The sequence below is a fragment of the Lissotriton helveticus genome, chromosome 3_1 (genome assembly GCF_964261635.1).
Source record: "Lissotriton helveticus chromosome 3_1, aLisHel1.1, whole genome shotgun sequence".
NCBI lineage: Eukaryota > Metazoa > Chordata > Amphibia > Caudata > Salamandridae > Lissotriton > Lissotriton helveticus.
In genome coordinates, this window is record NC_136061.1 from 203,992,864 (window position 1) to 204,064,952 (window position 72,089).

Below are 72,089 nucleotides of genomic sequence, written 5' to 3' on the forward strand. Positions count from 1 at the left end.
GATATGGGATTGAGGCTGGATCACAGAGAATTATTTTGCCATCAAGGCATTTGGCAAAACAGATTCGAATCTCACTAACTGTGTGTGTGAATATTGGAAAAATTATGTATCTCCCACTTTAATATTTTATTGGAAAAAGACCAATTGATGGACAGAATGCAGAACATTGTCATACATTTACCCCAGTACAGAGATCTGGGCCTAAATCCGTCGTTTTTTTGCTCACCATGCCATTACAGTTTGGACCCAGACATATGCAAATCAGTCTTGACCCTGTGCCCAATGGGAACAGTCCAGCCCGAACTGCCAGGCTAGATCTCCTTGGACTGGAAACAAGCATCCTAGGACCGGTTTCGGGCTTTCAGCCATCATCAGCCAGGATAGCTTTACTCCAGTGACATGCAAAGCACGGGACCCACGTCTGGGCATACTCGTCCCACTCGGGGTGACAAATGCAAAAAGAACAATTGATGGTCAGAATGCAGAACAATGTCATACATTCACCCCAGTACAGATATCTGGGCCAAAATCCATTGTTTTATTGCTCACCATGTCATTCTAGTTTGGACCCAGCCACATGCAAATCAGTCTTGACCCTGTGCCCAATGGGAACAGTTCAGCCCGAACTGCCAGGCCAGGTCCTCCCTGGACTGGAAACAAGCATCCTAGGACGAGTTTTGGGCTTTCAACCCACATCAGCCAGGATAGCTTAACTCCAGTGGCAAGGAGAGCATGGTACCCACGGCTGGGCATACCCGTCCCACTCAGGGTGACAAATGCAAAAAGAACAATTGATGGACAGAATGCAGAACAATGTCATACATTCACCCCAGTTTAGAGATCTGGGCCTAAATCCATCGTTTTTTTGCTCACCATGCCATTCCAGTTTAGCCCCAGCCATATGCAAATCAGTATTGACCCTGCGCCCAATTGGAACAGTCCAGCCCGAACTGCCAGGCCAGGTCCTCCCTGGACTGGAAACAAGCATCCTAGGACCGGTTTCGGGCTTTCTGATCTCATCAGTCAGGATAGCTTGACTCTAGTGGCATGGAGAGCACGGTACCCACGTCTGGGCTGGACTGTTCCCATGAGGCACAGGGTCAAGACTGATTTGCATATAGTTGGGTCTGAACTGAGGTGGCAAAGTGAACTAAAGAATGATGATTGATTCAACCCAGATCTGTGACTGGGGGAGGGTGTCTGAAAAGTTTCAGCTCTCCATCCATCATCTCCTTGCGTTTGCTTTGTTCGCCCTAAGTTGGTAGGGTATGCCCAGACGTGGGTCATTTGCTCTCTTTGCCACTGGATTCAAGCTAGCCTGGCTGATGAAGGGTGTTACCCAGAAACTGGTCCCAGGATGCTTGTTTCTGGTTCAGGGAAGTCCTGGCTTGGCAGTTCGGGCTGGACTGTTCCCATCAGGCACAGGGTCAAGACTGATTTGCATATAGTTGGGTCTGAACTGTGGTGGCGATGTGAGCTAAAGAATGATGATGGATTCAACCCGGATCTGTGACTGGGGGTGAGTGTCTGAAAAGTTTCAGTGCTCCGTCTATCATCTCCTTGTGTTTGCTTTTTATGTTATTGGGGCTTATAATAGACTAAGTGGCAATCATGTGGATGCCTGCTTTTCTGTGAATTAATATTTCAATAAGTCTGTCAGTCGCAGGACAGGGCTGGATAATAATTGTGACTAGCTTAATATTTACGGTCTTCATTTTACTAGTACCAATTTCCAGCTTTTGTAGTGATTTTTTAAAGAGCTGTGAGTGTTTTAAATGATTTGCTTCATGCTCAGTTATCAAATATAATAATATCATTGTACATGGTTTTAAATAATCTTTAATAAATCAAGCAATGTTTCTGGGAAATGTGTGGAAAATCAGCAAATGACAACGGAAGGAAAGGATTCAGACTTTGTAATAATGTTACCAGTGCATTGGAAGAAAAAGTGTGATGCGTTTGTGCTGCAGCCATTTCCGCTGGTCTGGATAGTGATGAGCGACCCTCCAATATGACCATTATCACATGTTCAGAACAACCAAGAGAGCCTGTGAACTGTCCCTGTGCACTGTGCCTTCTACAAATGAACTGAAAGTCAGTCCTGCCTGTGGGAATAGGAAGAATTAATAAAGGGAATGGGTAATTTGGCACAGGTCAGTAAGCTACCACTATAGCCTTAACTGATGTTGCAGTAAAATACGAGGGAAATCGCCAATTAGCGTGCTGAAAGAACACAGCCGTAAAAGAAGGCTCCTGTCTCATTCATGCCAGGCTTAGTGTCTACCACTTGTTAGACCTGAAACTCTTTAGGCAGTGTTTGCCTCATCTTTTTGCTTTTTCCTCCTGGGTTTCGCTGATTCTCTTAAAGCCTCACGGCTTTGGGCACTTCCCCACTGTAAAAGCAGTGTGAAAGTGCACATGCCCTTCCTACACACATTAATTTGGAAGTGGTGCTTACCTGATGTTTTTATACATGTGTCGAGCCTGCCAGTGCAAGCCGGAGTACACACTTGCACCAATGGTGTTTTTAAACATTCATCCAGTCTGCCATTACAGGCTCTGCATGTGCGCAATTGCGTTTATGCTCAGGCTGGCCTTTCTAAATCACTAGTCAATCCTGATAGGACCTTTCACTACCACTACAGCACCCCTAGGGTGCTTGTTAAGGGGTGAAGTGAAAAGTGGGTGAAAGGCCGGACATGAACACAGGTGTGTTCCTTGCCTGGTTGTGAGGAATACCCACATTTGCTGTCCCTACCAATGAGGTTTCCTCTACCCTTAGACTACAGTCGGGAATGCTGGAAATTACTTGAGGCTGCAGAAGTGGATCACAGTGGAGCAGCCTCATAATGTTTCCTAGCATTTGATTTGCAATGACAAACCCTTTCTTGGGGTAAAGGTGGTTTTGTCATTACTAGCTTAGAAATGCCACTTACAGAAAAACGTTGTGTGCCGTTTAGTTTGACTACATCTCACACTGGAGGCTGCGGGAGTACACCTGGGCATTCCCTAGCGACAGCTATAAAACATTAGGCATGCAACTGGAGAGACAGAACTCTGCCATTTGAGGGCCTGGCAGGGATAGATTGAAGAAAGAGGTTTTGACACACACTTGGTGCCTGGGAGCCAGATCATGGCCACACTAAATATTACCAACTGCTTTCTGTGGCCTCATGGCAGACCAGTTTGAAATTTAGGGGAGACATCTGTGGTTCAAAGGAAAACTCTGTGAACCACCTCTACTTCAAAGGCACACTACAGGATAACCACTGGTGCCATACGTCAGCAGGGCAGAGATACACTTGTGGGGACGTGGAACCGGAGAATCTAGAACTGCGTGGGACACAGTGCTGGAGGACTCTGCTGTGCACAAGGAGGATTACTGCCATTGAAAGGGACTGTGCGCCCTTCGTGAATTATAGCTTGCCTGGGCTGACTACCTGCTGCTGTATGAAACCTTGTAGTGTGCTCACCAAGGGCTATTGGCTTTCCGCCTGTTCTTTTGGAGGTCTCAGGGGCATCAAAGATCTCCTACGAGGGACCCACACCGTCTACTTGTGAAACCTGGAGAGTGGTGCCCTCTTGAGTGGCTTCATCGTCTGCTTGATCCCAACTGGTAGCGCAGTGTAAACGTGGAACTAAGATTTGTGACTGAAGCCCAGACTGCCTTGTGTAGAGCCCTAGCATTCTAACCATCTTCTAAGGCATTTGGCACCTGCATCATGGGGAACTCGACATACATAATCGTCTTGTTAGTAGTGAGCAGATTATCCAGTTGCAGGAACCAGCGTGACCCACTTCATCGATCAAGCCACATCTCTCTCGCGCCACATGCCGACTGCACGCTCCTTGATTGTGGTGTCCTGTTAATAGGTTTGCGACCCTCGGAGGTGAGTTATTCATGCTTCATTCTACCTCATGTGACATTGCTAAACTTGCACCTGTGTTGGGGACCGGAATTGCCTGGTGCAACCAGTTTCAACACGCACAGGACTTTGTACCTCATTTCCAGGGAGGTACGGAATTTGAAACTCTTGTTGTGTGTGACCGGAACTGTCTGGTGTGACTAGGAACAATGTGCACCCGACCGTGTGCCTCATTTCCAGGGAGGTACTAAGCTTGCAACTCTTAACTGTATAGGATCAGAATAGTGCGGCTGATATCACCACGCACAAGACGTTGTGCCCAGATTGCCTGGGTGCTACTCCAATCAGCGTGTCCATGACGGGGTGTCTCGGTCTTTTGAAAGGCTCCCCTGCTTTATTCTCCATTCATTGATGGTTTCTTTTTGGCCCTCAGTGTAGCAGACCAATTGCCCTCTCCTCACCTCCTCACCTGTTGCCAGGCAGAATTGTCCGCATCAGGCCTGGGTAGTGAGAGTAATTGATTGGGCTGAAGGTACACTTCGGAAGCGGGCCCAGAGACTGTGTGAACCAATCCCCTGTGCTTATCAGACCTAGCAGGTGCCTGATGGCCCTTCTGGAACCCTTTTTGAGTAACCAACTATTACCCTCAGCCCGCTTCTGCTCTGCATCCTGTGGGTGACCTTCCTGAGTAGCGGACAACACCTCATTTGATGACTGCCTCCAAATTAGTCCTGCTATCTACCCCCACCTGCTTCCCTAAGGCCCTGATTAAGTGTGACTTTGGCCATGTTCAGCCTAGTTTTGGGTAGGGGCTGGTTATCTACAATCATTGGGCGTAGGGTAGTCAGGGTGAGTTGGAGGTTGAGGGAGGCTTGGGTCACGGGGTCTGCAGTGTGCTATCAATTGACCTTCTGGGTGTCAGTTGCACCGCATTACGGTGCTGTGTGCTTTTGTGTGCAAGCACATTCCATATGGGCCTGCCTGATATCCATTGCACCACATATTGGTGTTGAGTCAATCAATCAATCAATCAGTTAGGGGAATTGTAAGCGCGCTACTCACCCGTGAGGGTCTCAAGGTGCAGGGGGGGTCCGCAGATCTCTTTAGCCAAAGAGCAAGGTCTTGAGGGTCTTCCTGAAGGTGTTCAGGGAGGGGGGCATCCGATGTCTGTCAGTAGCTTGTTCCAGGTCTTGGCTGCAATGTTATTTTATGTTATGTTAAAAGGAGTCTTGTACAGCGCTCAGCTACTCGAGCAGAGTGTCCCGGCGCTATCAGACCTGACGGGCCAAAGAGACCGTGAATCGCAGAAGGCTACTGTCCAAACAACCAGGTTTTGAGCTCCTTCCTAAAGGAGAGCAGATTATCTAACTTCCTAAGAAACAGAGGCAATTTGTTCCACAATTGGGGTGCCAAAAGTCTATAAAAGCGTCCCCCAATGCGAGCTCGTTTGATTGCCGGGACATTGGCCAGCGCTAGGGAGGCGGAATGTAGGGATCTTGAAGGATGGTAAAAGCAGACTCTTTTCCTTAAATAAAAGGCGCCAGTGCCATGAAGAGATTTAAATGCCATAGTGAGGGTCTTAAAGAGAATACGTTTACGCACTGGCAACCAATGAAGCGAGTTAAGAAGAGCAGAAGTGTTGGACCTAGTACTGAGGCCAAAGATTGCTCGCGCGACCGAGTTTTGAACAGTTTGTAAACGGGTGAGGAGATACTCAGGGAGACCTAGATATAATATATTGGCATAATCTAGCCTAGATCCAATCAAGGCCTGTACCGTGATCCTCCTATGGGCATGTGACAGGAAGGGAACACATTTTCTGAGAGTTTTTAGGAGGCCAAAACATTGTCCCACTAAACCCAAAATCTGGGGTTTGAGAGTGAGCCCATTGTCCACTTTCACACCCAGATTTTTCGCCATAGGGTTAGCAGCTGATGGAGGAAACATATCAGCGGGCCACCAAGATTTCCAATTGGCATCCGGGGGGCAGAAAAAAAAGAGAACCTCTGATTTGTGAGAGAAGGGTCTTCTACCTGCTCTGGCTCTGTAAATACGTGGGGGTTCGGCCAGTGCGAGGTTCCTTTTGGGTACGTGGAAGTTGATTCTGCCGTTGAGGTCTTTGGGTCCGTTGTTGTGTAGGCCTTTGTATGCATGAGTGAGGTTTTTGTAGGTGACTCTTTTCTCCGTGGGTAGCCAGTGGAGTCCACGTAGGTGTGGGCTGATGTGTTCATGCCGGGGGATGCCGAGGACGAGTCTGGCGGCGGTGTTCTGTATTGTCTGGAGATTGCGGAGTAGGGGTTTGTTGATGCTGGCGTAGAGTGTGTACCCATAGTCCAGTCTGCTGATGATGACTGTGTGGGCGACCATCTTCCTTGACTCAGGGGGGATCCATTTGAAGGTCTTGCGGAGGAAGCAGAGGGTGTTAAAGCAGCTGGAGGGGAAGGCGTTGACCTGCTGGTTCATGGTGAGTGATGAGTCGAGTACGATGCTGAGGTTTTTGGCGTGGCATGAGGGGGTAAGTGGGCTCCCGAGGGCGGTCGGCCACCAGGTGTTGTCCCATGCTGAAGGGGTGGTTCCAAGGATGAGGACTTCTGTCTTCTCAGCATTGAGCTTCAGGCAGCTGTCGGTCATCCAGACTGCAACGTCTTGCATTCCTTTCTGGAATATGAGTTTGGAGGTGGTGGGGTCTTTGGTGACGGAGAGGATGAGCTGGGCTTCGTCATCGTTGGATACGATGTTGAGGCTGTTTTGTCAGACAATGGCTGCGAGGGGGGCCTTGTAGATGTTGAAGAGGGTCGGGCTAAGTGATAACCTCTGTGGTACTCCGCAGGTGATTTTTGTGGGATCGGAGAGGACAGGTGGCAGTCTGATCCTTTGGCTTATTCCGGTGTGGAATGATTGGATCCAGTCCAGGGCTGTTCCTTCTATGCCGGCCTCATGTAGCCTGGAGACTAGTGTGCAGTGGGAGACGGTGTCGAAGGTCGCTGATAGGACGTGTAGGATGAGGGCTGTGGAGTGGCCTTGGTCCAGGAGGGTGCGGATGTCATCTGTGGTGGCGAGTAGGGTGGTCTTGGTGCTGTGGTTGCCTCGGAATCTGGATTGGGACAGGTCAATGAAGGCTTTCCCTTCAATGAATTGTGTCAGTTCCTTGTTGACTGTTTTCTCTGCAACTTTGGCTGCGAAGAGGAGGAGCGAGATGGGCCTTTAGCTCTTGAGGTTGGTGCAATCAGCAGCGAGCTTCTTGAGCAGGGGCCTGACTTCTGCGCACTTCCAGTTGTCTGGGAAGGGTGCCTGTATTGAAGGTGGTGTTGATGCTGCATTTTAGTTCAGGTGCGATGGCGGCCGTGGCTCTGTGGTAGATGTGAGGAGGGCAGGGGTCGGTGGGGGGCCCCGAGTGGATGGCTTTCATGGTCGAGGCAGTGTCTTTAGTCATGACCGGAGTCCAGTTGGAGATGGTGGGCTGGCAGATGTCTCTGAGAGGGGCGGGGGCCCAGCTGTGGCATCAGGTGGGTAGTTGATGAAGGTGTTGTAGAGGTTTTTGATCTTGAGGTGGAAGTTGATTCCAAGATTCTTGCAGAGGTCTTGGGAAGGGTGATGTCTGAGGTTTCGCTGAGTGGGTTGGTGAAATCCTGAATAACACTAAAGAGTTCCTTGGAGTTGGTGAGGATTTTGTTGTGGATGCAGTTCCTCTCGGTGGTCCTCATTTGGTTGTGGTAGTCCGTCATGGCGTCCTTGTAGATGGTGTGGTTTTCGGTTGTCTTGGTGTTTCTCCAGGTCTTCTCCAGGCATCTGCAGGTGTGCCTGGCTTCTTGGAGATTGGTGTTGAACAAGGTGGCTTTCCTGAGGTGCTGTTTGTTGGGGTTGCGTAACCGGGCTAGCTCGTCTGCCCAGTTGGAGATCCAAGTGTGGAGTACTCTACCTCCACCTTTTGTGTCAGATGCCCAGGTGTGGTTGTCTTGGGTAAGGGTAGAGTTAAATTGCTCGTCGGTAACCTTGCTCCAGCTCCTGCCCCAACTAGTTCCACTCCGTGAAATCAGCTCTCTTGGTTTTTTGGACTCAGCCCCCTTGGGTTTTGGACTTGGACTCATATGTACCCCACCATTTTGTGACTATCTTCTATTGACACACATGTCCTGGATCCGCCATCTTAGCGACCTTTATCCTTTCTCCTTCCCACTGGTCTCCATCTGGGCGACCTTTCGATCGTCTCTCTTTTCCATGGACCTGCACCACGTTTTCGATTGTTGTTGAATCCTCTGGTCCCACCTCCCTTTAGTCTTCCTCTCACTTTCCTGTCCTAATCTGCTTTCCTTGCCCTTTCCTCACTGTTTTCCCCCTTTTCCCTCTTTCCCCCTTAGGTTGTTATTGTCTCCGCTTATCCTGCGCTAATATTGTTATACCACTGTGTTACATTGCTTCATCATATGTCTTTTTTGCCATTCTCGAGTAATCTCATGTTTTTAATGTTTCACATTGTGTAATGTATAGTAACTCTCTGTAACTTGCTTCTTGCTGATACTCTTGTAAAGCGTCTGATACCTCCGGGTCTAGCTAGCGCTATATAAAACTCATCAAATAAATAAATACATGGTGGGCATGGGGCTGGTTTGGGTGTCTTGGGTTTGTCGACGGCGAAGTGTACTCAGTGGTGGTTGGTCCATGGAGGTTGCGTTGTGTGGCTGAAGCAAACGCTGGTTCCAGCAGTGAAGATGGGGTCGAGGGTGTGTCCTGCTCTGTGGTTTGATGTGGTGACGAGTTGTCACAAAGGATCGTGGAGTTGTGGTCGCTGGGGTTGTTGAGGTGGAAGTTCAGGTTCCCAATGAGTATGTTTTGTTTATTGAGGCGATAGCGTGGGATGTGATGAAGTCGGTGATGGCGGTTATGACGGTGGCGAATGGTGTCTGGGTGTCTGTAGATGAGGGTTCCTTTGAGTGTGGCTTTGGGTCTGGTCTGCATCTGGAAGTATATGTGTTCGGTGGAGGGGAAAGTTTCGCTGGAGGTGGTGAGGCGGAGGCTGCTCTTGTGGGCAATGGCAAGGCCCCCTCCCCAGTGGTGGGGCGGTCCTTCCTCTTGATCTTGTATCCGTCCGGGATGGCGGTGTTGAGGTCGGGGCGGAGGAGGCATTGCTCCAGGTCTCAATGAAGAAGGCGATGTCGGTCGAAAGAGAGTCGAGTAGGTTCCAGATTTCCATGGCGTGTTTGTGCACGGAGCGCACGTTGAGGAGGATAAATCTTAGGGTGTCGCCGATGCTGGCGTCACCGGTGTTGGAAGCCAGGGTGGTGGTGAAGATCTGGCGGCAGTGGAGGCAGGAGAACTGGCCGTGGGTCATGTGTGGCGAGGCCTGTTGACAGTCTCTGAGTTTTCCGGGGTTGAGTGCGAGGAGGGTGGTAGAGTCATAACAATGGATGGTCGGAGACACAGGGTTCCTTGCGCTTGTCGCGGTTGGGTCACAGACGGGCGCAGATGGGCATAGAGGAGAGGGGCGGGGCACGTGTCTGGGAGGCTGTAGTGGGGTCTGAGCTGGGGGGGGAGTTGCAGGGGCTGCAGCAGCAGGAAACCGGCGGAGGGAGGAAGCAAATAAGCTTGCAAATAAGCTTAAAAATAAGCTTAGAAATTAACTTAAATAATAGACTTGGAAATAAATTTAAGGGGAACTAAGGAGTAACCAAGAGGGTAAGTAGGGGACACCAGGCAGGTGGAGGGCAGAAGCCGTACTGAGGCTTGAGGGCAGAAGGCTGGAGGCTGCAGTTGCGAACCATCACCTGGAGGAGGGCTGAGGGCTGCGGCGGGCAACAAAACTGGGGAGCTGCAGGGGAGAGAGTTAGCCCAGACAGGAGGTCAGGGTCTTTGTCGCGCTCTCCTGCAGCGGCCGCCATTAAGTAGGGGAGGAGGCGGGATGCGAGTCTGGGAGGTGGGTGCAGGGGCTCACAGGGGGAAAGGCCACAGGGGCTGCAACGGCGGGAAACCGGGGGAGGGAGGAAGCAAATAAGCTTAAAAAAAAGCTTACAAATTAACTTAAAAAATAAACTTGTAAATAAATGTAAGGGGGACCTGAGGAGGAACTAAGAGGGTGAGCAGGCGACACCAGGCAGGCGGGGGGCAGGAGCCTTGCTGAGGCTGGAGTGCGGAAGGCTGGAGGCTGCAGGTGCGAACCCTCACTTTGAGGAGGGCTGATCTCTGCGGCAGGCAACTAAACTGCAGAGCAGCAGGGGAGAGAGTTAGCCCAGACAGGCGGTCAGGGTCTTACTCGCGCTCCCCCACAGCGGCCGCCATTAAGTATGGGAGGGGAGCGGGATGCAAGTCTGGGAGGCGGGGGCTTAGCAGGGGCTGCAGCGCGGGGATACCAGCGGAGGAAGGAAGCAAATAAGCTTAAAAATAAGCTTAGAAATTAACTTTAAAAAATAAACTTGGAAATAAATTGAAGGGGGTCCTGAGGAGGAACCGAGAGGGCGAGCAGGGGACACCAGGCAGGCGGGGGCATGGGCTGCACTGAGGCTGGAGGGTGGAAGGCTGGAGGCTCTAGGCTTCAGACGCGAACCCTCACCTGGAGGAGGGCTGAGCACTGCTGCGGGCAACTGAACTGCCGAGCTGCATGGGAGAGAGTTAGCCCAGACAGGAAGTCAGGGTCTTACTCGCGCTCCCCAGCAGCGGCTGCCATGAAGTAGGGGTGAGGGGCGGGACGCAAGTCTGGAAGGTGGGAGCAGGCCTGAGCAGGGGGGGGGGACTCGGGCTGCAGCGGCGGGAAACCGGCGGTGGGAGCAAATAAGCTTAAAAATAAGCTTAGAAATTAACTTAAAAAATAAATTTGAAATAACTTTAAGGGGGACGTGAGGAGGAACCAAGAGGGCGAGCAGGGGACACCAGGCAGGCGGGGGGCAGGAGCCGCACTGAGGCAGGAGGTCGGAAGGCTGGAGACTGCAGGCCCGAACCCTCACCTGGAGGAGTGCTGATCGCTGCGGCAGGCAACTAAACTGCGGAGCTGCAGGGGAGAGAGTTGGCCCAGACAGGAGATCAGGGTCTGTGTGTGTGTACTAGTGTCAGTTTGTAGACAGCCTGTGATTAATGACAATGGCTGACGGTGTTGCCTGATACGTTGATTTCTTGCCAGAAGAACACTTTGACATTGGTTTTACCTGTGAGGCCTCAGCCCACGGTGCTACTAAATAGTGTTATAATTCTTTTTAAGTATATAGTTCTGATATTGTTGTGACCTGGGGTGCACCCTATAACTGTGTGGTATTGAATTATAAGAATTGCTTGGGTGGGCCTAGGGTTGGCAACGTGTTGTGTCGCATGAGGTTGCTGGGGGTGGTTAGAATAGGATCTAGTACTGCTAGTAATATTTCCAAGTGTGATTTATGCCCAGAAATACATGCTGTTTATGTTGTGATGATTTTTGTGTGTGTTAAATACAAATGTTTTTTACATACAACAAGAGTGAAGTCTTTTTTGTGACGCTCAGTGTAATTGTTGTGAGTGAAGGCTGTGCCAATGCTTTTCACATTACCTCTGTGATACGCCTGACTGCCAAGCTACCCAAGGGTCGGGGCAGGTTCAAGGTCTTTATTTTACCAATTTCCAGCCTGCATAGTGACTTTTTAATGCGCTGTGAGGCTGTTTTAGTTGGTCTGCTTCATGCTCAGTTATCAAATATAATATATTTGCGTGTGGTTTTAAATAATATATGGATCAAACAAAGTTTCTGGGAAATGTGTAGGAAAACAGCAAATGACGACAGGAGGAAAAGATTCTTACTTTGTAATAATGTTACCGGTGCATTGAAATAAAAAGTGATGCGTTTGTGCTGCAGCCGTTTCCGCTGTTCTGCGTAGGGATGAGCGACTCGGCAATGTGGCCATTACCCCGTGCTCAGAACAACGAAGCAGCGGGAGCGGCGGAGCACTGTCTTGTGCCTTCCACAAATGAACTGAAAGTCGGTCCTGCGTGTGGGCACGGAGAGAATTAATAAAGGGGATGGGTAATTTGGCACAGGTCAGTGAGCTACCACGCTTCGTCGGAGCCTTAACTGATGTCGCAGTAAAATACGAGGGAAATCGCCAATTAGCGTGCTGAAAGAAGACAGCCGTAAAAGAAGGGTCTTGCCTCTTTCGTGCCAGGCTGAGTGTCTGGGCACTGAACTCTCCCAGCCGTGGCGAGGAGGGGATTTCATTTAGTTCTAATTTTCCACATATGCCACATGGAGGTATACAACTGTTTTGTTCTGAATTTTTCTTTCAAAAGATCAACCCCGACTCTTTAACGCACAACACAGTGGATTATATCATAAATCACTCAAAAGAAAAGCCCTGGGGAGGTGATGTCGACAGAGAGTGCGTCTCAGGCAGATGAATGAAGCAGGGTACCACTCTGTATGGAATCATAAAAACAAGACGGGGAACGTGATTGGTAGTTACATAAGTCCGTCACCTATCCGCCCTTACTGTATAGAGGTAAAGGGTGGAGCCTAACAACAGCAATTAACCACAGAAGGGACGAATGCCCAGCAGAAACTCTGCACCTGCAGGTCTGCGGACGTACAATTCTTCATTTCACAGGTGTACACCAGTAAGACGGAGCTTTCATGTTACCTAATATCAGTGGTTAATTTGTAAAAAAAAAAAAAAAAGAAGTGCCGGGGCTCTCGTCAGGAGGCAACTTGCACCAGCTCATTTCTTCTGTTAGTGCTGCATAAAACAGAACCAACTACCAACCATGAAAGTTGAAGAGGATATGGTATAATGGCCAGAGCTGTCGACTTCGCAACTTTCAAATGAGTTCGGAGTCTCGGCGTTGGCTCAACATTAACAGGCACTCATGAAAAGCGCCCGTATTGCTCATTAAGTTCTGGTGCTAGCACCGGAAACCACTGCCTCAAATGAAGCAGTGCTTATACCCAAACGCATCTTTAGATTTTGGTGCCACATCAATGAAAGTGATCCATGCTCTCCAAGACCAGAGCTGAAAGACCAAGTAGTAACACCCTCGAAAGCATTCCTAGAATGTCTGCTCAAATATTTAAAAGTCCTCTGTTCTAGCCCTTCAAGGGATCCCAACACAGGAGTCCATAAATAGGAGAATGGACTGCCCAAGGACTCAAAGCAAGCCTAGACGAAGGACTATACAATGTCATGTAAGACCCACATGGGACAACACTACAAACTAGAATAATACAGAGATCTGGGAAGCATCTCTAACCTTGCGGAATACTATATTGTGCTGAAAACCCCAAGACAAACACAAAGACTCACCAATTGCAAACTGACTGACTGCTGGCTAGAAATAAACATTGCCCAACGCAGATCAAACCACACAATAGAATTTGCCAACAGTGCGAACAGGGAAAGGTGCAGAATTAGATGCACTTTTGCCTACATTGCCTCACCAACAAAAATAAAGGGGACACCTAAGTTTCCACATTGAGCAAAGAAAAGCAAGTCTTAGCTAGTGAAAGTAAAGAAGGATAACTGTGCATCATCTTGTCAGAAACAGCCGAGATTGCAGCGAAATAGGACTACGTATGTGACCAAAAAGTAAGCATAGGTCCAGATTTAGTAATATACTGGTCCTAAAAATCTGTTACAATTAGTGGCCAGTAATTTTGCAAGCAATGTGGAATTTTGCAAATTAACCAAAAAGGTCAATTCCCAAAATTTCAAATAAGACTGGGATACAATCTGAGTAGACTGCAAATTCTCAGATTGGTTACAATCACAGAGATGGTGGCCTACAAGAGTCAGCAGACCATCAAGTTTGTGTTTGCTTTTAAATAAAAAAAATGTTTTGGGGAGCAGCCATTTTTCCTTGAATAAAATGGGCTGCTTAAAAAAAAACATATTTAAATTTTTAAAATTTTCTATGAGTGTTGGCAGTGGTCCCTTTATTCACTGCCAATGTACCCCGATATAGTGTTTTTAGGTCTCGGACTAGCGTCCCACGAAGTGGGCGGAGTCCGAGATTTTATGTTGTCTAGTATGGGGGTCTGAACACGCCCCTCTTCTCCATTGGCTGGCCTCGTAAATGCTGGCCAGCCATTGGAGTAGAGGAGCGTCACTCAGTTCAGGGCCCGCCTTGACGCGATTCGGGGGCGTTTTGCCCTCTTTTTTTAAGCCCCGCCCCTCATCTCATTAACCAAGAAGCATTATTTCGGCTCAGACCTAAACCAAATTAAAGCCCGAACTCCCCACAAAAAAAGAGCCCGAAACAACCCCCGCCCACCTAACTTAATAGACTTGCAAATAACCACTCGTTTGATTACTGAAAATGCAAATTGGAAATAGTTACCAGTATAAATGAATGTATCTCGCCATTAAGTTGCATAATTATATTTTTTTCTGTCTTGCTTGTACTAATCGTTCCCGTTCATCGACTCGCGTTCGGGAAAATTGCTTGCATTCTTCGGAAAGTGCAAAGACCCCATACAACAGTTTCCACATCTAAGACCCTCTTGGCCCTTTTAAGCATACGATAAGTAGCATATTCGGTCTAGTTTCATTCATTGTTGATGACGTCTTTATCTTTCTTCGCGCGATGCTAAGACTCAGGTACTGATCTCGCGATAGTTCCAAGACAAGGATTCTCTAATTCACCAAATGGATTTTGTATCTCTGGGCCAGGTAGTTTGTGTCACTTGGGGTTTGGGATTTGTAGCCGTGCCCTTCTACTAGCTTCTTGTACCGTCACTGCAGGATTCAGGTGCTGGGAAGGTAGGGTTTGCACGGCAGCTGATGGCCAAATGACTGGGTTCGGGAGGTCAGTTCGGGGTAGTGATTCTCTGCGGGAAGGCCAGCAGTGCAGTTGTATGACCACTGTAGGTTGATTAGTGTGAAGGCTTCAGGGCAGTTTACCTGCCCGCGAGTCAACATTGTACATCCGCGCAACTTATCAGACCTTCATTACACACACGTTCGTAGCACAGTCTATATGGTATGCGAGAGAGCAGCTAATTTAATTGAGGAGCAACGACTGGGTGTGCCTTGCTAGGCTTCTACTCTGTGTGGGTTGTTAGGATTGTGCATCTGACCAAGCGGCGTTGTGACAGTGTTTACATTGGCTGTGTATTGTTGCGCGGTTTGTGTTTCGGCAAAACCTGTGTTTGTTTTCTTTACAGTAATTGTGCGTTTACAGTGTGCGTGAACTATATATCTAATGTCAGTTGCAGTACCTATACCGTGCAGTTATTGTCGGTGAGCCCTGCCAGGCCTCTGCATCTTGAGTTTTTGCTGTGGCTATAATGCATATAACACTCAACGTACCATAACGTACGTCTGCAGGGCAAAGTTTGTACATTGTCAAAGTTTGTACATTGCCATTGTTTTACATTTACTATGTGTACTCGGTGGGGATACTGTGCATTTGCATGGTGACAAATCTGTACTACAGCCGCTGCGTAGGAATTGTCTTTGTGCTTTACACAGCTGATCATCTTCGCTCTGTCTTTGTAGTTCCAGGTACAGCATCTGCAAAGTCTGCAGACGGACACGATTAGTTGTCAGCTACTGTCGTCTTGCCCTGCTGGGGTTATGTATCTGTGCGCATCACTAGTATTTGGTTGTACATTGTAATTCAAGTGCACACTGCGATAATGTCGTGCAGTTGTCGGCGTGCTCTTTCAGAGCAGTGTGTACCCGGTGTGCGCTGTGATTCATTTTCCTTTTTTATCTGCAATGCAAGGCAAATGCTGCCACTACATTTTTTATTTGATTCGCGCAGTCTCTCAGCACTGCAGTTTGCATCCTTTGCAGATTTAAACTCGAGGCGCTCCCTCCAGGGCAAATGTTTACAAAAGGGGGAGTGACACACAAGGCGGAAATTACACCTTGTGCATGTAAAGGTCACTGAGATTCAGCGGGTCCTCTGTCTGTCCCCGGCTTCATGTCATGCCAGAAGAGCCCATGTAGGCACAGCATCAATGCCAGCATTTCTTCATTCCACATCCCTCACTTCTGGTTCTTCATTCTGCATCCCTCACTCCTAGTTCCTCATTCCGCATCCCTCATTCCTTGGTCCTCATTCCCCATCCCTCACTCCTAGTTCCTCATTCCACATCCCTCACTTCTGGTTCCTCAATCCATCATTCTTTGGTCCTCATTCTGCATCCCTCACTCCTAGTTCCTCATTCCGCATTCCTCATTCCTTGGTCTTCATTCCACATCCCTCCCTCCTAGTTCCTCGTTCCGCATCCCTCACTTCTGGTTCTTCAATCCACTTCCCTCATTCTTTGGTCCTCATTCCGCATCCCTCACTCCTAGTTCCTCATTCCGCATCCCTCACTCCTAGTTCCTCATTCCGCATCCCTCACTCCTAGGTACTCATTCCGCATCCCTCACTCCTAGTTCCTCTTTCCGCATCCCTCACTCTTAGTTCCTCATTCCACATCCCTCACTCTTAGTTCCTCATTCCGCATCCCTCACTCTTAGTTCCTCATTCCGCATCACTCACTCCTAGTTCCTCACTCCGCATCCCTCACTCCTAGTTCCTCATTCCGCATCCCTCACTCCTAGTTCCTCATTCCGCATCTCTCACTCCTAGTTCCTCATTCCGCATCCCTCATTCCTTGGTCCTCATTCCGCATCCCTCACTCCTAGTTCCTCATTCCGCATCCCTCACTCCTAGTTCCGCATTCCGCATCCCTCACTCCTAGTTCCTCATTCTGCATCCCTTATTCCTTAGTCTTCATTCCGCATCCCTCACTCCTAGTTTCTTTTGCTTCCATCCTCCTAGGGGTGAGACTGCCTGTTTTTTTTAGGTCAATTTGCCCTGTAGGTGGGGCAGGCGGTTGCAAACTCACAAAGCACCTGGGAATACGTTTCTGTATCTGGGCGGAGCTGCCCTTGTTATTTCTTGCCTCTGTTCCCTGCTGCTGTTCGTTTTTTTTCTTGCCTCTGTGTGGCTCTGTGTGTGTGTGACTCTGTGTGAGGGTGGCTCTGTCTGTGTGAGGGTGGCTCTGTGTGTGTGTGGGTGGCTCTATGTGAACGACTGTGGGTGGCTCTGTATGTGTGTGTGGGTGGCTCTGTGTGTGGCTCTGTGTGTGGGTGCAAATGCAATAGGTCTCGCATTTGCGAGAGATTAAGCTATTGGCATTGTAAATGACAATGCCATTTATTTATATGTTTTAAAAACAAAAACATGAATAAAAAAATGTCATGAGCAATGCCAATAGCTCTAACTTTTACAATGCCGAGACCATTGCATTGTAAATGCTTGTTGTAAATGAGTAACCACCCCAAATTCGAGTTGATAGCTTTTCAATGGTTTATGACTGGAATTCTGGTCGCAAATCATTGATACGATGGATACCAAATTCACAATTTAGAAGGGGTGCCTACAGCACAACCTATCCAAATTGCAAATTGGTATCCATTTGCAATTCCTTTTTAAGAATCAATAAAAAATGCATAACCTCCGAAAAGTATACGCAAAATATGATTTCCTTACGTTCGAATTCCATTTGACACCTAAAATGAAATTCGCCCATAAGAAAAATACATTTTGTGATCACAAACTCCTGTTTTGCTTAACGGAACCTTTGCAACCGCAAAATAAGTTAGCACATGTGTCTCATTGACTTTAATATAGCCTATAAACAGGGAAGGCCTAAGCTGAACTGAATGAAATATTTCACTTATTTGAAATGTTTGCTTTCATAAATGTTTGCTTTCAAACCATTTGACATTGCGTTTGAGTTGTATGGGCTGTACTGTACAAATTTAAGGAAGGTTTTAACTGAACGCCAGTAGCAGGTCATTCATTTCATGTGCACCCCACACTGTCCCTCAATTGATATGGAAACACCCTGGAGAAAATTGAAATTGAAAATTGAAATAAATACAATTGCTCTACAACCCCCTGGATACCCCTGAACTGATTTAGTCTGCTTTAGTCTTGCAATCATCAAAGTCTAAGATAGCACAGTAGGCAATGGCCAATGACCTAAAACACCCTAGGTGGGATCGGTATTCCAAGCACACCATTAGAGGTATGGGGTTATTTCAATGGACATAAAACTAGCATCCCAATGGCATGACCCCTTAGGCACCTAGGTCTGTCAAACCCGACTCAGAAAGTAGAGAGAGGCTAAAAAGGAGGGTTCCCCATAGTGGAGTTAAGAGACTTTGGTTCTGGGAAGCCCGCTGGTGAGTACAGCAAGCATTGACTTCTGCACAACAATTATAAACTAAAACAACTCTCCTCACCCTTAAATAATAAGAGAGGAGAGAGACACAGTAGAAACAAGGAGTAACACCAGGAAAGTCACGGAGCCTACCTTGCAGTATGCTCACCCCCCCAAAATTAAACTTAATGCTGAGAATTCGCCTATTTATCACTACATTTAAATCGAAGGCATCTCATTATTACCACATTTATTTCATTTTTTTATGATCTTCGATAGTGCATGACTCTTAACTGTATCAGCTTCCCAAACAATCTTTTAGGGAACATATGGCTGAATATAGGACAGAGGGTATCCAACCTTTTCTGTGAAAAGAACTACTAATGCTCAATAAAAATCATGCCGAGCTACTATTATTAATATTGTAAAAGAGACCACATTAGACAAGTTTACATTAGTGGCCACTATATGCAAGATTACAGCAGTGATCACTGCAGTGCATCAGGCAGAGTTGCAAGCAGTAATGTAAAAATGTTTTCTTCAATTTGGAATATGTTTGCATGGGTAATAGATAACAGCCATAGCTGCAATGCCTGCCTCTAGTACTAAGATAATAATCCCAACCCCTATCACATTATCTATCACTTAGATATCTGCTTTAAATATATTTTAGAAATTCAGCCATTTTTTCCTAAACATCAGTTTACATGTTCTGAAAATAAACGCATTCGTCTCGGATACCCCCTCTCAATTTTGGTACACATGCATAGATTCAATGAAGCAAAAGTTTCTAATTTATTAGGCATGACTGCACACAGGAGAGCTACTTACAGGTAGCTGGTGAGCTACTTGTTGGAGAAGCCTGGTACAGACTCTTTTGATACTGTCTCATTATTCATCAAGTATGTGGGTAGCCCAGTCACCTATAATGGGTTATGTGTTATTTCACATTATCATGGCAAATATCAGTCAACAATCACTATACTAAAATGATAGTAAAATATTATTGTTTCAGTTTTTCTAAAATAAAAAAAAGATATATATATTATTTCTGTAATTTGGAATCTGAGCTACGCCAAAAAAGCACTGTGAAAAAAACGAACACCCATTGGAAGCATCTAATTTGCGTTACACATGGCTCATTCATAAATACATTTAAAATAGTGACAGTAATGGATCACATCTGCCAGTAGTTATATTAAATTGACAGATGTCGTAATTAGTATAAATAGGATGAAAATGGTGATTATGTTGAGACATAGTTGAACATTAATGAATGAAGGGAAGACAGTAATCTTAGCTGAAAAGCTCATGGTTGAGTGAAATAGTCAGTGAAACGAAGAGGTCTTCAAGGACTGAGCTGATCTGAATTATGGTGAATTAAGGATTCTCCAGTGGTGTTATTGTATTTTATCATTCTTAATCTCCTCTGTAGAGGCATAGGTAGTTTAAGCGTGTTGTCAGTGATGGTAGCAAGGCTCTGTGCTCTATGAAGTGTATGATGAGATGCGTGCGGGTTTACTGCATGGAAGGGGTTCGGGTGACATTTACACGACAATCAACCTTCATCCTCGTGGTTTACGATTTCAACAGAACGCACATTTCCCTTGCAAATCCTCTTACCACCAAAGGAAAAGTTGCACCAGTGCAAATATTCGTCTCCTTTTAAATGGAAGTGCAAAACACTTATGTTACAGTAGCAAAAGTGCCTGTCCTATACTCAGCCATATGTTACTTAAACAGCACCTCGAGACCCTCAAGGGTGAAGCAGCCCTGCTCTACAAATCCCGATTGACTGTTTGAAAAAACAGAAAGGAAAGGCAATGTGATGGTACATATTTAGACACAAGCACACAAATATATGGGCCGGGGCATAGGGAGTTGGTACCTCCCTACAGTGGTCACGGTGTTTATATAGCCCAGGGTTGGAGACCAAGGGCTGTGCGAGCGCTACAACATCCTATAGCAGACCTACCATATTGGTCATGGCCATCTGCTCTTGCTCAGTGACATGTAGGGTTATCTTGAACCCCAAACCCATTAGTGATGGCTGATGTGGGCTCTATGCTCTGCGGTCTTTAACACTTATCGCAGCTTTTGTGAGGTCAATACTGTGGTCAGAGCCCGCTGGGCTTGGCACAAGGTGAGGCCAGGAGTTTCTGGGGCATAGGGCAGTTGAAAATCTTCAGTGATGTCATCAGTGCTGTAATTATGACGCCACCTATTACGGCTGTGATGGTATTCATTGGGATGTCATCTTGTTGATCATCATAACTTGAAAATATGAGAGGCTTACAGGTTAGTTGGAACAATAGCATACTTGTAACTAACGATTTTTAGAGAAATATGTATTTCCCTGAAAAACACTTAGGGGCAGATTTACAATCCCCCTGTGCCACCAGTACATCACTTTTTGTGACGTGCTGGTGGCGCATGTTACTGCTCCATATTTACAAGGACAGGAAAAGCCACCCTGCGTGGCTTTTCCTGTGCTTGTAAATATGGCCCCTTTACACGCAGCAGTTTGCGTGAAAGGGGCGTTCCATTGGTGTTGCTGTGGGTGTTCCCACGCAACACCCATGGAACAAGACACATTTCCAGATTTACGAGGAATCGTACATCTGGAAATGCGTCTGAATCCTATGCCACCGCAGGTGTGGTGTAGCAAGGCGCAACGAGGAGAAATGCTTTCATTTCTCCTCGTTTTTTCCTCTTTCAATGCCTGCTGCATTCTACAGCACACGTTGAAAGAGGAAAATACCTGTAGTGATTGTTTTTGTGCAGGAAGGTCGCCCTTCCTGCACAAAAACAATCTCCCCATGATGCAGACATCCTTGCACCATGGTGCAAGGGTGCCTGCGCTGGCGCATGGCAGCAGTTTGTGCGGCAGCGCAGGAGAGAGTACAGGAATGCAACATATTATTGTAAATATGCCGCATTCCTGTGCTTTGGAAGTGCCGCAGCGGGGCACAGCCAAAGGGCTTGCGTTGCCAAGCTGCAGCACTTCCTTGTAAATCTGCCCCTTTGGGGCTTATCTAGAAGCCCCTTGCGCCGTCAGTGCGTCATTTTTATTATGGGAATAAGTGACACACCGGCGACTCAAGAGGCTTGTAAATAAGTCCCTCAATGTAATGGATGATATGACATTGAACACAAAACCAAAAAACCCTTGGAAGATGCCAGTCATGGTGAGCAACGCAGCCCAAACTCCCCCGCACGATGGTATTCTGCTCATGACTGCACGCACCATCACATATGGCATCACCAACTACATTATCGACAACACCACATTTGATATCGCTAATGACATCATCCATGCCATCACTCGCCATTCAATCAGTTACAAAATGTAAATGTGATTTCTATAACAAGTTTATCCTATTTCATATTTACGACTTCTAATATTCTAATACCTTACAAAAAATAGTACCTTGTCCTTTTTAGTATATCTAGTACTCATAATCATTAAGAATCATAAAAGTACTAACTTAAAAGCACAAGTATTTTTTCAAAGGGCTAGCTGTGTGTTAGTGCATATGTATTTTTTTTAACTCTTTATTTTCGTTGTTGGTACAGCAGATCTCGGTATAGCCATAACAATACACATCAAATAAACAATAACTGTCCCAAATAACTGGTCTTCCCATATGCACCCATTCGCCCCCTCATCCATGACAGAAACAGCAGTATGCACCGACCATCTTGGGCCATTGCCCTGTGCCGAAGGGGAGGTGCAGATGTTGCCTTTATACATGTTACATTTCCCGATATCGTATCCCACTTCTTGGGGCAACCTCTATTTACATAGACCAACTTTTCAGCGAGCATGCACCAATCAATATCTCGTGCCCACTCTTCTTGGGTCGGAGGTTCGGGCCCATCCCATTTACGGGCATTATTGCGTTTAGCTATTATAAATCCTGTGGCAACCAGTCCATGCAAGTCATATCCATGGCTGCCCAAGCATTGAGAAAACATATTTTAGGTGACAGTGTTAGAGCCACGCCACACACTTCGCTGACCACCCCATTGACTGCTTTCCAGTATGCCTGGAAAATAGGACATTTCCAGAGAGTATGATACAATGTACCTATCTCCCCGCATCTCCTTCTACACTCTGCAACGCTACTTCTCCCCATCCTAACAAATGACGTGCATGAGATGTATGTTCTGTGTAGAACTTTGAGCTGAACTATCCTCAGCTGTGATGGTATCACAACTTGTCGCGGGAAGAAAGTGCGAAATGCCAGTCCACAACCTCAAGGTCCCCCAAGTCCATCAGCCAGCGCTCATATAGGCGCTTCAACGGATAAGCTGAGTTGTTGATTATCTTCCTGTAAGTGAGAGATATTACTTTACTCTCAATACAGTCCGTAAGCAGTCTGACTTCCAACGGAGAGGCCTCTGGTATGTCTACGACCCCCCAGATCACTGACCGCAAGGCATGTCGAATTTGGATGTAGCTAAAGGTTTCACAATCGAACAACTCATATTCTTTTTGTAGGTCAGCAAATGTGAGAACTTTCCCTTTCTTCACCAGGTCACCCACTTGTGATATCCATATGGTATCCCATTTATCGAACCCTTGGCATCTAATTAATTTGCCCAGTGGTTCTGTGTGCCACATAGGTGTATTTTGTGTCAATTTTTGTGCCCACCTTATTTTTTTTTGCAGTGGAATGCCACAAGGCGACCATGATGGCCGTGGGGCCAGTGAGTTGCTGCCTACAAGGCGGTTTATACAGTGCCTCGCTGTATCCCGCCACAACTCATCAACCACCTATCCATTCAGCACGCCAGCTCTTGCTGCGCAACATATATCCATTTGTTTATAATCAAAAGGTGTGCTGCCTAATAGTATGCGCGGATGTCAGGCAAATCGAGTCCCCCTTCATACCCTTCCCGGACCAGCTTGAGGGCTGCAATATGTGGTGTCCTACCATCCCACAGTAATGTTTTTACCTCCCCACTCTATCGCTTTGAAATATGATTCAGGTATGAGGTACAGAGTGTTTTGTTGTGCGTATTGGAACCAAGGCAGCGCCACAATTTTATATAGCACTGCACCGCCCCAGCAGGGTCAGAGTCAACGCACATCAATGGCGAACATCGGACTGCAGTCTTTTCAGGGGGCCCAGTAGATTTTGCTTGTGGAAATAATTTGGGTCGGCTGTTACAAATATACCTAGATAGCGGAACCCCTCTGTCGATATAGTCGCTTCGCATTCGGCTGGTAAAACCGGTGCCAGTCCAGAGTAAAAATATTACTTACTTGGACCAATTAATACTATACCCTGAGTACCTCCCAAAGCTAGAAGAGATCTGGAGTATCCTGTCAATTGAGGTGCGAAGGGATGCCACGTACAACAAGATATTGTCGGCCTAGAGTGAGATTCTGTCCTCCCATCCATTTGCCCACTTTAACCCATATATCAGAGGTTCCCCATGTATCCAGCTCACCAGAGGCTCAAGAATAAGGGCGAATATTAGCGGGGACAGTGGGCAGCCCTGTCTTGTTCTGCGGCATAGTGTAAAAGTCTTTGACGTGTGCCCGTTCACTACCACCTGCGCAAGCGGTGCAGCATAGAGGAGTCGGATCCAGTCGATATATGCCTTCCCTAGGCCCACCCGCTCCAGGACAGTGAACATGTATGGCCCCTCGACAGTATCGAAAGTCATGCGGGCATCTAAGGACACTATGGCCGCGATTTCTTGGATGCTATCTTTCCTAGCGAGCACTCCGTTTAGGTGGCACAGATTGGGTGCAGTGTTCCGGCTCAGCATCAATGCAGATTGTTCCGGATAAACCAGCTTCGTCACCACGGAGAGGAGCCTCAAAGCTCGTATTTTGGCAACTCCTTTGACTTCTACGTTGAGTAAGGGCTATTGGATGGTGCGAGGTGTAATCCTCAGCTGGCTTACCTTTCTTGTTGATCACAACTATGGATGCCGCTCTTTGGTCTCTGGGCAATGCTCCCTCCTTTTTACTCTCAAGATACATATTGAGAAGGTGGGGTGCCACTTTAGTAGCCATTCCTTTAAGGAGCTCAATTGGGTGGCCATTTGGCCCCATAGCTTTCCCCGATTGTATGCTGAGTATGGCGTGACAATTTCATCGGCAATAAGATCAGCCTCCAACGGTTGCAGATCCTTTGGGGTCAGTGTTGGGATCTGTATGTCAGCAATGAACTCCCTTGACTCTTCTTTTGTAGCAGTGGCCACGGGGGAATACAATTGACATAATATTTTATGAATCCCTCTGCTATGAGTTGTGGCTCCAATATCAATGTCCCATTCTGCCCTTGTACCTCTCTGATCCATAGTGTCATAGTGAGGTCTCCCGCTATTACTAGGTCACCCTCTCGCAGGTCCAATACCAGCTCACTAATGTCTGGTAGGGCCGCTTTGTGTAATTCTGGAGGTATGTAAGCAGAGAGGATGTCCATGCATCTGCCCTCCCAGGTACCCGACACGGGCACAAAACAGCCAAACTCGTCAGTACGTGTGTGAGTCACCATGAACGGAAAGTTGTTCCGCACTAGTATCCCTGTGGAAAATGACTAAAATTAGGTATATATAAGCGGCGTTCATTCATGTTCACCACAGCCACTGTTGAAAGTAAAGTGAAAATCGTGAAACAGTGGCCACGCCATCTTGTCCCTTTTAGGCCCCATCATGCACGTAAGTGGCAGCCATTTTGTGTGTCGAGGCCTCTCTGCCCACTGCCAATAGCCTGCGGGTCTCTCTCCCCCTCACTCCCCGGCCTCTCAAGCATTCCCCCGCGCCCCGACAGCCCCCGGTCTCTCCTGCTTGGGCCATAAACGCACCTCTAACGCGACCCTGTCTCCAAGCCACACCCCGTGCTGAACCCCCTCTTTCATCTCATTCAAAGAACAGGCCCTTTTGATAACCTCTTCCTCCCTGCCCGATTGTCCGGCCTGATCCCAGGCCATCACCTAGCCCAACAGATGCAGTTTATTGCCCCCTACAGTAGGACCTCGCCTCACATCAAAGGAGCAGAGATTAATCAATGCTTTCGCACCCCGAAGATCCGACTGATCACACACATCCCCGTTCCCAGCGGAATGTCCTGCTGCGCGATAACCACCACATGCTGAGATCGGGGTGGGAACTCTACTGTAGATGTGTGTGGGAACGGGCCTGGACCGGGGATTCCGAGGATGTCTTTTCTGTCCTTCAAAGAAACATTATGGATGCAGTGTATGTAATAAAGCCATAAACCTGTGTATAAGAGGCCAGGCCTCAGAGATGCGGTTAGAGCACCTCGAGAAGATACCCTGTTGTCTGATTTGACGTGTTCTGCTCCGTCGGAATAAACTCCTGTTTCTAGCCTTCCAGTCTCCAGCACCTGCCTCTTTGTTTGGTAATATTGAATGGTATGAGAGGCGGCTAACTCCGGGCAAACACTGAAGGTTCTTGGTCGACATCGGCCCTACCTTTTTACATCCCCACTCCTCTGGATCCAGTAGTGAAGCCAGAGTCTGCTACGCATTTATACCATCAACTATTCAGAGCCTTACATGTGTTCCGAACAAGATGGGTCTCTTGCAACAAGATGACATCAGATGCCTGTCTTTAGATATATTCTAGCACTACCCCTCTTTAAATGTTGTCCCCCAACCCGTTGACATTCTGAGAGAGCCTGTTGAGAGCGGCCTTAATTCCGGCGACCCCATCAGCATAGACCACGGTTGAACGTCAAGTAGAGGAAGGGGCCCCACTATCAAGAGTAGTTACCCTGGACTGAAGTGCCCTGCCCATTTGCTTGCCAATCCCTGTGTTTGTGAGTCAATCTATCTACACTCCTGGTGGAAGGGGCCGAGCTCAGCATCAGGTAGGCGCAGTGACCAGTTATCAATACATGTGATATGTTTAAACAAAAATGAACCTCCCGAAACTTGTTAACCCCCCCACCCTGCCTCCCTCCAAGGCGGACTTAAAATTACCTGCCACCCCAACATTGCAGAGCACCTGTCCCCCTTCCTTCCCAGATTCGTGGGAGACAAGGACCATGAATCCGTTAACCCCCAACCCATGTAGTTCCCTTAAACCACATCTCTAGTAGTCTGTGCATCTAAGCTCGTTACATACATACTCAACCATCACTATTTGGGTGCTTTTCCACATCATAGTGTCTCTGCTATACTGCTTTGCCAATTTTGTCCGGACTCACGTTGAGCTCCTTGGTGTGTGAAAGGTTTCGGTAACATTAGTCGTTGTGAGGGATCACATTGAGTGTACCTCTGTGGGTATTTTGCCCTGGGTAGATTTCAATGAAGAGGTCCAACCACCCCCTGATTGTTCTGCATCGTTTAGGACATTCGCTTCTTGGCTAGATTCGGTCCGGTTTCGTTCTTTCCCTGTTCGTCTCATACGTCGGTCTGGATTGTTCGGTCCACTCACCTGTCGCCATCCATCCAGCCACTCCCAGGCTGCCTCTGGCTCAGTGAAAAACCACTTCCTACCTTCGGACTTCACCCTGAGTTTCGCCCAGAACAACATTGCATAGGTTAGGGCCTTTTCTCTCTGGGCGTTTTCTTAACTTCGAGAAAGCTTCTTCGTTGTCTTTGTACCTTCATGGTGAAGTCCGGGAAAACGTGATGGTATTGTTGTCCATTTTGCGGGGCGGGGCACAATGTGCAGTCTGTAGGATCACGTCCCTAGGACGGAAATTGAAAACTCATACCAGTAGAGGTCTAGGTGGTTACCCCAGTATGGGAATGTCCCCCGATCGCGGTGCGCCCTTTCGATAGATAAATATTTGGAGAGAGTTTTGGGCTGTAATTGCTTACCAATTAAGTCCTCCACAAACAAGTCGATGGTGTGGCCCTCTGCTCTTTTGGGCACCCCACAGATTCTAACATTATTTATTCTGGCCCTGCCTTTGTAGTCATCTAGTTGGTCTACGAGGTCCTTGCTGGTAGCGTGCAATTCTTGAACTTGTTTTTCAAGGGCCCTCATGTTGGTGGCGAGACCATGAGTCACCTCCTCCACTTTTTTCACTCGATCGTCCATTTTCCTGAAATCGGTGCAGATGAGGGAGTTTTCAGTAGACACTAAGTCAATGCGCGACTCAAGTGACGTGCGCACCTGGGTAACCTCTGTTTATATGTCTTGTAAGGTGGGGGCTCTTTGTTCCGTGAACGTGCGTTGTACTTCCTGCACAGTGTCCTGTTACACATCTGTTCCCTCTTAGGTTTTGAGCCATGCAAACTTGTCTAATTTGGGTTGGTGTGACGAGCCACGGCCTCCAGAGCTCCCGGACATGGCGGAGACAATACGGGTTGTGTCTGTCATACAAATCCAAGGGGGGAGGAAAGAGTCCATTGGCCTCACCATTGCCTGCCCGGCCTGTTGCCGTACCCCACTGGGATTACCTTCTCCCCTGTGCTAATCACTGAACAATCCAGGTATACACTACTTGGTCACCGCTGGGTTAAATATAGGTTCACCATTTTCGTCGGTAGTAGAATGAGGTCCAAGACAGTTATTAGGTCCACGACCACTCAGCAATGTTCAGTGCAGGCCGTCACTGATAACACTACATACGGCCCATAAGTGGCACAATGTCATTCACTTGGCCAGTGGCTGCTGGGCCACCCAGTCCGCCCGACTCACACACCCAGGTGACCTTCGTCTGGGCTACGTGGTCACAGATGGTATCACGCAATGGCCCCTGTGGTCCACGCTGACAAATCTGGACTAACTACTTCATGGCAGTGATCCTGCCCCGGGCCTCACTGCTGCAACAGGGATTTTAGCCTTGCGGTGGGGATTCTGTTCATATGGCCCATGAGCAGGTCTCTACACCTTTACTTCCCTTGTAGGTGATATCCTCAGCAGTGGGTCATCCCCGGCTGCCAGCCTACCTCACCTCCAGGTCCGGGCTGTCTCGAGCGGGCGTCACCAGCAGTGCCGATTTCCTCAGATCACGGCCTGAGACCAGGGCTGGCGCTAGGCATGGGCAGTGTGGGCAGCTGCCCAGGGCCTCGCGGCTGTCTAACTGTGATGGGGCCCCCCCACGAGCCCATTAAACTTTGGAAATGGTGCCATTGTAAGAGTCACAGGTGGGGAGCCCCCTCCCTTGGGGTTTACTGCCATGGTGCAGTGTGCGAGGCCCACGACGGGGGGGCCCCCTCACCTCGCCGGGCTGCCAGGGACTGAAAGTGAAATATGACACTCCATTCCTTTCAGATGCTGCAGTGTGGGCAAGGCGGGTTTGTGGCTACCAGCCTAATCGCTGCATCTGCATAACAGCAGTTAGGCAGCTACTTGAACTGGTGTGAGGTGTGAAGTGAGCCCTGCCCCTGCATGAATGAAACGCAGAGCATCCTGCAGGGCTCACAACACAAAAACATAGAGTGATCTTGCATCACAAAAGGCGCTGCTCTTTCCATGGAAGAGAGAAGACAGAATATGGATAAAGCGCTTATTATTCTTTTCTTTTTTTGCAACTCTGTTTTTTCATCAAAATCAAACATAAAAGGAATTAAACAGAAATAATAACTCCAGTTATAAGCGATTGGTGTTTTTTATTTTCATGTAATTTACATGAACCGAAGGAAGAATGAGCAATTTGGTCATTTAAAGTTTAGTGGAGATGCTAACATTCCGTTGGGGGGAGGGATGGGGGGGTGATCCCACATCCATCCTTATCACCCCAAGGGGAGTGCAATGAACCCTCCAAGATACACCCAAGTAATATAACCCCTCAAGCCACTCACCATTCATTGCTTTACGCATCTGAAAAGTAACACGAGAGCAGTTGTGGTACAGAAAATGATGGGGTCCCTCTCTACGGAATGTGATAATGGGCCCCAGAGTCTCCCATATCTTGCAGAGATTCATTGGCCCTAGGCTGAATGGGAGCCCCCTGGTAGGATGGGGCCCTCAGAAGTGTTCTGGCCCCATCTGTGCTGCAGGGGCCTGTATTGCGCCCAGGCACAGGAAGTTAAGCAAGGTAAGAGGCCGGAGGGAAGAGTGGTGAATAGCAGGGCATGTAGGGGAGAGGTGGTAGCTTGAGAGGCAGAAACAGCGAATGGAAGGTAGAGGTGAGAGAGAGATAAAACATGAAGGGGGAGATTTCAAACCTTTTGCGCTGGATTTGCGTCACAAAAGTGACACTAACCAGCGCCATTTTTTTTGCTGCTATTTTCTTTCCAGCGAAAACTTGTTTTGCGCTGGAAAGCACCCTCTAAGTAGTGCAAAGCAGCGCAAAGCACTGCTTTGCATTACTTTGCGCAGAGTGGGTGGTACATGGGCGTTCCCATGTAACCACCCATGTCCTTTGATGCAAAACCATATTTACATTGATTTATGAACATGGTTTTGTGACAAAAGTTAACTCCCCTTCAAAGGAGGCGCTAACAAGAGAAATGCTTTCATTTCTCCATGCTTTTACGACTTTGCATGAGCGCTACACTGCGCAGCACGTATGCAAAGTGGGAAAAACTTTGTATCGTACCCAGCATAGTATTTTGCACAAGAAGGGTACCCTTCTGTACAAAACCTATGCTACACTCATGCACACAACCTTGCACTTCAGTGCTAAGGTGTGTGCATGGCGCACAGAGCTGAAACGAGTGACGGTGCAAGGGAAAGGGGAAGAGAGAGCCATGTGTCTGAAGATATGGTGCTCTCCTGCTCCCTCCCTGTCGCGCACTGCAGCACAGCCTCACGGGGGGAGGACTGCGCTGCATCACGTTACGTTTTTCAAAATCTCCCCTAAAGAGTTGAGCATGGAGGGGAGAGGTGGACATGAGGGAGGCAGAACCTGTGAACAAGTTGAGGCTGAAGAGAAAGATGAAAGGCAGTGCTTGGATAGGAGAGGTAGATATAAGAGAAGCAGAACCATTTGGAAAACTTAAGTGTCCTAGAGAGGGAATGGTGAGTGTTGGATGTAAGAGGGAAAGATAACCAAGGGCAGGTAAGAGGCTGGGGTAGAGAGGCAGGGGAGAGGTAAATTTCAGAAAGGTAGAACCAGTGAGAGAAGGCTTGAGACTGCAGAGAGATGAGCGGTGAAGGGCTCAGCAGGTAGGTAGGAGGTGGGTTTAATAAAGGCAGAATTTGTGAGAAAGGTAAGAGACAGTAGTTAAGATGAAGTGAAGTGTAGAGCATGGAAGGGAGACCTGGATTTATGAGACAAACAGTGAGACAAGGTAAGAGGTAAGGGGATCAAATAGGAGAGGTGGAGGTAAAGGGGACAGACCAGCAAAGAAATCTTAGGAGGTAGAAGGAAGAATTGAGAGTAGATTGGCAGTACATGGATGGGGTATATAGATGTAAGAGAGGCAGAACAATCAAGAAACCTTATACAGGGAAGAGAGGGGGAATGATGAGAGGTGGATGTAGGAGGTCAGAATCAGTGAAAAAGGTAAGAGTCAGGGGGGAGATGAGGAATACAGCATGGAGGAGAAAGGTGGATATAAGAAGGACATAACGAGAAAGAGAAGCAACAAAGCTGGGGACAGCAGAGAGATTGATGTAAAAGGGGCAGAATCCATGAAATAAGGTTTGAGGAAGAGATGAGAATAAGAGTAGAGCATGCATGGAAATAGGTGGTGTAAGGGGCAAAATCTGTGAGAAAAGATTAGAGTGTTCAAGAGGATGGAAATCGAGAGAAGATGTAAATGGGGCAGAACCAGTGACAAACGTTATAAGGCTTGGGGAGAGATGAGCATTGAGGGTAGTGTATTGATAAAAGTCATAGCTATAAGAAAGACATAACCAGCAAGAGTACATAGGCAGAGTGGCAAGAAAGAGAAGTGGATAGATGGAAGAGAGAAAAATCAACAAGAGATAGTGGTGAGATGAATAGTCAGAGAGGAGGGGAAGGTAGATGTTCGATGTGCAGAACCAGAAAGAGAAAGTTAAAGGCTTGTTGAGAGATTAGAGATGAAGTGTAGATCAGGGAGGTAGAGTTCGATTTAAGAAGGGCAGAATCAGCAAGAGGAGAGAGGGAAGAAGGAAGGGGAGAGGTGTATGTAACGAAGCAGGAGCAGAAAGAAAAGATAAATGGAAAGGGAAGAAGTTAAAGGCATGGCTGGATTTAGGATGGCATAACCAGCAAAGAAGATACATACTGGGTGGAGAGTTGAGATGTGAAGAGCAGCGCAGGGAAGAGAGATGTGGATTTACGAGGGGAGGAATCAGCAAGTGAATATGAGAGGCAAGGTGGAAAGATGAGAGGTAAAGAGTAGAGCATGGAGGTGTGAGGGTCAAGATGGATGTAAGAGTGGCAGAACCAGAGAGTAAAGGTAAAAGGCTTGGGCATTGGGGAAAGATAATACGTTAAAAGGAGAGCATGCAGAACGAGGTGGATGTAAGAGGGGCTGAACCAGCAAGAGAAGAAAATAGGCTGAGTACGAGGTGAGGTAAAAAGTAAAGCACAAAGGAGAGAGGTGAATGTAAGTGGGCAGAATCAGCAAAAAAAGTAGGAGGCTGGAGGAGAGTTAAAAGTGTCTTTGAACTAGCATGTGCTGCTAAGTACATTGAGCCTTCTGCCAAAGTTTGCAATTACCCGTCTCTTTATTTTCCAAGTAGAAAGTGTAGCTTAGATTTGCGATGTGTGTCATCCTTCACAAAGGTTTGTGATCTCGAACCATCCTCGACATGTCTGCAGAATTGCAGCCTGCTCTCTGCATACTCTTACTACTCTTGATCTTTCTATTAAATCTAGCTCCCATTTGGGACCCTTTGCTGCCCATTTCATGAATGGATATCTAAACATCATAGCCCCTGCCCTGACCTCCATTTGCAATATCGCCCTTGCATTATCATCTGTCTGAACCAATGCAGAAAAAACCCCAAAAAAACCTAAAAAGCAGCGATTGTTCCTCTGCTCAAAAATCCTTCAGCAGGCTCAAAGCTTCTCAGCATCTTCTAACATCTCTTTGCTGCCTTTTTCTCAAAAATCCTTCTAAAATAAGTCAACTGAAAATCTGTTTTATGTAAACTAAATTACTTCTTAATCGCTTGCTAGCTGTATTCTGACCTCTCCATAAGATGTAAGCATTTCTTGCTGTGTCGGACAGTTTGTGCCTGATTCTTGATCAGGAAGGCAAAGCAGCCTTGATATTACTAAATTATATTGTTGAATTTATCAGTTTCCCATCCGGTGCTTTTGAATAAACTGAAACAACCTGGAATTCAAGGTATTCCCCTGACGTGGCTTCAGCTCTATCCTCTCTGAAAGGCCTGGTCTCTAACCAAGAAAATTTTTGGACTTGCATGCAATCAATTGCTTTTTGGATAAAGACAAATTCATTAAAACTAAATAGCAAAACATCAGACATCCCATCTTTAAGGGACCTGGTACCATACACACTGCTCTTTGGTGGCTTCTGGAGCTGGGCCAATCAACCACCATGGTTGTGTCAACAACAAAATCTTGGATTTATTTTCCAACGTCTTCTCTCTGTGTCTGGACAAACGGTGTGTTATCTACTTCTACTACATCCATATGCAACACCAATTCCTGCATTTTCACCTGTCATTAAGCAAGACTGTTGTACAGTCAATTATCTTCTTACAACCAGATTATGCAAGTGTTCCCTGTCTTGAACTTCCTTCCTTATTCATTTGATACCCTTCAGATCATTAGGAACACTGATAGGATTCTAATCTGAGGCTGCTCTAGATACTCTTTCTGCTGATTACCGCAACCAAATGATCTATCAATTTGCCATCGTGCACTGCATAAAAGGGCCTGCTCATTCTTCAGCACTATATTAGTCCTTCCGTTTATTCCAGAATCCTACGCTCTGTAACAGCCATGCTCCTGTACCATCCTAAAATTAGGAGGAAACATAGTGGAGGTAGAGCCTTCTCCTTTCTAGCTGCACAGGACTCGAAATTTCCCAGTCTTGAGCAAAGGTCATCTTAAATCTTTTGGGGAAAAACGTAAAACTGGCCTTTCAATACATTAGTATAGCCTGTACCATTTCCTTGGAAATGCCTTAGCACCAGGTTACTCTCTTGGTGTGGTATTTTCATTCATCTCTTTCAATAAGCCAATAACTAAAGAAATTTGCTTTATCTTCTCAGCTATTAAGGAAATGTGACTTAAAATGTGGCTTCAAATCTTTAAAAATGCAAAGCTCAGGGATTCTGGGAGATTTATTTTGAAAGTCAAACACCGCCTCCCCAACCTATTCCACATTGCTAGATTTCATTTCCTTGTAAGGGAAACTTGCATTGAGTCTGCTAAAATAAATCCCTCTTCTTTTGTTGCTTTAATTTACTACTTGTCTGTTTAGTGACTGGCTCCCATTGTAGCTTTTGGTAGTTTTTTCCCTGGATACATAGTTCTGCTCTTTTCATCTCTTAAAAATGAAGTTTGAGAGTAGTTGCCGGGTTTAGGGATTCAGTTTGTGGGAATGGTCTAGCTTTTGGTGCTCCTGCCACCCAACATGTGTATGTTATCTGTGCCATCTCATCCTCTTATTTGTATTTTCTGTTTATTGGAGCATTTTCAGGTCGCTCACCTGAACCAGCATGGAGCCCTTTATGTTGATGTCCATGCCTGCTAAAACCAAATGCCTTAACCTTGAACTTCATTGGTGCAAATGGAGTATCAGGGAGTCACCTGTAGATCCACTGTATAGCTATGGGACAGTCTGTCTTAGAATTTTATTCATGCACTAATCTGGAAACATCAGTTTTGGAGAGATAGAGGCCTAGCTTTTAAACCCGTTTAACGTGTTGCATTTCCCCATAATTGATCTTTAAAATATTTGCACTTATTTTATTAGGGCTATTATTTGTATTTGTAGCCAGCTCAGTGAAGTACACATTAGAGAGGTAGCTTCTTGCAAAGCTACTTCAACAGTGCCAGAAAATGATTAGTCAGTGGACATTTCTTATGATGTTACTTGCTGGGATACTACATCTTATGCAAATTAGAGGGGCCTCACTTGCTCCTATCCTGCTCGGGGTCCCACGAATCCTAGGACCGGCCCTGCCTGAGACTCTCAACGGCTTTTCGCCGATAGTCTCCTCTTTCCTCTCGCCGTGGATCACAGCCCCAAGACCTTCTCAGCAGCCGCGACTCAGGGCAGGCGGGCAACTAGAGCCAAATTTCGGGGGGGGGCTGAAAAATATTTCGGGAGGGCTAATCCTTCCAATCATAGACAGAGTGACTGAAAGAAGGGATGAAAACACACCAAACGCTTAATTTACACGCTAATGGTCTTTTAAAGACCTGTTAAGCACTCGGGTGCGGCTGCAATTAGATGGCCGCCAGCCTGCAAAGCTGTGTCAGCCCGGGCAGACACACACGACGGGGGGGGGGCTGAAGCCCCGTGAGCCCAATGGGTGTTGCGCGCCTGACTCAGGGTATCCGCTATCGTCAGCAATCCGACTTTAGCAGGGTTATCTCTGCATAGGCCTCTCTCTCGACTCTCCCCACGGCCGCGTTAGTACTCGAGACCACGGCTTTTCACTGCATTCAGGTTGCAGCTCCCCACGGCTTCCACCTTCCAGACACACGCCAGACCTGATGTTTTCTGGCCGATCTCTGCCTTGGATGTCCGCGGCTTAGATGCGGTTCTAGTGTAGCTTATGTGGCACGGATCAGGAATGGATTTATAGACGTTTTAGGGAATTGGAGCGGCATAAGTGTGCGGCCATCTTTTCCGACAGTTGGCCACACCCCAATACATATGCCTTTAAGGAATGTGTATGTACAGTATAAATATGCAATGGCTGTATCCTCATAATGGAATACTCATCAGGACGTTCCCTTTCTCCACCTGCCATTTTACTGAAGTACGCTTTCACTAAAGTGGTACTGCAGAATACCACACTTACCATGTTGGCTCTTTATTATATCATTTTCTCCATAATTTTCTCCTCCATGGATTCCGACAGGCGTGTCATTAAGATTAAATGGCAGGGAGTTTCTGCCTGTCCTCCAGTGTCATATGTAGGTCATGCTGTGTGGAAACCGCAATCAACTAATTAATGGATAAATACACAGAACAGTGTTTACTATTTACTTCAGTGGAATACAGAACCACTTGCTTTTCTCTCAACTATTCCTATTTCTCTTTTTCTACTAATACATTTAGAAGCAGCCTACAAATGTTCCTGGGCTTATATTAAAAAATTGGTACATTGTCTCAGTTTGCGCTTTAAAACAGGTGCAACAGGTGCAAACAGGCACAGTGCGCCTCAATGCGCTGCCCCAGTACAGCCATGAACTCAACAGTGCATTAGTGAAAAATTGAGCAGTCGTTAAAAGCAGATACTCTGTCTTTTACTGTAGGAATAACTCATCTGCACTTCAAAGGGGTCCAGAGATCCTCCTGCAATGGGGTGCAGCAAGTGACTCCCATCACCTGCAAGTGGGTGCCTAGGGGGATCCATAAGACACACTTTTCCACCTCCAGAGGGCTGCTCCACCTCTTTGTGGCACACTGTCGGTTTGCCACCATTATACAGTGCAGGTGTAGAGCCCTAAGTGGTTCCCTCATTTGCATGATGCCACACGCCCATGCTAATGATGGAATGCCTCCATAAAGTAGCAGCGGTGCTGTATGTATGTGGGTGCTATTTGTTTTACAGAATCGGCTGCATATGTAACTGCAAGCCCTTCTGCAATACAAGTGTCACGGACCGAAGAAAATGGGTGCACATGTCCGTTGAGCCCCAAGAGCACTATCTGTAATATAGCCCTCTCGTCCATGTACTTTCCCTTTACCTCCATATAATAAATGGCATAAAAAAAATCAGCGTCTAATGTTCTTATTACAGTATAAGTGTGACGTCAACACTCAACTATGACAAGACTATGGAATGGCTACTTTATTGCAATACCTTATTTCTGAGTTGTAGCCTCACAACACTGTTGTTGCCAGGCCAGTAGGTATTGTGAACAGTACCTTCCTGAGAAGGATATTTAGCAACTGTTCTAGCAGTGAAAGCTTTTCAGACCTACCCCTAAACCTTTATCCTGAAAACCCACAGTCATCTGTTTATAGCAAAAGGTTTATTTATTAGAATAATGCGGTTGAAATCTATGTTACCCAATCTTTCTAAAGCAAAAACAGCTGTGATGCTATTACTGACTGACATTAAACTGCTTAGGAAATTTAATTTACAGAAAATTATATACTATTCGTTGGTGTGCTTATTTCACATTACATAATTTATATCTATTATACAGCCAGAAGAAGTCTTTGGGGCAAGAGTCCACCACGGATGCTCCACAAAGGAAACGCTTGGTAATGCTCTCAAGGTTGAAACCTGGGTATAATAATGCCTAAACACATTGGAGACCAAGTACAATCCACTGCTTCAGAAACTATATGAAGATCTGAAGAGGTCGGCAGTTTGACCTTATAAGCTGAAAGGCAGAATAGACACAATCAAAATGGAACTCCTACCTAGAATCTGCTACCTTTCTCAATACCTACCCTGCCCCTTGAAACAAATACCACAAATACCATGAAGAGACACATAGGATCAATCATTTGGGGTTCAGGCCTGCCTACGAATTGAGAAGGCATTTTAGGAGGCAAAAAACGTACGGGAGTTTTAGGGATCATAAATCTTGCATGATATTCTGGAGATGTGTATGAAAGTAGTTTATTCTTTGGAGTGAACAAGTGTACACTTAAAAAAATAAGGCCATCAGCTGCAAGAGGTCACACAAAGTAAATACAATACACCTATGCTCGATCCCTGGTAATGTCACAGGAAGCAGTCAAGCTTAATTCAAAGGCAATGTGTTAAGTATTTAAGCAGTGCATACAGAGAATAAAAAGTCACACAACCACACAATAAAACTCCACAGCCAATCTATCTTAAAATCAAGAGAACACTGTTATTAGTAAAAAAGACAATAATAACAAAAATCAAGGAAGAGGATCTGGCAATATTAATTTTGTAAAGATTTAAGTAAAAATACTGTAAAAAAGCATATGAGCTAGAGATAATCTATGGTAACATTAGACTGTGGCCTAGACACATTTTGAGGCTGACCATGAAGGTGCCCTTGTCGAATGCACCAAGTGAATTGGTCCAGGTGAAAAGTTTGGAAGTCAGAGTTCGAATACCTTTCTAAGCCCTACTTCAGAAAAGGACTTCGTCACTTTTTGGAAGAATAGAATTGAAATGTCTTCCAAGTGCCAATGCAGAAAGGGAATTTGTTACTTTTTGAAGAACATGCAACCCAAGGCTGGATACTTGAAGCAGGTTGGAATAGCTGGATCTTTGGAGATTCCTCACTGACAATGTTGTAAGTCCCAAAGCAGTATGTGGCTTAGTCATGTTTTTGGAAAAGCTGGAAGCCTTGACAACCTGAAATTAAATCCGATTCTGTGGCACTACTGATCAGAATATTTTCGCAGCAGGTACTCCTGAAGCTCTGGAGCATACGTTTTCAAAAGTTGCCAAACTTGCTTCTGGAGCCCCAACAGCCACAGGAGCATACTTCTACAGCCCAAGGACTTCAGGGGAGGCTCTTAGAGACTCTCAGGGTGTCAGGCAGAGTCCTATAGCAAAGTCAAACCCAAGTCCCGTTACCACTGTTCAGCTGGGCACCTTACCCACTTTTTTAGCAATTCCTGGTTTCCTAACTGTTAACAATTCCACAGTGCTCCTCATTCCGAAGGAGAAGGTTGGGGAACCCTTCTACCCTTGTGCAGAGCCTGTGTGCCCACTCAGAGGGTAATGAGCAGTCCCCTCCTCTGTGGCCACTCAAAACTGGGTCCGGGGGTAGCTTTCTTGCCACTGAGTTTGGTGCCAGTCTGTCTATGGGGACAAAGGTTGGGCCTTTCCAGGTGTCATCTAACATTTCCTTGTGACACGGAAGGCCTCTTTTAAGTTAATGAAGTTCCAGGTTCAACCCCAACTAATTTTCCTGCAAGGGGCAGAAAACACCTCACCACACTTAGACCAGTGTCTCTGCTCTGGGAGCACTTTTCACACCCCTTTCACACCTAATTCAGGCCAAGTACTTGCTGGGCAGTGTGAATCCAAATTAACCTTCAGCAGTTTTAGGCAGGGTAAAGGCAACTTTTTAAAAGTTACATTTCCCAAGTATTTAATAAAAACCTGACTTTATTATTAGAATTGGGGTTTTATTCAATATAAAAATATGTCTTTTGTTTGAGTCTTTACCTGGTAAACTTCAAAAGTTATAGATTAACGTGTATAATCTATAATTTGACTTTTCAGTTGTGACAGTTATAGCTTGACCTATGACAATATCTTTTGTGTCTAGGCACTGAGGGAAAATGCCATTTGTAATGTGACATTTGTTCTACTTCTAAATATGATGTACCCTACATTGTGAGCAGGAAGGTGTGCTTAAGGGTGACATTTGATATTTTAATTTAAGGTTTTCCTACCTGCCAAAAGGGTGATTGTGACAGATCTGGGCAGCAGAGGGATCTGGGCAGCACAGTTCAAGCTGCTGCAATCCGGCTAGACAGGGTTGGCCTGAAGTCATGTTTTCATTGGCACTGTAGTGGATGGCACAATGGCTGCTACAATCCACAAGTGGCATTTAACCTTCCTTTCCATGGTTGTATTTCTGCACAATACACTATGGTCTAATAAAAGAGTTAAATGTACAATCAAGTTTTAGGTGAATTTCAAAATGCTTTAGTGGTTAAAGCACATACAATGGGCCGTCGATAGCAGTGTCCAAGTGTTAGAGTCCACAGTTATTAGTAGGTGAGTCCCACAATAAATAAAAAAAATGGGGGTCCCCCCAAAAAGGCGTCACCTTGGGAAAAGTTGTGCAAATGATCTATGTAGGTACATAAAGGGGTATGGATCAGCTCCCTTCCTGTCTTGTAATCAACTGACAGGTATGAACATTTGAGCACTACAGAACTGGTCATGTAAATTTGTTAGGAGGCATGTCATGAGGCATGGCTTACTGCTTATGATTCAGTAGACACGTGCAGATTCTACAATCCCACTAGTGGCAAGTCGATTGCAGAGGGGGAAAGAATAGCGGCTTTTACAGAGTTATCTGCTCTGTCTGGACATTAGCCTTTGCCTGTGTGGAGAATGCACCATATGATGATTCCTCAATGAAGAACTACAATTCGGTACAGTCCCTGAGCTCTCAAGTTGCTTAAAGACAGCAGTGGACATCTTGGATTATGAGGTATAACTTCCCCCTGTATTTAACGGCATTCTTTCTAGGCAATAGTACCACAATGATGCTGAAGCCAAGATCTTGCTACTAGGGTTCTAGATTTCCTTTAGCAAAGAACAGGTACTTTTTGACAGTTTATTGGAAGACATTTGTGAATACGGAGAGGTATTCTGAATTTCAAGTCATGTTGAGAAAACAAACTTTGAATTATTTTGTACATATGACATTGAACATTGTGAAAACCTTAAGAATTCTTGCATTTAAACTTGTGGTTTATCCTATGATGGAACAGGAAGAATTCTAATGTTAACATTATGTTACACATAATCTGTATATATGGTATGTATGTTGTACCAACACTTCTTACAAAGAGATATTTCAATTGCTAATGTCAGGAACCACCGAATATAAATGCCTGTTAATTCCATCTCCAGTGGTGGAGGGGCATGGCCAAGTGGGCAGCCATGTAAGATGAAAGGAGAGTGAGCTATGTGAGTTTCGCCTGAAAACAATTACCCTGAACGTTTGCAACCTGCCACTCTCCTCAGTGCGGCATCAGCAGCGGGGACCAGTGAAGGTTGGCGGTGTTCCGTTTTGGACTGACCTGGAGCCAGATGAGACAGTTGCCAAGTCATGCAGCTGTTGCTATGGTCTTGCAGCAATCCTCCATCAGAGACACTGGTGAGAGTGGGTGGGAGAGGCTGTGCCAGCAGCCGTTGCAGATGGTATGATTGGATGGACTCTTCCTTGTCGGCACACTCCTGTAATAACTCCAGGGCGGGTACGATGGCAGATGATACCAGTGTGCATGCCCAGCTGAGGAGCTTAGATGGGATTCCTCTCTCAGACCCATGCGGGAGCTTGTGAGCTCAAGGGGCTCTTCAGCGACATGAGGGAGACTGTTCAGGCCCTCGGGTGGATAGTAATACCAGCACTGTAGGGACGGAAAAATCCTCTGCAAGGTAAAGATGTGTACAACTGCCCTGAGTACCCAAATGTACTGTTGTCTGGATCCCTAATTCTGCTTTTTTGTCATAGGTGGACACGGATCATGTGGGTACACCATGAGATAGGCCTGACTCATGGATTGCACTCTTGTTGGACCCGGAGGGGCTGTCAAAGTGCTACCCTCCCAGTGGTGGAAGGCTAGTGCCTTTACCAGGAGTCAAGCAGCACAAACATGGAAGAGGCAGCATACCGTGTAGTGATCAATAGTAGTGAACAGAACCTTTAGAAAAGTCTCAGTACTGAACAGTACTCACAAGTAAGTGCGCTTGAATGTACACTAAGTTAGTGTACCTGCATTATATGTAGGTGCCTGAGTTCCATTTTGGTATGCCCAGACTTGCCTCGTGATGACATGAAGCAGAGAGGCTTCACCCAGACAGATTGTTGTATATGGCTGCATTTGTGTGAGCTGGGTGGGACACTCACTGGAGGAACAAGGACGAGACTCCCTTTACACTTCAAAAGACTGCTCTTTGATTTATTTATTTATTAGCTTATATAGCGCCTGGATCACCCCCGAAGGGGTATCTCTGTGCTTGTGGGCAAGTAGAGGGAAGATGCAGATGCTGAGGGTGACCTCTAGACTAAAAATGTTTTCAAGGACCTTCTAAAGCCAAGGTAATCCGTGCACTGCCTAAGTGCCAACGGGAGCGAATTGCAATTCTGAGGGGCAAGGTAGGAGAAAGCCTTCCCCCGGTCCTAGCTTTGTAAATGCGCGGTATGTTAAGAAGTGATTTGGTGCGGGATCGTAGGTCTCTAAGGGGAGTGTAGTGACTCAGCTTCTCCGTCAAGTATGTTGGCCCGTTGCCATATACTGCCTTATTGGTAATGCAGCAGATCTTAAATATTATTCGCTTGCGCACCGGAAGTCAGTGAACTTTCTGCAGCAGCAGATTTGACGGAAATCTATAGGGGGCGTTCAATACCAGATGCGCTGCTGTATTCTGCACTACTTGCAAACGATCCAGCGCAGCTTCATTGGCTAAGATCAGTAATGCATTACAATAGTCCAGACAACTTATAACAAGAGACTGGACAGGGGTCTTCTGAGTGTGGTCAGAAAGAAATGGAAACACACGCCTCGGAAGGCCTAATACATGGAAGCATGAGTTAACCATTATAGATGCCTGCTCCTTCATATTTAGGCTCTGATCGATGTGTACCCCAAGATTCTTTACTGATTACTTCGAAGCGGGGGGGGGGGAGACACCCAGCTCCCTGGGCCACCATTCTGGTGTCCATAACAAGGTGGCTTCTCCAAAAAACATAATCTCTGTTTTTCCAGCATTTATTTGGAGATTGTTGGTACTCATCCACTGAGATATTGCTAACATGCCGGCAGAGAAGTTGGTTAGGGCTGTGGTAGAATGTTTGCCAAAGGAGAAGGTGAGCTGGGTGTCATCTGCATAGGATATTGGAACAAATCCAAAGGTCATCATCAGGTTGGCCAAGGGTGCAATATAGAGTTTGCATAAGATAGGGCTTAAACAAGACCCCTGTGGTACTCCCTTGGACAACTTCTTAGACTTGGACATATATGGGCCCAAGTTGACTGACTGGGAACGGTCGGAAAGGAAGCTGGTCATCCACTGCAGTACCTTATTTTTTAGCCCGACTCCTCTAATCTTCTGAGCAGAATTTGATGGTTTATAGTGTTGAATGCCGCCGAGAGGTCTAAAAGCACCAAGAAGGTGGATTGACCTCTGTCAAGTGATGTCCTAATATTGTCCGTGACTGCCACTAGGGCTGACTCCGTATTATAATTTGGCCTGCAGCCCGATTGTGACACATCCAGGCAATTTGACGCTTCGACATAGGCTGATAGATGTATGTTGATGTGTTTTTCCAGCATTTTGCTCAGGAGCGGGAGGAAGGATATAGGTCGCAGGTTAGAAAGATCTTTCATGGAGGCCTTGGTGTTTTTGCATAGTGGAATGACTTGTGCTGCCTTCCATTCTGCAGATAGATAACCTTCCTTTAGTGACGCATTAAGAAGGGAACAAATAGGGGAAGACAGTTGTTTTGAAAGGCTCACCGATATTTTGTCTGGTACAACATCAAGGGGGGAACCTGATCTGACAATATGTAATAGAGCATCCGCTTCATCACAAGTCAGAAGGGGGAAGCTTGTCAGATGTGTCCTCGGGTTCAGTTGTAGATCATAAGGAAGGAGCCTGTCCACATCCAAGGAAGAGAAATGGGGCTGATAAGAGAATCATAAAGAGGAGGGCTAGGGGTCTGGGATTAACCTTTTGATACACATATTACTGTGGCTGACAACCAGGTGTGAACTCTGATCACTCCCATGAGTGGTGTTGTGGGACAATCGGCTTGGGGGTCTTGCCTGCTGTGACAGGCATCTTTCATGATGAAAGAACAAAGAGAGAAGTGTCCACTTCAAAACAAGCAGAACACCAACATTAAACTTCAAAGACCCAGTCCCTAAATCATATTTTGTGTCTGGTAAAGAACTATAAGAAGGGGAAGTTGAGTCCCCAAAAAAGTGGCATCTGCCAAGCAACAAGATAGGCTGTGTGAAAAGGGCAAGATCTGCAAGACTTGTGCCTCTGACCAAGACTGGGAGTAAAGGCCTGGTAGCCTCCCTGCTGGGTGAAGGGACATCTCCCAGGTCTCCCAGGTCCCAAGATCACCTAACCTGGACCCTAGACCACCAGCACCTGCCTGCTTGCCTAGACCAGTGTGCCCTTTGAGGAAAAGGAGAGAGTTGGAGGGAGCAAGGACCAGTATGGAGCTCTACCTTGAGAACTCCTTGTGTGAGGATTTGACTGAGCAGCGATCAGGCCACAGTCTATGTGAAAGATCATTTTCTGCAAGCTCCGTATGCCAGGAGAGGGCCTGTATCGCCACACCGCAGTGACCTGGTATGCCACAGGGGGGCCATTTTCAAAGTTACAGTTGTGAGGAGTGTCAAGACTCATGAATGTCAGTTCAAGGGTGCTTGTGCCGATAGAGCCTGAAACCAGATTACTATCCACCACAGTAACCCTGTATGAAATGAGGGGCTGCTGGTAACAACACTGCCACAGGATTCAGGCCACCGCCTGACAGATAGACTGAGACTATGATCAGCCGATTGGACCCCACTATAAGGGAACTGCCCCTGATTTCCGGAGACATCATGGATAACGTTGCACCTTCATTGGCTCCTGTCAAGAGCTGCAGAAAGGATTCCTCCCCTCTCCAGGGTAAAAGCCAACTAACTCCGTCTTCGCGAGCTGGGAGCTGTTTCGACAGCTGAGAGACTTCCGGCAGTGCTGCTCAGGAGAGTGAGCCAGGGTTACTGGGTGCTAAATGGGTTGCAAGCAGCCCGATTTCTTTAAACTGAGCAGGACTCGCGGGTGTGCATTGAAGGAGCCAGCTGCACGTCTGAACTCTTCCGTGCTGCAAAGGCAGGTAAGTTGTGAATTGGGCCAGTTTGGCCTCAGGGGACTCACTGCTAACAGTACTGCGGCACCATAAAGGCTTTTGACTAAAATCCTGAAGATTCAAAGAGGAACTCTTGAGTACTGACTAATAGTGAGCATTCCCTGGATGAATGGGGACTAACCCTGCAAACGTTACACGCAGGGCTGTGGGACGGGGAATTGCCTGACAACTACTAGAGCCAAAAAGAGGATTGTGTTATTGCTTGTCAATGTTGTATTACTTTGCCTGTGTAGAGTTAGAAATAAAATACTACCTTTTCCTATAAAATCACGTATTTGGCTGGAAACTGATTTATTGTTCACACTGCTTGCACTTTCAGATATGAGTCATGTTCACTGACCTGTATCTACAACCCCTCCAAGCGAGCCTTGACTGCTCAACCACAACTACCACTGAGAGTCAAGTGCAAAAGGGGTACTTTGCCCAGATGAGAAAAATCCATATTAGTTTTGGCCTCTGGACATCAGGAGTAAGACACCTCAACCACCACAGTTGAGCCCAGTAACCCCTGCATGCCCTGTAGCACTCTGAAAGAGGTTCGGACACACAGACATAAAGCTGCTGCTATAAGTGTTTTCCTTCACCATACTGACTTTCCCGTTGTTGTGCTGGGCCTCACCTGATTCCTGCTGAGCGTCCTGTATGACACAAGGGGGCTCCTCAACCCGTGCACATCATACAGGGCCATTGCTGCACAAAAAGTACACCTTTGCAAATGGTACGTACTGTGTGTGGGGGGGAGGGTGAGATTCCACATGCCCCTGTCCTGCACACTCTGCTTGCTCTGCAACATTTTCTGGAATGGGAAAGCACCATGGCTCGAGGCCACAGAAGAAGGTGGCCTCACTGACCCATGTCTGCTGCCAGGAGAACAGATTTTATCGCACACAGAGCCCATGTAAGTCACCCCTCACAAACACACCAATACATTTGGGGCCATTTTGCATGCAATCCTCGATTTTAAGGCTACACTTGAACCCAAAATCGATGCCATGTTCATAGATCTGTGTCTTCATCGGGCGAACCTCAGGAAATTGACTGACAGGATTACAAAAAGAAATCCACGCTTACCATGATGCACCTGACCATGAGAGGCATGCAAGAAAACGTACAGGACTTGCAAAAGGAACTTGTTGAAGCTGAAAGTCAATGATGCAGAAGGCAGGTCATGCAGGAATAACTTCCAGATTATTGGATTGCCAGATTGCATAGAGGGCCGAAGCATGGAGCTACACCTGGTGAACTGGCTCGTTGAATCAGTACTGAAAGGCAGTCAATTTACTCATATGAGTAGGCACACAGCACCAGGAGCCCCCCCCAGGCCAGTGGTGGCATGCCTCTTCTACAACAGGGATCGTGCTCACATCCTACAGACCTCCAAAAGTAAGGCGCTTGGACACTGAAAAAATGCGCTGTAAATATATGCCTGGACTAGACTTCGGAGGTGCAATGACAAAGAGCTTTGTTCCTCACAATAAAATACTGCTTGCACCAACTGAAACTTCACTACTCCTTATTGTATCATGCAAAATTTTGGATCATCAATGGGGATCATACATACTTCTCTTCAACACCTTCCGAGGCACGCTCATGGCTGTGATAAAAAGGAGGAGCAGGTGTACCAGACCAGGAAACGCACAATGGCTTCTTTCAATCCCAGAGTTGAAAGCGGAGGAGTATCAAGAAGTTACATAGTCACTCATCATGTGAGCAGGCAGCAAAAAAACAAGCCTTGGTGGTGACTTGACACAGACTGATATGGATTCCAGCGTTGGGAGGAACACCAGAGATCTGACTGAGATTCACCCAGAACTGAGATGGGGGCCAGACATCACCCCTTGATGGCAGATATGATGCACTGACTCTCCACATTTATATCTCCTACGATGTTGCAGTTTCAATGAGTATGCAGACACATTCACATATACTTGGATTGGGGGACGGATTGGGAAATAAGGCTCCTCATTATGGTGATGGGGCATCTCATACGAGCAAGTAATTACATATGCCTGCTAGTATGGGTCCCTCCACATATCGAGATGGACAATGTATGACAAGCACTTTCATGGTGCCAGGTTGTTGGGAAGGTAGTTCTCGTAACCTTGACCTAGACTGGGGAGTTGGGTATTTTATTGCTAATGAACCGATTACTCAAGCGTATATACTCTGATGCGGTAATTACCCGAACATGTGGTGCAGGTAGGTTAGATGGCACACTAACAGTGCTACTTTCTCCCGCTTCCCTGATGGCTGAACAACATAGAATGCCCTCATGTAGGTACAATATTCTCACCTGGAACATCCATGGCATTGCCGCTCCTTCTCAGAGATATAGAATACACGCATATCTCAATTGTTGGAATGCCATATTGTACGCCTGAAAGAAACACATAAATAGGCCACTAAACTGGTTAAATAGCGAGGCATGGTAATGGGAACTACGTATTCTAACAATGCCAGAGGTGCTCTCATATGGGTTCTTTGCACACCCACACACACTAAGATAGACAGGGAAGGCAGATTTGTGATACAGGTGGACCTCTTGTATGGAGAAATTATCACTGTAATCGCAGTTTATGCCCTAAATACTCCAGCTCTACTATCTGGCCCTCAATCACCATGCATATGGGTTTGCGACTTTAACAGTGTTTCCGATGTGGACTTGGATAGGTCAACCCCACCTTTGCTGGGAGCACAGTCATTGCTCACAACATGACATCTAGTCCAGTGGACGTAGGGCTCAAGGGTAACAGACATATGGCATGACCTCCACCTCGTAGATAGAGAGTATTCATTCTATTCAGCAGTACATAAACCCCAAACCCACATACATTTGCTTTACTGCATTGCTGAGGCAGCAATGAGGGTTTGTGATTTGGAATATTTGGGCCATACCTTGTCAGATCATAGTCTCCTTAAACCAACGCTGACGTAGGTCCACACATCCCCTTGTATTCCTTCTTGGCCACTCTCACCAGTGTTCTTACCAGCTCCAATACTTAGGGATGATACAGCAGAGCATATTGAGCATTAACCATGATGTTAAACAGACATTGTGGCGTGATGTGGGTAGTCTTGAGGCCGCATACATACATTTGAGATTGAATCAGTCCTACATGTTCAGAGGCAACAATAGCAAGCCCAAACGACAGTCGAATATTGTGCGCTGCTAGCCTGATTGAGTAATTTGGAATGTAGAGAACATAATCCTAAACAGCATATTGAGGGAGATAGGGCAAGCCATATGCTAGCCTGGCTCCTAAGATTGGAGATCCCCAGAACTCTGATAGGAGCTATACAGGATGACCATGGAGAGATCATCAACACACAAAGAGGGACTAATGGGATAAAATAAACTATGACAAGTTAAATGATTCACCACAAGAACTGGCAACAGATGAGATACAGCGCTACCTAGGCCCCATCCCACTACCAGTGATGAAAGCTACTCTACATAATGCTTAGATCTAGAGAAGCCGACTCAACGCCAAGAAGTAGGATTAGCCATCGCTCAAATAGCTAGTGCTAAAACCCTGGGTCCGGATGGCTTCCCAGTGGAATTTTATGCCACCTACAGTGCTAGACTGCAGCCCCATTTACTACAGGTATATCAGGAGTCCAGGCGATTGAGACACCTTCCATCCTCTATGCAAGAGGGACTGGTAACTTACTCCCTAAACCTGGAGAGACCTCGTACACATGCTCTCATATAGGCCACTGTCACTACTCAATCTAGATCCTGGGGAAGGTGCTATGCTAATAGACTAACATCTGGGGTGCAAAGTTTGATACCTAATGACCAGAATGGCCTCATCCCAGGCAGGGGCACATTTCTAAATTTGCACTGGCTCTTTATTTATATGGGTCATTTGTATTGCGCACGAATCATCCCCAAGGGGATCACTCGGCGCCTGAGAAAGACAGGCCGTCATTAATGGGCAGTTTTGAAAAGCCAGGTTTTAAGCCAATTGGGGCAGATTCGGGCATTCCCGGATGTGTTCAGGGAGGTCGTTCCAGAGTTTGGGGGCCAGATAGGAAAAGGCACGACCTCCCATTTTTACCTTCCTGTTTTTCTGGCAGCACTGCAGCTTACGATTGCTGGATCTGAGCTGACGTGCAGGATGGGACTATTTAAGTTTGTTAGTCAAATAGACCAGTCCCAGTCCATGCAGGGACCTGAAAACCAGGCACAGGAGTTTAAAGGTGGCCCGTTTCTTGACTGGAAGCCAATGTAATTGGCGTAGGAGGGGCAAGTAGGGGGTTTGAGCTGGTTTATCCAGGACAAGACATGCAGCTGTATTTTGCACAACCTGTAATTTGGATAATAGGTCCTCCCTGATTCCTACCAATAGGGAGTTACCGTAATCAAGGCAACTAATTAAAAGCACCAGAATCAGGGTCTTCCTGGCCCTGAGCGGGATCCATGGGAAGATCTTTCTCAACATCCACATGGTCCTGAAACTGGAGCCTGCAAGCTTCTTCACCTGCTCCTCCAATGAGAGCTGATTATCAATAATTATCCCCAGATTATTTGCCTAACTTCTCGGAGAGAGGGCCTCTACCAACTCTGCAGACCACCAGTCTGAGGACCAGACGTCCACAGCCTTGCCAAACAGGAGAATCTCTGTTTTTGAAGAGTTCAGTTGTAAAAAGTTCCTCTTCATCGAATCTGCTATCTTGATCATGCACTTTGAAAACTTAGCTTTCGTTTCGGCAGGATCCTTCTCTATGTGAACTATCAGCTGCGTATCATCAGCGTAGGATATGGTTTAAAACCCACAGTTCCTAATGATTGAGGACAAGGGGGCCACATATTGATTGAATAATGTAGGACTCAAAATAGAGCCCTGCGGTACCCCTTTGTCCACTGCAGCTGTAGGAGACACATAGGCATCAAGCTGAACAGATTGGGTTCTATCAAAGAGATAACTCTGAATCCATTTTAAGGCTAAGCCTCCGACACCAATCTCTTTCAGCCTGCTTAACAGAATGCAGTGGGAGATGGTGTCAAAAGCAGCTGACAAATCCAGCAGCACCAGCATGACTGGAGCATCCCTGTCAAGCGCCATCCTAAGTGTATCAGTAACTTCAAGCAAGGCGGCCTCCATGCTGTAAGATGCCCGAAAGCCTGACTGAGAGGGGTCCAGTACCTTATTCTGTTCTAAGGAAGTTGAAAGATGTTGATTAATTATTGTTTCCATAACTTTTGACCAGCAGAGGAGAAGGGAGATAGGCCTGTAGTTTTGAGCATTCGTAGGGTCTGCTAGTGCCTTTTTCAACAGAGGTGTGATGCATGTCACTTTCCAGTTATGTGGAAAGGTGGCTGTAGTTAGGGAGATGTTACAAATGTCTGCCAGAGTATCTGCCAGAATGGGGACAAGCTCATTCATGGCCCTTGGTGGTAAAGGGTCTAAGATCGATCCTGATTTAGCCTTGGCTAGTAAGGCACCCACCTATTCTCCCGTGATGATGGAAAAATTTTCTAGGCTCGGCAAGCCAGGTGTTGTCTTGAAAGACTGACTCTCATTTGAGTCCTCTACTGTCCCAAAGGAGCGATAAATTATGTCAATCTTATCAGTAAAATTAGAAGCTAGGTGATCACAGAACTCCTGCATTGCCAGCGGCAGCGGGTTATTGGGTCGCAGGCTTGTAAACTCTCTTAGAATTGTTAAAAGCACCCGTGATGAGTCCTTGGCCTCCAAAATCCGGGTGCCTAAGTGGGCTCTCCTGGCAACATTACAGTTATGGAATGAGCCAAATAACTTAGAGGTATCATTAGACATTGAAAAGGCAATTGATATGCTATACTGACCTTTTATAATGACTCTGCTCCGCCAAATGCATCTGAGTAATGAATCCCTTAGTTGGGTTGGTTCCAACTTATATTTATGGAGCTGATGGCTAGAGTATGCATGGGGAGAAGAAGATCTCAGAAAGTATAAGGATAAGGAGAGGAACCAGGCTAGGCTGCCCTCTCTCACCCATCATTTTTGCTTCAGCTATAAAGCCATTGGCATGAAACCTTCACATGAGGCCCTGACTGGGGCATACAGATAAATAATGAATGGCATGTTGCATCACTATATGCAGATGATGTGTTAATCCACCTGAGAGACGTCTATGTTGCTTTGACCATCTGAATAGTTTTGGCAGAATATCTGGATTGTATGTCAACTGGGACAGGGCTTGCTTGTTCCCTTTAGTCAAACAGATGGATGCTATCTTCAGTTGTGTGGGGTACTGGTAGGCGTAGAGTCGCGATGCATACGTTGTATGCTCCATTCTCTGATAGTGGTTTAGGGGCACCTAATTATGAACTGTACTATGTAGCAGCCCAATTACAATGGACTACTAAGTGGATTGCTAACACAATGGGCTCAGAAACAATGGACATAATATAACAATTGTTAGGTACCGTAATCTTAGAGTGGCTCTTGGGATGGGATGACAGTCAAGCAAGTGATAATATGTTATTGCATGTAGTGCATTGGTGTTGGAAAGCATATATTCATAGGAAACCTAGCACATCACTTTACACTCCAGACCTACCCGTTTCTCTCCCAGACTGTGCTGCATTGACTAAGACATATGATGTAGGTCTGTGGTCAGACATGGAAATTATGAGGATAAAACACTACAGTCCTTTGTGCGACGTTTATGGTGTACGGTACGGTCAACTGGGACACTGGGGTGGGGTGGAGCCCCACTCCTCACAGTCGCTCCAAGTGGTGCTGATGCATGGGGCACACCGGAAGGCAATTATCTGTCTGTACTCAGCATTGATGCATACGACGGGGCAGAAGGTGAGGATTCTGAACTAATGGTGGGAACAACGCCTAGGAACAGAATTTGGTGAAACACAATGGACAATATGTTTGGACTATGTTAAACACTTGCAATGAGAGTGATGCAGAGTGTTTGCAGATGGTAATCTGCGATTGCCCTGGTCTGGGAGGAAGTACTCGAGGGTTTGACTAAGGTAACAGGGAGTCTCGTACCTAAAGAGCCGACAACATGCCGTCGAGGTCTGATGGCTTTGCCTAACTAAGCTGCTAAGATATGTGTTTTCCTTCATTGACTTGGCTAACATCTTAACATAATGGCTAATTGCCATGGTTCAGAAGGCGGCAGTTGCCCAAATCTGGTGGTAGAGAGGTCTTGAAATGGGCATATGCAGAGACTACAGTATTATTGCATCCCACTGGCAGGAGAGGACGGGAAGGCTTGTTCAAAAGATAGATAGAATACAAATCGGATGTGCGCCTACCCTAAAGTAATAGGCCAAGTTGCTTATGTGTCAGAGACACAGGACTCTTTGTTGTACTGATATACAAGAGATGGACCCTGCCATATATGCTACAGGGGGATGTTGGGTATTTTGCCATTGACACTAAGGGATGCTATTGACTACGACAGGGATACTGGCATACATGGCAAGATACTGGCACTGACTTGTGCCATTGGTTGGGAGCGTTGATGTAATCGTGTTTTTTGGTTTGTTTGATTGTTTCTTATTTTATTTCTGTGACGTTGGTATTTCAGTGCTCAAGCACACCATCAACGTGTATCAGTCATTTGCAATTGATTATAAATGTTGTTACATGTATTGCCATGCATTGTGATTGGAGGCTGCAGTCGCATGATGCGGAGATCAGGCAAGTGTTATTACATGAACCATGGTGAACTCCTCATCTTATACGAGAAATCTGGTAAAGCTGCAATTGTGCAACTTCGTCTGATGTTACATGTATTGTGTTTTATGTTTAAGAAAATCCTAATAAAAACAATATAAAAAATGACATCTCCAGTGGCGCAAAGAGTCAAATAGAAACTAACAGGTAGATTCATCATGGTCCCGATTTGCGAGTCCTTAATAGCGATTATTAAGGAATCGCTATTAAGGACTCTCAAATCGGGATTCATGTAGAAATTGCAAAATAAATTGCGATTCCTACAGCCTCCTTATTTGCGATTAGCAATGTGCTAATCGCAAATAAGGATGCGATTTCAAGGGTGCCAGGGGTGTAGCACCCCTGAAATGGAAATGTAGCCTGATGTTGCGCACACACATGTCCAAAGGACATGTGTGTGTGTAACATACCACTTAGAAAAATGCACTAAAGTGCATTTTTCTAAGTTTTTGCTATTTACCACGAAGTCAGACTTCGTGGTAAATAGCGGCCGGAAATTGCGATTTCGCAATTTGTAAAAGTTTCATGAATTGCATTTAAGGAATCTCAAATAGAGATTCCTTAAATGCAATTCCTCGCTAAAGTGCGAATTCTGTATTAGCGATTTTTGCATTTGGGATGATGAATCCTAAATGCAAAAATTGCGCTCGCAAAGGGCCAGATTCTCAGAATCTGGCCCTTTGCGAGACGTTTTCGGCTTGATGAATCTAGCTGTAAGCTTATCTCCAGCAGAAAGCATGCAGTTTCAAAGCTTTAAGTAAGTCATCCCACTATTAGGAAAGAAATTGTAATAGACAGAGAAGCTCCTTGGCTATGGCATAGGAGCGTTGCACCCCCCCCCCCCCCAAAAGTTGAAAAATAAAATGATTACAAAAGAAGTTATCGTTTTACTTTTTAACTTGTACAGGCTAAGTCCTGGGGACGGGGCCAACACGGGGCAGACAGGGGACGGAGTGGTGGAGAGCACTGCTAGCAGTGCGCATGTGGGTTTGGCCAAACTCACATGCGCACTGAGCTGTCTCTGCATTGCTGGGTTGGACACAGCAAAGCACAGGCTCCCAGTCTCTCTGGTGGTGCAAATTCCCAGTGCTCAGGCCAATCCTGATGCTGCTTTCTAACATTGTAGCAGTGTCAGGATTGATGGGAAGGGAGGCTGGGAGCCTGTGCTGCAGTGAGTGAGGAGAGGACACGAAGAGTGTCAGGTGGCAGGCGAAAGTAAGTTACTTTTTTTTATTTTTGTAATGTTTATCGTTTCCCCTCCCTCCGTCCACCTCCCTGTTGTCCGTCGTCGTCCCCCAGCTCCCACCCAGCCCCGCCACTACCCCTGTACAGCAGCATGTTAATGAACATATAAGGAGATACTAATCTGTTGTTATAGTTCAGTTTCAGTAATAGCAAGTGTCAAATCAACAACACATTTGGGGCCAGATGTACACATTCACTTGTTTGTAATTTCTTAATAGCAAATTTCAGGGATACGCTATTAGGAAATCACAAACTGAAAGGGACAACAGTGTGTTTGACACTGTTAGCGATTTGCAATGGGTCGCAAATGGACCTACCTTATCAATATTCATGAGGCTGGTTACAATTTGCGACTCCTCGTTAATGGCTACAATCACAGGGATGGTTGCTTGCTGGGTCAGCAGACCACCATGTCTGTGATTGCTTTTTAAATAAAGCAATATTTCTTTTTGTAATGCAGCCTGTTTTCCTTAAAGGAAAACGGGATGCATTTCAGAAATAGAATTTTTTTAAGAGCAGGCAGTGTCCTTGGGACCACTGTCTGCTCTTAAAACATGTTTGTGCCCACATTCACAAAGTAGAAGGGGTGCCTTAGGGAATCCTTTCTGCTTGTAAATGGGTTACCACCATCTTGAAGTTGGAGGTAGATGTGAATGTTTTGCAACCGCATTCCTGGTCGCAAAACATTCATATATAGCAGTGCTATTCGGTATTAGGAAGGGATGCCCTGAACACAGTTCACCCTAGTACATAATCGTAAAAGCAAAATGTGATTTGGTAACAAGATACAAGTCTCATCTTGTCTTCTATTCATGGCAAAATCAATGTTACCAGTCGCAAATGTCTTTGTACATCTGGCCCACAGTTTGCGACACAGAGATACAGCTATAGTATATCCGTACACTTTTATGGTTAGATGCAGAAATTTCATGGTAGGTAACTGATATATCTCATATTGCTTTTAGATACTCACTATGTCCTTCAGAACCCAGTGCTTAGCGGAACTAACCTGTCAGATTGGAAGTGTCTGCTTTCTTTGTTTTCTCTCTTATCCCATTCCCATGTTTCTCCTACTGGCCACAATATTCTCATTGTATGTGGTCATTAGTGGTGGCGGTCCGAGACGGAAGAGTGCATCACTCTTGTTGGGTCCAGGGTGTAAGGCTAGTTCTTTCTGTCAAACAGGTATTCCAATTGTGTTTGAAAGGCCCCATCAAATGCTGCAGTCAAGATGACCTGACACTTGCCCCATGCAGGATGTACCTGATGGGAAGATGCAGTTCTGCATACTCAGCTCCACTGAGTGAGGTTCCCAATAGACCTTCTGAGTCTGCCTCGGGGTCCTTTCAAGTTGTTCCCCCATCCCCAAGACTGATTCTGCAACAAATAATCAACTAGAGACCATTCTGTTAGGGCCACAGCTATAACTCAAACGTTGCACTTGCACCTAGACTGCTCATGTTCAAACGTGGACTTCTGCCGTGGTTCCCTCTTCCTTGACTCATTTTGGCTCTGCGCTCATTGCTGAGCTGATGTTAGGATGGCTCCTGTAATCCCTTAGAGCCTTCCATTGACTCATCCATTGCTGATGATCTGCACTAATCGGGAGGAAACCAAGTGTTTGGAACCGGCCCTTGGTGGGCTTGTAGATAGTTTTCTGTAAAGTTGCATTAATCTTTGCCTCCCGTACAAGTGAACAAAACACATCCTGTTTGTTTGTCCATAGTACAGCAGAGACTGAACAGGGTAATCAAATGAAAATAGGGCCCATGACTCACTTATGTGTCTTGGCTATGATTAGGAAGATAGACAAGGTGTGTTTATGTACCTGGCACTTGAATAAAGATGTGTCGTATTTATGCAGGGCCCATGTATGCATTCAACTCACACATAGAATGCTGTGAAAGATAGAGTTGGCCAATTTATAGAGGTTTCATGGACAAGTGTTCTGCTGTAGCATTACAGGATAATTTGAGCTGGTGCCACTCATTTTTGAGGACCAGTACTTATTTTTCTTCAACAGAAGAAAACATAAAAAGGGAAGGAAAGAGGAAGAGAAAGATGGAAAAACAGTGGAAAAGGGGTAAAGTAAGTATAGAAAAGAATCTGTAAGAGTGGCATAAAGATGCAGGGAGTGTCTGATGATGGAGTAATGAAGCATCAGGTGCAATCAAGACGTTTAGCCTTGGCACTTGGCACTTTTGCTACCACTGGCCACAGGCTTCTGAGCAAACCTTTGGGTACTTATTATTTTAGAATTTAAGCACTGGCTTGATTTGTTTTCTGTTGGTTTTAAGCTCACTGTGTGCTTGCGTGTGCTCCAATTCAGGCATCCACACCTTCGTCTTAAGACTGGCTCTACAAGTGGAACTGGAGTGTAAAATTAGCAGATCTAGGACTGAGAGAGTCCTTAGCAAAAGAAGTAAAGGCCTTCTGAAATCTTCTTGTTAGTTTAACGAGGTTGGTGTTTGTGGACCCACACAAAGAATAGACAGGGGAGAAGGTAGAAAGGGAATTTTGTTGTAAGTGCCCAGGCAAAAGCTGAACTAACATTTACGAGAGCAATATGCTAAATCAGTGGTTCTTAACTAGGGGTGGGCAGAACTCGCAGAGTTTTCCTCCATTTTGCAGCATACATAGAAAGGGGAGAAAATGAGTAAAAAATAAAAATATTTGGCGCTTCTCCGGGTATACATGATATTGTAAATCTGGGGCACGGTCAAAATCCATGGGTGTTGCATGGACACATCCACCGTAACGCCCAAGGAATGCCTCCAGAGCACTGAGTTAGGCACCTTACTCAAAATTTGTGAGCCCACTCAAAGCCACGCAGGGTGGCTTTGCGTGGCTTCATAAATCTGATTCAGAGCCCTGCATCATACATGTACCAAATTATGTGGTGCAAAAGGGACGCAGACGTCTCATAAATATGCCCCTTAGTGTTCTATGAAAAATACTGGGTGAATAACTTAGTATATTAATAACATAAGCATGAAAATGTAACCGCTTTATTCATAGTCACTATGCAAATAATGAGGTATAATATTTGGTTAACAAAACTGTTTATAGGTGTATGCCACGTTGGAGGACACTGGGAGTGCCCCCATTAACCAACAGAACACAGGTCTATCTCTTTCTCTGTCCATTAATTCATGGGAAACTATTTGGATTACCAATATATCTGGTTGGTTCTCTTTGTTTCAAACTAATTCTTATATTCTATTTAATTGCATGTGGACACCTGTGCGTTTATTCAAAGCCAAATTACTTCAATCTGATACATGTTGGCATTGTAATTTACATTCTGGTTCATTACAACATATGCTTTTCACTTGTCCTTTAGTTTCTAAGTTTTGGACAGATGTTTGGGACATTATTAAGAAGATTCTTCATATTCAAGAGGATTTAACTTATAATCTGTTGATTTGCAAATCCATACTCGTATCTCATGATTTAACTACACTTGAATGTAAACTCTTTAATTTCCTAATTTCAGCTGCGTTAAAATCCATTACCTGTTGTTGGAAAGATGTTTCAAAGTTATCTGTTCATGCATGGTGGTCTTGGGTTATTTTTACGAGAAGAGGAGAACAATTATCTTTATCCGGGGTTTGTCAAACCTCACCTTCTTTTCATTTATTTTGGGTTCCTATAGATATTTACTTATCGAATTAATATCTAGTATTGTTTGTTATGGATTTCGTTCATATTTAACTATTGTATATAGTAGCCTGTTATTTATCTGATATTATAGGTTTCCTTCCCTTCCCCTCCCTCCCCCTTCTTTTAGTTGTTTCATTGCATTGCTTGTATTTATACTTGGCACCATGAATTTATTCTATTTTTTATGTATGTCTTGTTTATTGTTACTTGTGATAAAAACCTCAATAAAATATTTTGAACACAGAACACATGTCTATCTACATGATGGTCAAGCATAAGGGAGATGTAAGCAACTATGTAGGTCTTCTAGGGTGCCAGAATACCTTGAGACTTTCAGTCAGCTACAAAATTACCACCCTCTTCCTTCTGTTATTTGCTTAATTTTACCTCCATCATTTTGCTGATTGTAAGCTGCCACAGAATGTCTGTGCTGTGAGGCAGCTTGCACTGTAAACCAGCATTGCTGCAATATTCTATAGGCCTCATTATTAGTGGTCTGGATATAAATAATGGTACCCTTAGGTTCATTATTTATAGGGTGTGATAAATAGCATTTATTGCCTGTTTTCCCCTGAAATGGGGAATAACATGCAGGTTTCGGTGCTTACTGCCATTTACCACGCATATTTTCTCCAATAAATATTGGCAAGTTTGACTTGCTGAAAAGCTAAAATCCACAACAACATTAATAATTCAGATATGTACAGTAACAGGAGTTACTGTACATATCTGAATTATTAATTAAAGTGCATATCTTGGAATTTATCAGGGCCCTTGTAATGAGAGCCTACATCTGTGCAGATGTAACCCGCACACTCTCCGTTACCACCCTGCTCTAAACGGGTATGGGAGTAGGTTGATAGTAACATCTGTTATCAGCCATCCAATCATGCGGCGCTCTCGCACTTTATCACTCTATCTTTTTAGCTCAATTAAAAGCAAAACAATTACAGAGGGCTGCAACAATGGCAGATGTAAAAATATCTCTTTCTATTTACAAGGGCACGCCTCCCAAAGCTCTCCTACTTACACTCTCCCACGGCATCTCTTTTTACCTGCCAATTCCCTCACAGCAATCTACATTATGTTGACATTTTGCAATTGAAGTAACACTGTGTCATCTTCATTATCTCTCATTCTTTGTACAAGTGCTTAGCTGCCAGCCTTGTGTTTTGCATAATGCCCATCATTCATTTTAAAGCATCTTGATCTTTGCATGTAGGCGTGCCCATCAAGAGGATGTAAAAATTACAGTACTGTCTCCTATATTCTTTGATTTTATTAACTGTCCCTTATATTCTTTGGGGCTTATTTATGAGCCCTTGTGTCACTTTAGCGCGCTGCTGCATCACTTTTTGTGACGCACCAGTGGCGTAAATAATGCGCCTTAATGCGCCATATTTACAAAGTGACGCATCTAGGTAGATGCGTCACTTTGTAAACCCCTGCGCCACATTATACCTGCGCCAGGTATAATGTATGCAAGGGGGGCGTATTGATGCAAGAAAGGGTCTTAGAAGTGACGCAGTGAAATCTACAAGATTTCACTGCTCCATTTCTTGGATGCTAATGCGTCAATATCTTACGCCTGCCTCATGGCAGGCATAAGACTGACGCAGGCACTATCAACATGGGACTTGCCCATGTGTAATTACCCATTTCTGAATTTGCCTCACTTTTGTGGCACACTCCAGCTATGCGTCATTTTTGCGCCCACAGATAAGTCAGAAATACTGAAGTATCTGATCTCCTTGCGACATGATGCGTCATACAGTAAATATATGACTCATCATTGGTGTCATAGGGAGGGCGCAGTAAAAAGTGACTCATCACTGTTTTCGCGCAGTGATGCGCCACTTTTCATAAATGAGGCCCACAGATTTTATTAACCAAAGACAAGAGATGGGCCTGAAACCCCTTTTATGAACTCCTAAAAAGTGATGCATTCCTTCAACAGTGGCACATATGTAGGACCAAACCCTGGGTGAATGAATGGTCTGATCACTCACCGGTAATCACCAATAGCAGGAGAGGAGGGATGTTGGACTTTGATGGCAGTCCCAACTAGGAGGGAGGGAGCAGGAGCAGCTCGGCTCGGCTCCCGGTCCGCACGAACTTCAGGAGTAGTTAACGCTGGTCCCCCGGACACCCGGGGGCAGAAAACGGCAAAATCGGAAAGCGGAATATGTAGCGCACAAGCTTGGGGCACTCACCTGAATTTGTATCCGCGGGAATCACTCTCAGAACGGCACGAGCGGTTCTCGGAGCTGCAACCTAAGATGGGGGCTGCTACTTGGACCTGAACACCTACCCGCAGCTGTTGGCATTTTACACCGCCTCCTGACTCGAGCTCCCCTGTGCCCGCCCTTGCACCTGAGGTGAGCCAGCGCAAATAGCAACGGGCGCTCTCGGGTTTTCCACGTGGCAATGCACCCAAAGGCGCTGCCTCACGGCCGCCGTGCATGACCTTAAGATGGCGGTGGACCCCGAACTTTGGCGCAATTTAACTCCCGCTGACTGCCCGGCGACCTGGCGCGGCATCGCATTCACCCGCAGGGGGTTGCTTGTGCCCGAGTCCTGCCTGAGCCCGCCGTTGCACTGCCCGCCCGTCCAGGTCAAGACGTGGAGGACCTCCTGGGATGGACAGACCACACTTGCACGAGGAGCGCCGCAGCGCGACACAGGGAATTCGAGACTGCCCCCCTCCCACTCAGCCCCGGACCGCCGGATGTGACATCCCCAGAGGAGGCTGAGCTGAGGACATGGCGGTCTCCAGAGTCCACTGAGGATCGCAGAACGAGCTCCGGAGCTTCTTTCTGATGTAGCCTGACCCTAAGATGGCGGCCATAATAAACACACTCGTTATAGAGACATTTGCGCATATTCACCCAGCGTTTTAACTATCTGCAGAGTGTTATGAGCGCTTCACTCTCAATCTGCTGTGCCCCCCACCTCCCATGCGATTGGGAGCTCATCCTGCATCGCCGGTCCTTGGGCAAATTCTCCTGCGTCTTTCCTGACTTTTTCTCCCTCCCCCCTTCACCTTATCCTCTACCGCTCTACTCTTCTCTTCCTTCCAGCTAATGGCCCCTGCCCTCACCTGTCCCTGCTTATAGTTACCACCATGTGTATCCACTGGACTTCCTTATGTGAACTCTCCCTTTTCAGCTGAGACCTAGCTATTTTGACTGATGACCGATGGAGCTACTTTGTTTAGCTATAGGGGTGATGGGCTGGGGACTCCCTCCTCGGACGTCACCTACCCAGTAGGTCTTTGGGCAGATTTCCCTTTGTCTCTCCTGCCTTCCTTTCCCTCCCTCCCCCTGTCACACTCCTAATTCCTATATTTATTTCGTTCTTGGAACAAATGTAATTTATAACCTGTAACTCTGATCCTCATGTAAATACTGCTTGTACCTGCCTAAAATGACGGCCGCAACAGACCCTCCTGTGTCTCTTCTGACCTTATCTCCCTCTACCCTCTACCCCTCCCCGCTCTACTCTCCTCCACTTTCCTGCTTCTGACCTTTGCCCTCACCTGTCCTGGCCCTTTAGTCCCCTCCCCTTCTATCTGTGAATTTTTCCCTCGTCATTTGAGATCTAGCTATTTTGTCCGACGCCCGATGGAGCTACCTGGTTTAGCTATAGGGGAGACAGGCCGGGGATTCACTCCTTGGACGTCACCTACCCAGTCGGTCTTTTGAAAGACTTCCTTTGATCTCTCTTGTCGTCTCCTCTCGCTTCCTCCCTCTTTTTATTTCTCTCCTCTCTCAATATCTTGAGACTGACCTATTCTGTCTGATGCCCAATGGAGCTACCTGGTTTAGCTATAGGGGAGATGGGCCGTGGATTACCTCCTTTGGTCATCACCTACCCAGTTGGTCTTTAGACAGACTTCCTTTCGTCTCTACTGTTGTCTCTTCCCTTATCCTCACTTTCTCACCTCCCCTACCCACCACTACTTTTGTCTCTCCTTTCCCACCTCTCCTAATTGTAAGGCCTATTTTTTGATGTATTGCGTAATTGCTGATCTTTTTCTGTTACATTGGTGATTCTCGTGTAAAGCGCTCTGATACCTTCGGGTCTAGCCAGCGCTATATAAAACTCTTTAAATAAATAAATAAATGGCAAAGACTTGGACCAGGAGTAATGAACCTTACCAGTATGCAAGCAGACCATTACCTCCATATCTGTCTTCCTCCTCACAGTCCTTATGAAAAAAGAATAAACAAAGTTAATTTTTTAGGCAAAATTACAGACTCGAAATATTTTCATAACTCTCTTAGATGCTGAACCAAAAGAGTATGAAATATTTTTCCTCTTCTTTGCAAGAAAAAAAGTATCAATTTAGGAGCAAGCCGAAGCATTTTCTTAAAGGCTCAAAGGACTGAAGAGTACTTCCTGCTACTGACATGGCACCAGTTCAATACATAAAGTGTACATGCAGTACACAGGGCAACTGGAATTATACATTTCTGTGGCTTTGCCGTTTTCCACATAATTATGGATTTCCCGCATTGGCCACATAATCAATTATCAGGTGAATAATTATCATATTTTAACAAAAAGATGTTTGTTTGTAGCTCCTAACAGATCAACAGTTACTAAAAACCTTCAGAAAGAGTCTATGCGGAGTGCAAGGCCTTTTGCAAAAGTTGACTAGCCACCTTTCTGTTTCTTACTGATGCGTTTGGGCGTTAAAACCTTTTAACAGACAATGTGCAACCTTGTTAAGTTGAGAAACAGATGAAGTAATACTATGAAAAAATGTGCCGCATAATTTGCTTGTTCTTGCTGTATAATTTAGTCAACCCTGTCGCAAAATTGACTTCTTCTCTGTTGCAGTGGTCGTGACTATAGATAAATCCGGATGAAATTCAACAAACACTGGTGTAAGTCACGTGATTTCTGAAATTTCGCGTTTTCAATGCTATGCAATTTGCCAGAGAGTAGCCATTACACCAGTTGAGTGTGATTTCTTTCAGATATAAATCCTATCGCGTGAGCACGGGGCCAACATGAATGAACCGAAAGCGACCAGCTGTTGTTCACGATTTCACACTATTTATTAATCATAAAATGCGAACTCGTCTCCAAAATGAGCACAGGGACTTATTTTACGCTATGAAATAGCACAAATTGTCGACTGGTATTTCACGGTTTAGCTCATAATGTCACGCAATTTCAAGTCATTTCTGCAAAGAAAATTACGCAAGTTTCACCAAAATGTAATTAGGAGTTCTTCCCCGAACAGCTATACTTCTTGCTGGCGAGGGACCTTGGAAAGGTATGTGCCCAGGAGATAATGCTAGTGGACCAACATTAACCATTATCTCCTTTTCTACCCTTTATATGAAACACCAAGAAAAGGTTAATTCTACATTTCTGAAAGTTTGGAATGCATGGTTGGAGCAATGCTGTGTCATTTTCCTCCAATCAATGCTCGATTCGAAGTGACCTTTTACACTGAACAGCCCTGGAGCTCAGATTACAGGCAATTCCCATCGCCACATAAATTACCAGGCATATTCATCAATATGTCATGCAGTGCAGCACAGCAATCTCCTTTGCAGCACTGCGTGTGTGGCAGAGAGAGGGCAGGTAATGCCTTTTCCCAGCGCTGGTGCACAATGTGCTGCCTGGTGCCAGCGCTGGCACTCTTGCACCATGGTGCAACAGTGCCTGCATCCTAAGCAGAATTGTTTTTGTGCAGGAAGGAACACCATCCTGCACAAAAACAATCCCCTAAAGCATTTTTCTCTTTCTGTCTGCTGTGTAAAATGTAGCACACACAGAAAGAGATAACAAGCATTTACAATGCAACGGTCTCGGCATTGCAAAAGTTAGAGCTATTAGCATTGTACATGAACTCTCAACATGTAGTGGAAACAGTGCATGTGTATATAATAGTGCTCACTCACAAAACATACTTAGTATGTAAGTGTACCTTGTAGTGCTGAGTCTCATCAGATAATGTAATACATATGCACACAATAGTGGTGAGACACATCAAGTAGTAAACATTATGTGTGCACAAGATGCATTGGAACCCGCCCGTTGTGATTTAAATTAGTGCCGAGCCACAAAACAATATATTAAATGTATGTGTAGATTGTAGTGCTGAGTAACTTCAACTAGTGGAACGTACGTGTACATTGTATTGGCTGAGTCATATAAAATAGTGAAATGCATGCCTACATAATGGTGCTGAAGCACTTCATATAGTGGAACATATATGAACATAACAATGCTGAGTTACGTATTGGAATATTTGTGTACCTAAAAGTGCTGAGTCCCCTCACTTAGATGAATGCTCGTGCATATGGTAGTGCTGAGTCACATAATGGAATGGATGTGTACTTAACAATGCGAGTCTCCGTGCTAAGTGTATTGTAGGTAGATCTGAAGCTACATTAACCATTCACTGCATAATTGCTTCACATTCATGACGGGCCACATCACCAGTGGGGTGCATATCTTCATGATGTTGGCGGTAATGCACATCACTCAGTGAAGAGCATGGATAGACAAATGTGTACACAATAGTGCACATCGTGTAGTGGAGTGTGTAAGGTTTTTGTTGTTACATCATACAGAAGGATGCCTCTGTACTTGATGTTGGTAGTGGCGCAAGGGATGAGTTTACTGGCGAGCTGTATACAGGGAAGAATGTATAGATTTACGTGTTTAATGCAGGGTCTCATCACCCAGTACAATGCATGTATTTCATGTGTAAAGCCTTAGACACAGCACGTCTGAAATATATGTACACACGATGTCAGTCAGAATCACAGCAACAAGTGGATTGCATGCACACATGCTGTCAGTGCTGAGTTTCTTCATGCTTAATTGTGACTGCACACGAAACGCAAAGTTGCATGGTACACAATGCTAGTGCAGAGTTCCGTCATGCAGTGGAATGCACATTTTCATAAGCAGTTTATGAAAAGAACGTGTATAGCATGTTAGTGTCCTCACATCATTATGAGAATTGCTTAATGCACGCATGTGTGACGTCACCCCACTCTGAAAGGCTCCGAAGGTGTCTGCACGGAGTCCCGTCACGCAGTGCAACGCACACATTCATAGTGTCCGTACTGAGTCACATCAAGCAGCGTAAGGTATGTGCACACGAAGTCAGTGCTGAGGCACATCATTCAGAGGATTGGCATGTCCGTGTTAATGAAAATCACGTCGCGACACACGTGTACGGCAGATGACTGTTGAGCCACGTCATATAATGGAAGGCAGGTCTACATGGTGTTAGAGTCGAGTCCCATGATTCAGTGGTTGGAAAACATGCATGTGTAATTTAGTGCATGTACACGTTTTCTCAAATAATTGAGAGGATTTGCGTGTCTGGGATGCTGGTGCCAAGTTACACCGTACCGTACATGCATGTACAAGATATTAATGCTCAGACCACCAGTCACCCTTGGTAAACAAGTACACACAATCCTAGTGAACTCATGTCATGCAGTGGAAGACATTTACACATTCTGTTCATGCAGTCATCCCGTGAAATGCACATATATACAAGGTGTCAGTGCATTCACATTACACCGTTTGATGCATGTATACAGGATTTCAGTTTCGAGTTGCATTATCTGCAGGCAGCAGGCCTATCACATGTACGTGGCGAAATGCAGTCCTATTATACAGTGAAATGAACGTGCAAATGATGTACATGCGGAATTATATCTCACCAACAATGCTTACATACATTACGTGTATATTGAGCCGCAGCATATATTAAGATGCATACATGCAGGGTGGTGCTGCGGAGTTGCGAGCAGTGGAAGCATTCATATGCAGTGTTGGTGCTGAGTCACTCACTTTACTCATGCCCATAGTGTTAGTGTTTAGTCACTTTATTCCAAAGAATTGCGTGCATGATGGGAGTGCTGAACTGCGTCAGTCATTACTAAACATTAATGGGCTCCATTCGTGCTGCGTCACATCACGCAGAAGATGCACGTGCATCAGAAGTTTTTTCCTAGTTCCGTCACGCAGTAGACTACGCGCCTTATTACATCATGCAGACATAATAAACGAGCCCAGCAGCCTCGCCGGAAGTCAGGCAAAGTCGCCTGTGACGGGGCGGGGCTGCATCCGGACCGGAAGAGAAGGCGGAGTGAAAGCGTCTTGCGACGCCAGAAGGAGAGCGGAGTCCCTCAGAATTCACCAGGTAAGTTGAAAAGGGCTGGGGGGGGACTCGGTTCCCTCGTTGTGTGTGTGTGTGTGTGTGTGTGTGTGTGTGTGTGCGCGTGTGTGTGTATGCATGTGTGCGACGGCGGGCTGGGGGGGGAGACTCGGTTCACTCGTTGTGTGTGTGCGTGCGCGTGTGTGTGTATGCATGTGTGCGGCGACGGCGGGGGAGAGGGAGGGTGCACTCGTGTGTGTATGTGAGCTGGGGGGGTGTCTCTGTATGTATGTGCGTGCGTGGGCGCTTGTGTGTGTGTGTGTATGCGCATGCGTGTGTGCTTCTCAGGAGACAGCGCCTGGCCACAGCGCCCGTTCGCGTGCGCGTGTCACTTTGAAATCGCCTCAAAGGCGATGCGCGCGGCCAGGATTGTCTCCTGGGAAGCACACACGCCGACAAAAGAGCTTCGGCGGAGACGCGCTTCCGCGCGTTCAGCCGAGCCCTAAAAAAACAGGGAGAAATAAAGATATGTCTCCTCGTTGTGCCTCCCCGACTTAGCAGTTCTGACGCATTCCCAGGTATACAACATATGGAAATTCTGGGAACACCCACACACCGCCCATGGAACACCTCCCTGGGGCAGGGCATCACAGCGATTTGCACGGCGTAGCGTTACTCCAGATTTATCAAGCCACTCAGCGCCACTCAAGTTGGCCTTGCGTCGCTAGATGAATTGCACATAGTAGTTGCATCATGCATGAACCCCGTTGCATAGTACAAAAGTGAAACAACTACAAGATAAATATATCCCTAAATGTATTTTTTAAATCACTGTTGTATGAATTTAATTTTGTATATATTGCCAAACGTATCACGAAATGCATGTGATTTTATTGTTTTAATATTATATTGTCAGATGAAACTTAGGGCCAGATGTAGGTAGGCAAATACCGGTCGGTAACGGCCGAAATTCGGTAATTTCGGCCGTTACCGACCGGTATTTGGAAAATGAGATGTAGGGCCACCTAAAATACAGATTCAGTAAGTTTACAGATTCTGTAATTTTACAGATTCGGTAAAATTACCGATTCTGTAAAATTACCGAATCTGTATTATGAGATGTAGGTAGCACTGTAATCAGTGCTACAGGGCTTTAAGAATTCATTATTTACCACCAACTAGAAGTTGGTGGTAAATAATGAAAAGCCTTGAAAAAGCATTTTATTTGCTTTTCAAACGCTGCCATGATGAAGACATACATTCCCTTAGGGCATGTATGTCTGCAACATGTGCACCCATACACGATTGAGGGGTGCAACAGGGTGTCAAAGTGACACTCTGCCACCCTTCAATGTTTCCCCCATACCGATTCGGTAATTGACATTCATTCCTATGGGCCTCGGTTCGGTAATTTAAAAACAGATATTACCTATATCCCATTTACCTACTCTAAAATACTGAATCGGTATGATTCAGTATTTAAGAGTAGGTAAATCGAGATTACCTACATCTGGCCCTTAGTGATTTAAATGGATATTAGATTTGATTTGCCGTGGCTAAGGCCAATTCCATAAATCAAAAAGAGTTGAAGGGCATTTCTCACTACAAATCTAAGGAGCTGAAAATAGCCTATCTTATTATTTTTTTGTTTTTGCAATTTCTAAGCAGTTAATGAAAAAATCGTGCCAATCGCATACACAGTGGAGCCTGTTTTATACTGTCATATAGAATCCCGTGAGAGGAGGCCTAGCCGGTGTCACGGATTGCTCTCGTCCTTGATGGTCCTACAGACCACCCCTCCAAAATGTAGAGATTTCTAACAGATGTATACATGTACTACTTTCAAGGATACCGGGCAGGCAGCCATTCCTCGCCAGCCCAACAGGGGTTTTGGGATGTCCCCTACAGTGCTCCCAGGATTTGATGGATGGACCTCATTAAGCAAGGATGAGTGATTGGCAAGACAGACAGAGCGGGAACGTACACGAGAGAGGAGAGGAGATTGAGTCAAAAAAGAAAGGAGAAACAGAGCAAGGGGGAAGGGCAGAACAGACAACAAAGTGAAAGGAAGAAGGCCAGCGACTGTGACACGGGAGGCATGGGGAAAAGGAAAGCCAAGCAACAAAAGAGGGAAGATAAGTTGTGGTAGAAAGAGAACAGAAATCCAAAGAGGGGAAAAGGGTTGGGGAGCAGGACCATAGCTAGAAGTATATTTTTAGAGGGGCATGGCCCTCAGCTGTGACTAGACACTAAAGCTGTACTCTGCATGTGCATACTGGTAGTAAACTAAATATCGACACCCAGAATATCGCGGTACAATGATATAGAGGACAGAATATGGAAAGGTAGCTGCATATAGGGAAGTATAGATTTGCTGTTCCTAACTTTACTTATGCATACCTTTTAGATAAATATTGCTTAGGTACATGTATTTGGAGTAAGGTATTAAATAACTGTATTTACTTGTCAATATTTTGAATTCAGTATTCTGTACTCTATATCCCTTGCCACCGATATTTCAGTTTCAATATTCATATCATGTGTGATTCAATGTGAAGGAATATGTGGATTTGTTTTTTAAAAAGACCTTTATTATACAGTTTTTTAAGACACAGCTATACGCCTACAACCCAGGGGAGGGCGGCAGTCTTCATATCAATAGTAAATAAACACAGCCTTTTAGAATATGTGGATTTTTAAGGTACATATTAAGGAGCGCTTAAGCAACTTTTCACAATCTATCCTTAAATCCTATCAATTAGCTGGGATTTCAAGTAGAAAGATGGAAAGTTGTAAAGTAGGCTGCCTTGCAACTTTACAACGTTGTGTGTTTTCTAAAGTGTTCAAGCATTGTGCAATGCTAAGCTTATTGTTACAATGATGGAAGGTCCAGAGGTGGTAGATTTCAAGTAGGTATTTATTGTAATACAGAGTTACAGAGGTATGATGTTAAAGCCAGGATAGAAAGTAGGTCATTAAGTATCTCCGTAAATATGCCCCACCAGGAGTTGTCCTCCTGGCAGCTCAGCCTTCAGTCACAAACTCAATATGTTCACCCATCCAACATTCCATGACAAATACAACATTCCACACAGACAGGCTAGAGAGCAGGGGAAGAGAGAGGATAGAGAAATCACCATACAACACTTAGCAAGTTCTTTTAAAAAAAAAAAGGCTAGCTTCAGATCAGAGCACTCCCTCCCACACCTCGTACCTCAGGTGTTGGTTGCCCAGCGTTAACACTCAAAATGTATTTGCTGGAGGATGTCTTGTCTGGGACATTCTGCATCAGGAATCATCACCCCTGGAAGGCCCGGAAGAATATACCTTACCTCACGTAAATTAAGGAAACTTGGGAGCATATTCACAACAGAATGGAGGAGTGCTGTGTTATGTCACATTTGGTAACGCCGCACTCTGACATTCTGAAAACGCAGGGATGGGCTGTATTTATAATAATACAATGCACCCCTGCATTTTCCCTTGGACTGGTGCTAAATTTAGTTTCCTAGTGCCAACGCAGGCACCCTTTCACCATAGTGCATGGATGCCTGTGTTGCAGGGAATGATTGTTCATGTGCAGGAAGGTGTCCCTTCTTGCACATAAACAATCACTAATGGGGATTTGTAGCTTCTATGTGTGTTGCAGAATTTTTTATGTGCAGGAAGGGATACCTTCCTGCAGATGAACAATCACTAATAGCGATTTGCTCTTGGTATGTGTGCTGTAAAATGCAAGACACATAGAAACAGCAAAAACAAGGAAAAATTAATAATTTTGCCTCATTGCGCCAGTTAAAGACCAGTTTTTCCCTGGTCCTATTTTTGGTACTGCCCCATATTTATGCCACACTTGTAAATAGAGGTAAAAAAGGGGGTGGTGATGGACGGAGCATCTGAACCAATCAAACACTCACACCCAGTCAAAAAATCTGGGTTTGATCCATCACCGTTCTTTAGCCCACTCTGCCACCCCAGTTCAGACATGGCTATATGCAAATCAGTCTGACCCTGTGCCTCATGGGAACAGTCCAGCCCAAACTGCCAAGCCATGCCTTCCCTGGACCGGAAACAAGCTTCCGAGGACCGGTTTCTGGCATTACAGCCGTCTTCAGCCCGGCTTGCTCGAATCCAGTGGCAAAGTGAGCAAGGGACTCACGTCTGAGCATACCCTGCCACACTTATGGCGGCCAAATCGGTACAAAAGGGGGTGGTGATGGACGGAGCATCTGAACCAATCAAACACTCACACCCAGTCAAAAGATCTGGGTTTGATCCATCACCATTCTTAGCCCACTCTGGATTCAAGCAAGCCAATGAACAGGGCCTGAACTGGGGTGGCAGAGTGGGCTAAAGAACGGTGATGGATCAAACCCAGATCTTTTGACTGGGTGTGAGTGTTTGATTGGTTCAGATGCTCCGTCCATCACCACCCCCTTTTGACACACTTGTAAATAGAGGTCAGCCCCAAAAAGCAATGGGTGTTGTGGCGGAACGCCTACTTCAACACCCATTGCCCACCCCTGTCACGCTAAGTGCTGCTTGAATAGGGTTATTATATATGAGGTGGATTTAAGCCACGGTAAGTGGCTTAACGCCATCTTGTAAATAAGGCAAAGGGGTTATCGCCACCAGAAAGTCATAAAAAGTGACATTCTGGTGGCAATCACCCCTTGTAATAATTTCCCTTGATCTGCTTCATAAAGTGTGGAGTTTCCTATTTCCGGCCCACATCGTAAGTGAAGTTTTAAATTAATTTGTCACTAATTTAAAGTATCTTTTCAGAGAAATTGGAGCCTATCCATTAAAACATTATGGGAAAATAGGCCTTTACAGTGCTGGCCTGTGATGGCCCCTCTCTTTGTTGCTGCTTGCATTATAAATACTATTTTGATGCTACAGAGTCTTCCACTTCCAGAATCATGGACATCCGCTACTCTTTCACATGCACTAGAGTTCTTCCATAAGACCATTAAGCAGTGGCGTAATGAAACTTGAGTGGGCCCCCCTACAAAGTACATGGAGGGGTACCCCTCTTGACTCACTCAGCAGCTCTCATGCCAGGTCACTATGCTGAGGGGGCCCCCTGGATCTCAGCCCCCCTGCACTATGAGTGCTGTGGGGGGCTTTGTTGCACCACTGTCCTTAAGGTGGAATCTCCATGTGGCTAACATTATGCACTAGAAAGCATGGAAGAATGCCTTGTGTACTAGAAATGGGAAATATTTACTGGCAGAGAGATTGTTAGGGCATTACCTCAGGTGCAGAAAAAAGTCAAGCTTCACATTATGACGCAGTTAAGATACTATCATATTTAAATGTACACTAGAAAGCCAATTCATCTCAGCAAATACGTTTTACTGTCCAGCGACTATAACACCAAATATAAACATGGCTGATATGCATTAGAAGAGAAGGCATAAGCCCTTCTTACCAAGAGCATACAGTAACAAATACCAAGAGGATGCCATTGTTAAGTAATTTGCAAAGAGCAATGTGAATCAAGTAACAATGGTTAGACCTTATTGGGATTTGAAAGGCCACTATCTAAGGTAATTTTGGAATCTCACACTAAGATACCTTTTAGATAATAAAGTGAAAATTAGTTTTTTGAAATCACATTAGAACAGGCATGTTGGTCAAAATGTTGTAAGTTATAAATTCCACTTAAAATAAGGCTCTGTCTTGCTCTCTCTATTCTCTCCAAATCTCTGCCCCATACTGCCTCTCTCAACCTTTTCACCACTATCCCTTTCTGTTTGCTACTGCATCTGTCTTTCCATACCTGTCTCCCCTGCTCTCTCTTGCCTTTGCTATTTACTCTCTTTTCATTATCTCAGTCTTATCTTCTTTTCCAGTACCTCTTCTCTATCTCTTCTATCTTTTTTGTACTTCTCAATATTTTTTATTCTCTCTCTAGCACTCTTCTCCATAGACTATGTATGGTAACTGAAACTGTCTCTTGCATGTGCAAGGTCATTAGCAGCACCTGCCACCTTTCTTTAAACACTGTGCTTTTCGCTGTTCCCCAGGTCCAGAAGCCTACCAACCGAGGGGCCATCTGGAACTGGAGAAGCCCCTTACGATCATGGAACAAAGAAGTTAGTGCACTGTGATCATCATGGGCCAGATGCATCAACCAAAATAGCGAACGCAACTAGTGCGAATCACCAATTGCGATCGCAAAAGAAAGAAAAGCTATGCATGAAGTGAAAACCTAGGAAAAAGCGAAATTGCAAATGCAAAATTGCGAATTCGCTAAAGAAATCGCAGAATCATGGTTGAACCCCCTTAGCGAATCGCAATTAGCGAGAACCCAAGGAAATTGCAAAAGAGATAGCGAAATCGCTATATCAAAATAGCGATTTCGCAAAAAAATCACTAAACCGATGCATGAAAAATCGCAAATTGTGATTACATCAAAAATCGCAATTTAGCAATAGCAGTTTAAAGGGAATCACAATCAGGTGGTAAAAAAAAAAAATCCCACTCACCTGCTGTATATCAGAGGTGTATTTAAACCGACCCATGAGGCCATAGTGGCCTCCCAAAATGGCAGGACTCTACATTTTTGCGAGGAGGAGGAGGATACTTGCAGCAGGCCAGGCCAGAAGTAGAATCCAGGAGAGAATCTTCTGGCTGCGCATCACATTGTTGGGACAGACTCGCGAGCAGATTTATGACAAGTACAGGATGAATGCAGAAATGATACTAGACTTAATAGATGAATTGGACCCACTATTGCAGCGCCAAACACGTAGGACCCAGGCAATCCCTACTCATGTCCAGGTGCTATGTAGCCTGCACATGCTTGCGTCAGGTAGCTTCCAGGATATAGTGGCAGAAGCTGGAGGGGTATCACAGAGCTCCCTCTCACGGTTCTTCAAATCCTTCCTGGCCGCCATGATGACTGTGATCAACAACCACATCACCTTCCCCACAACCCCACAGGAATTGAGCCAAACAAAAGAAGACTTCTACCAGGTAACACAGTTCCCACACGTGATCGGATGCATAGATTGCACCCACGTAGCCATATGTCCCCCTGCCGTAAATGAGTATATATTTCGCAACCGGAAAGCATATCACTCAATCAATGTCCAAGCAGTGTGCAATGCTGAGAACATCATCACCGACCTGGTTGCACAATACCCTGGAAGCACTCACGATTCCTACATCTTCCGCCATAGTGGCTTGCACACACGTCTGCTCAGGGGTGAATTTGGCAATGGACACCTGCTAGGTAAGTAGAATACAATACTCATCACTGACTTAGGTAATGGCAATTCATACCTGACTCTAACATATTGTTCATAACTCTGTAGGTGACAGTGCATACGCGGTGAGGCATTACATCTTGACTCCATACCTGAACCCAGCCAGCCCACAACAACAGAGGTACAATGCAGCCCACATCAGGACACGTAATCTAATAGAACGGACATCTGGATTGCTCAAGAGTCGCTTTCGCATCCTGCATAAAACTGGAGGAGCAATGCTGTACCAACCGGAAACATGCTGCAGGATAATTGCGGCATGTGCAATGTTGCACAACTTAGCAACAAGGAGAGGTATCCCTATTGAGGAATCCGACACAGAGGGCAACCAGCCCCCAGCACAACCACGCCGGGCACATCTTGGGAGTTCTGCGGAGGGACAAAGAAAACGTGCAGACATCACCCTGCATTATTTCTAAGGTATGTAATAAGGACACACAACCCTCCTTTGCATTTGAAGGTAAACTATTTATTAGCACGTCAGGCTGTAGGGGTGTGAAATT